The 72,089-nt window shown below is 34.2% G+C and overlaps 7 protein-coding genes across 7 annotated transcripts in view; 5 read left to right on the top strand and 2 right to left on the bottom strand.

The window, feature by feature from the left end:
* The first annotated feature begins 11,823 nt into the window (after positions 1 to 11,823).
* LOC146747645 (solute carrier organic anion transporter family member 1C1-like) lies at positions 11,824 to 15,990 on the top strand. Its single transcript, XM_085497405.1, has 7 exons — positions 11,824 to 12,232; positions 12,720 to 12,938; positions 13,586 to 13,770; positions 14,346 to 14,518; positions 14,766 to 14,827; positions 15,524 to 15,774; positions 15,949 to 15,990. Exons 1-7 carry the CDS (start codon positions 11,824 to 11,826, stop codon positions 15,988 to 15,990), a joined length of 1,341 nt encoding a protein of 446 aa, XP_085353531.1.
* A 2,462-nt stretch (positions 15,991 to 18,452) lies between these two features.
* Positions 18,453 to 19,453, top strand: LOC144345911 (uncharacterized). The gene is made up of 3 exons (XM_078007011.1): positions 18,453 to 18,984; positions 19,122 to 19,298; positions 19,394 to 19,453. Coding segments are annotated over exons 1-3 (711 nt in total). The 3' UTR covers positions 19,396 to 19,453.
* A 26,669-nt stretch (positions 19,454 to 46,122) lies between these two features.
* Positions 46,123 to 48,611, top strand: LOC146747644 (solute carrier organic anion transporter family member 1B1-like). The gene is made up of 4 exons (XM_085497404.1): positions 46,123 to 46,531; positions 47,019 to 47,237; positions 47,885 to 48,065; positions 48,257 to 48,611. The coding sequence occupies exons 1-4, from the start codon at positions 46,123 to 46,125 to the stop codon at positions 48,399 to 48,401; spliced, it is 954 nt and encodes a 317-aa protein (XP_085353530.1). The 3' UTR covers positions 48,402 to 48,611.
* Positions 48,612 to 48,687: 76 nt separating this feature from the next.
* Positions 48,688 to 50,409, top strand: LOC144357896 (solute carrier organic anion transporter family member 1C1-like). The gene is made up of 4 exons (XM_085496541.1): positions 48,688 to 48,817; positions 49,065 to 49,126; positions 49,823 to 50,073; positions 50,248 to 50,409. Exons 1-4 carry the CDS (start codon positions 48,747 to 48,749, stop codon positions 50,287 to 50,289), a joined length of 426 nt encoding a protein of 141 aa, XP_085352667.1. The 5' UTR covers positions 48,688 to 48,746; the 3' UTR covers positions 50,290 to 50,409.
* Positions 50,410 to 50,846: 437 nt separating this feature from the next.
* Positions 50,847 to 60,051, top strand: LOC144357893 (solute carrier organic anion transporter family member 3A1-like). The gene is made up of 10 exons (XM_085497403.1): positions 50,847 to 50,879; positions 53,533 to 53,665; positions 54,077 to 54,325; positions 55,140 to 55,298; positions 55,973 to 56,153; positions 56,632 to 56,767; positions 57,125 to 57,297; positions 58,241 to 58,302; positions 58,394 to 58,641; positions 59,959 to 60,051. Exons 1-10 carry the CDS (start codon positions 50,847 to 50,849, stop codon positions 60,049 to 60,051), a joined length of 1,467 nt encoding a protein of 488 aa, XP_085353529.1.
* Positions 60,052 to 65,181: 5,130 nt separating this feature from the next.
* LOC146747643 (solute carrier organic anion transporter family member 5A1-like) lies at positions 65,182 to 69,075 on the bottom strand. Its single transcript, XM_085497401.1, has 7 exons — positions 69,003 to 69,075; positions 68,162 to 68,342; positions 67,550 to 67,685; positions 67,039 to 67,211; positions 66,177 to 66,238; positions 65,943 to 66,073; positions 65,182 to 65,259 (listed from the first exon to the last, which is right to left on the bottom strand). The coding sequence occupies exons 1-7, from the start codon at positions 69,073 to 69,075 to the stop codon at positions 65,182 to 65,184; spliced, it is 834 nt and encodes a 277-aa protein (XP_085353527.1).
* A 2,660-nt stretch (positions 69,076 to 71,735) lies between these two features.
* The window catches only part of LOC102808990 (solute carrier organic anion transporter family member 3A1-like), a 6,772-nt gene continuing 6,418 nt past the window's right edge, over positions 71,736 to 72,089 (bottom strand). The window contains exon 6 of the mRNA XM_085497400.1: positions 71,736 to 71,875. Coding sequence (XP_085353526.1) covers positions 71,736 to 71,875 — 140 coding nt within the window. The remainder of the gene's footprint in view (positions 71,876 to 72,089) is intronic.

The raw sequence follows: 72,089 nt of genomic DNA, 5'->3' as shown, positions 1-72,089 counted from the left end.
CCACAGACAACTTAATTGCCACTGTGGACATGTTGTTTGTGTGTTTTACCCGACTGACCAGTATGACAGTTGCGCGAAAAAGTACGAAAGATTTGATATTTGAATCTGAAAATACTGTTGCAACAATCTTACCAACACAAATAACAACAGATAGGCCAAACAGCAGAACAAATTGAACCCGAGCCCATGGTCTACAAAAAAGAATGTTAAACAAGATGATTAGAAAATAATGTGCACTTCCGGCTCCATATGTGGCATCATATGTGATATATCAAATAGTTTCTGTGTAAATACTCAGTCTGAAAGTTTGAAAATATGTATTCGTGAATGACGTGTTTCGAAAAACCTATCTATTTATTCACTTAAGTTGTAGTGGAAATGTTCATTAGGCAAGAGAGACAATATTTCTTCTGGGAATAAGTGTTCAGTATAGCAACAAATATATTACGTAGATACAAGTTTGTAAATCATGATATTTCGAGAACTGTATTCCATTTTAGATTGATATTATATGAAAATATATCTGTGAGACTGTTTTTTATATTGTTGATTGTATTTCCACAAAATATGCGAATTGGAGGTGTTTTGATGTGGTATTTAATTACCATGTATTTGTATGCTTATAAAACATGTCATACATTTTTCATATCAATTGGTTTGAGCATGAAGAATAATTATTAATTCCTAAATTATGGAAAAAATAAATATATATCAGGCCTAGTGGCAAAGGGAAAGTTTAATTGAACTTTTCTTTCCAATATGAAAAAAATGTATATTAATGAGGTTCATCACACTCTTTGCTGTATGATGTACTTTAACATAAATTCTGGTATATTGGTAAAAACCTAATAATAAAGATCACCTTTGACAATCAGCACACTTGTTTATATCGGTTTGCATGTATATGACGTTTGCATTAGTAATGTATGTTTATTGTATTTATATAATTATGCTTATATTCTGTCCCTTTCTTTTACAATATTATCATAGAGTTACATGCATTATTCAACAAATTCTCAAATCGTCTTGAAATAATGGCGAAAATTGGCTTAAAATTTCGATTGAATTTAATAAACAAATCTCTGACTTGGAGATAATCCTTAACTTGAAGGTTTTTTTTTGAAATCATAATAATTGTTTGAATGGCCGCAACAATCAAGCCAATGTCCATGGCCGCGATTACTACCAGAGTAGCACAAATCTTTGCCTGCAGCTCGAATTGATACAACAATATGGCAGTAATCACTCTTGTCTGCTATATCGTGAGATAATATGTAAGTAAATTTCATACTATGATTATAAATTAATCTTCTTTTTAAGGTAATATCCCTGGCAACCACTGACATACTCACAGCGACATTGATTGAATAGGACTTTTGAGCCAAGCAGGTTATTGCTGCTTGCAGCTATATTTTTAATTCAAATCATGTGTGAAGTACGTACTTATATTTATACTTGTACGTACTTATTTTATCGATGATTTCCACCATTTATCCTGATTAATTTATTTTGATTAATTGATTGCAATTATTAATAACTGGCAAATCCGAATTAGAGAGAAAAACCAATGATCGTATATTGTGTTTTACACATGAAAAGTTCAATAACCGTTGGTAATATTTAATAACATAAATTGTTAACCATAAGTGGAATGAGGCCAGATTCGGCCCTGTAAACACACATTAGATGTCTATCTGTCAACTCCTACACAATATTGACTTTGTGTACGTCCTGTAGACACCACAACCAGCTCCGATTATTATAGGGAGGGTCATTATAGGGCGATTAATAATAATAGTTTACTTTTGCAGGATGTATATGACCTGATGTCACCCTTGCAAAGATTGTGTAAGATAAGATAATAGTAGACTTTACATAACGTGATTTGTTTCTGAATCACAGGGTACTCAACAACCTGGCATAGCACAAGAGCATTCAAAGCTGCCTGCCTGTCAACAAGTACTATCACAGGTAAGGAATACAGTCCACACAATCGACATATCGTTTGCTTCATTTTTAGCTGCTCCCGGTATAATTTGCAGAGTAGTACCACATTATATACATTCCACATGAGATCGCCCTCAGTGTCGAATCGGACCAGGTTTATTATACAGATTTGTTCCTGTTCAATGAATGACAATTCAAGTTAGAGTACTTCCAAATTATGCGTTTAAATTGTCGGAAATTTATTTTGAAAAGTTTGTCTATGAGAAAAGTAGCATCTCAGTCTTATATTTTCAGTGAATCTAAAGTTGTGAAATAGATGTATCACAGTACCGACGGTAATGTAAACAACTGATGATAAAATCACACATGTGGCTGAAAAGAATTCAGTCATTTTAAAGATTCTCGTGTAAACAATTTATTTTTCATGCGTTGTACAGGTCGCATTGAGCCCTTATAAAACTGGTTCATTGCCCTTCAATATCCTATACATGACCTGGGGCTTTCGAAGAAAGTTTGCACTAACCGCATTTTATGTAAAGTGAAAGTATGTAATTTTAACTAAATTGCGCCGCCACCATTAAGGAATAGATAATTTCACATTTGTTTCCGTAATTGTATTTGAGAAAAGTAAAAATTCAGAACATTTCATAATATATTAAAAGATTAACATTCAATATTTCGGTTCAAGCTTCTGGCTGTTTCTTGATTTTGTTAATGTCACCCTTCTGGTAATTCATAAAGGATGGCAGATATGATAAATCTTTCACTATTTCATTCCGGACTGTTATTTGACATTTTGACTGTAACCTAGGGAATATTCTCTTAAAATAGAAGTCTGACCTTCGGCACTGTAGCGCGTGGGTTGATGAGCTTTCAGTCTCGTATAAGCGACTGGTCATCTTGTACGAAATAAGTCTGTTTAGCAATCATAGGGTAAGTTACCATTCATGCTTGTCTACTGTTAGTGGACGGCGAAATGTTCACATTTCAAATAATAATAATTCTTCTATTACTTACTAACAATTATAAATATTCGGAAAACTCAGAGGAAAGAACAAACTAGGATGTTTGTACGTGGAGTTAGAAAAAAAAAGTGCAATATTTATTTATGACCAATCAATCATTTTAATTTGAATCTCGATTATGAAAATAAGAGTGGTACAGATATACGTTTTTAAAAATTAATTACGACACTATGATTTCTAGGTTTTGGCAAAATGCTAATATATCCAACATATTTGTCCGTCAATATTGACTAATATAAGACATGTGTTTCAATACAATATATTCTGTTTTTCTAAGTTGCTTTAAATATACTGAATCACCGCACTACCATTACCAGAGTAATTGTGATCAAGTTGAACAATAAGACGGACGACCTTCGTTCGTAAATAGAAATGTAGTTATTATTTTATTCGTATGTATGCACCTTAAAGTGTCCATTCTGGTTCGGGAGTTTTGCCTCTCGTAGACAAACACGATAATTCAATCATCTCAAAGCAACGTTTTGGTAAATATTCGGTTTTTACGTAATGTTTATTAGTAAGAAAAAAAGTGTTGACATGTCTTTATCACTACAACGATTCTAATAACGACACCAATTAATCTAAAAACATTCACTCTATTCAATTCTGAAGTGTTATTTGACTTGACATACCAACCGATATAACTATACAGGGCGACTAGCAATTCTAATCATACAAAGTGAAAGTTAATGCTCTGACCTTAGCTGCCTTGTGGATTGGGCTTTTACAAGTTTCGCGTGGGTTCCTCTTTCACAGGTCTGGCGTGGGTTCATCTTTCACAAGTCTGGCTTGGGTTGAGTTTTTACAAGTTTCGCGTGGGTTTAGCCTTATCAATCAATTATAACCGGTGCATTTCATTTCGACAAAAGCACCACCACTGAAATTTCAATTTAGCGTTTTTTTTAAGTATTAAGATAACATTAAACGTTGTATGATTTGATAAAAATTATTACGTTATTCCCGAACATGAAATGATTTACGGTGATATAAAAGCAAGAATAGTCCTCTCTCACACGCCTGGTGTGCATTCAACATCAACACATCTGACAAGGTCAACATGTACAGTTTACAAGTCGTGTACAAAACAAATCAAGCCTAGTCTAACCAGAAAACTGTATCACATGTATCAAATCCACTGAATGGAAATCCCACAAACTATCGTGTTTACCATCAACATAGAAACCAAGACCCCTTGACCTCAGGAATGTTTCTATGTAACAGAAAACTGTATTCCATTTTAGATTGATATTATATGAAATATATCTGTGAGACTGTTTTTTATATTGTTGATTGTATTTCCACAAAATATGCGAATTGGAGGTGTTTTGCTGTGGTATTTAATTACCATGTGTTTGTATGCTGATAAAACATGTCATACATTTTTCATATCAATTGGTTTGAGCATGAAGAATAATTATTAAGTTCCTAAATTATGGAAAAAATAAATATATATCAGGCCTAGTGGCAAAGGGAAAGTTTAATTGAACTTTTCTTTCCAATATGAAAAAAATGTATATTAATGAGGTTCATCACACTCTTTGCTGTATGATGTACTTTAACATAAATTCTGGTATATTGGTAAAAACCTAATAATAAAGATCACCTTTGACAATCAGCACACTTGTTTATATCGGTTTGCATGTATATGGCGTTTGCATTAGTAATGTATGTTTATTGTATTTATATAATTATGCTTATATTCTGTCCCTTTCTTTTACAATATTATCATAGAGTTACATGCATTATTCAACAAATTCTCAAATCGTCTTGAAATAATGGCGAAAATTGGCTTAAAATGTCGATGGAATTTAATAAACAAATATCTGACTTGGAGATAATCATTAACTTGAAGGTTTTTTTGAAATCATAATAATTGTTTGAATGGCCGCAACAATCAAACCAATGTCCATGGCCGCGATTACTACCAGAGTAGCACAAATCTTTGCCTGCAGCTCGAATTGATACAACAATATGGCAGTAATCACTCTTGTCTGCTATATCGTGAGATAATATGTAAGTAAATTTCATACTATGATTATAAATTAATCTTTTTTTTAAGGTAATATCCCTGGCAACCACTGACATACTCACAGCGACAATGATTGAATAGGACTTTTGAGCCAAGCAGGTTATTGCTGCTTGCAGCTATATTTTTAATTCAAATCATGTGTGAAGTACGTACTTATATTTATACTTGTACATACTTATTTTATCGATGATTTCCACCATTTATCCTGATTAATTTATTTTGATTAATTGATTGCAATTATTAATAACTGGCAAATCCGAATTAGAGAGAAAAACCAATGATTGTATATTGTGTTTTACACATGAAAAGTTCAATAACCGTTGGTAATATTTAAGGTAGAGATGCAGTTTATTTGGCTTGCTTTTTAATTGAGTAATTAGACAATGAAGATGGTATTATATATCCAACATGTTATATATTTTCTGAAAGCTTATTATACAAACTTTGTAAAACTTGTCTTTATTTTAAATATCCAGAATGCGTTTTTGATTTTGGGTCAAAAATATGCTTTTTTGGACAAAAGTGGTTTAAAAAAAATTAGCTTAAAAACTTCAAGTCCATTTGTGGGTAAAATTACATCACTGGATACCTTGGTATACTACTAATTCAAATGCGTCCACTCATCTCTTTAACGACTTTCAAAGTCGCACAGCATGACCTCAAAGTTCACTCTTTTCTATTTTTGCATAATTTATATATCCATGTTAATTGCGGACTTGTTATTTTTGTTCCACTCGCCGTAATAAACTGTCCGGACGCATTTTGAAGGAGGAACACCATGTCAATAATGTGTGAAAATTTCGAGGCAAATGGCCAAAGCGTCTATCAGCTATTTTAATTTAAAACCCAAGAATTCACCAAAAATAGAAGACGAGAAAAAGGCTAATTTGCATATTTGCGCGTTAAACCGGGATTTACTGCTTTGTCATACTTTCTAGACTATTGAAATTGGAAGTTGACGTATAGACATAGACATTTTATGTAAAATCGTTGGACCAGAACAACTGCTCTTGAATATATAAATCAGAAACACGTCATTCATACCAGTGTTTTGATGGCGTCGGTAAAAACACGTGGCAATGCCCAGTAAATATGACGTCATCTCCTGAATTATTAAACAGGGGGCGGTCCTAGGAAGGTGACCTTTTATCACGATCAAAACATGGCTTCTCTTCGATGTATTTTCAATAAAAAATCTACGAGTATTTCAGAGCCTATGGTTTACCGTGAAGAGTACAAAGTGGGATATTAAATTATTTATCCTTGATGATTTTAATGTAGTATTGAGAACCAACTCCAGGAAGTGAACGCACAATAATGAATAATCGCGTAATCCTAGAATCGAAACGCGAGGCACATAAGTTTTGTTCATCGTTTCCAATCCCATTTTTCCCACTGCAACATATTTGTTAAAAGAAATATTTGAATTATGTTCGTTTTTTAAGGAGGCATTTTTTTATTTTTCCGATTTTGGCAACGCCTTATTCAGGGATTTTCTAAGACAGTCGCAGACAATCAGCGCACGGATGTACGTACAAAACATGCTGTTGTACTACGGGCGACGGTTGCCTGCAAGAAGAGAGCTCCAGCTCCTAACGTAAAAAGTTTTAAAATTTCGACCGGTTTTAAATAATTAGTGTTGGAAATCTGACATGTTTTAATAGTGCAAAATTAAGGTGCATTTTCGAGCGGTCGAATTTTTCTGAATAGAAATCGGCAAATGGAAAAAACAGGAGTGCTAAACAGTGTGCTTCGGTAGTTTAAAAAAATGGAATATCCGTCAAATTTACGTAAACTTCCCCATTTTTCACGGAAAAAGCAAAGGTCGTGGCCGTGTTGCAGGCTAAAAAACTCAAAAATCAAAACAAAATCATCAATCAGTAAGTATTATGACAAGGAAAGCAAAACATCAGACGCGGAGAAGCGGTCAGCGCGTCAAAAGAGTTGTTACCGTAATGTATCAAGTTACCTCTCTCTGTGATTTATTTTTCATTGAAATTATTTGGTTGTTTTCAATTAATTTTAGCGTACCTTTGCAATTTATTTTAGCATTGTCAGTTGTTTGCTTCATTGAATTAAACGGAGTTCGTCCGGTTGCAAACAAAGCTGTCTCGCACCACCGAGCAAAACTTGCGAATGATCGAAGTACAGGTACCCATTGGACAAAAGATACACAAAAGTTTGTATCTCCCCGACCCAGTGCAATATATCCGGTTAGAATCAAAGCTCACGTGCCCCTTATTTGAGGGACCAGATTCTGCCGTAAATTCGGGATGGGATTTAGAAAAAAAAAATGGGATTTTAAGGTGTATTTTGGCGTCATGTTTATTGTGACTAGCGTGAATGGGTAACCTTCGTTTCGACTATGAGCAGTTATCACTGTAAACAATGTTAAATTATTCTTCACATGCTCAGTTTATTTTTTGAGAACAATTATTTAAAAATAAAATCTCTCAGTCAATCAGAAACTCGGATTCATGCCTTCAGGGAAAGTCATGTTTGGACGCTCACATCGATTTGTTTTTCGTTCGGTGGGCTGATGCCTTCGGTGTAGCTTTTGCATCTTCCGACATAGAAATCATCTGAATCTTCTTTCTACCTCTCTTTCTTTTCACACCACGCATAATGTAATGATAAAAATTAAGAAAAAACGCTGAGGAAATATAATGTTTGGTTTGCTCGCGAGCGAGAGCTGATTTGAGAATAATTGCACATGCGCGTGAATTGAATGAACTATGACCCGTACAATTTCGATTTGCATATTGTCAATCAAAGGTCTTGTTATTTGGTTACTCATGCAAATTAGGCAATTGGACATAAACATTGCCACGTGTGAGTGTTTTTTTATTTTTAACCAGAAAATAAACAGCAATTTTAACGGTGTTCCAATAAGAATTCATTGGTCAAATTTTCACAGAATGTTCTTTAGATAAAAATCTATATAAAAAACGAAAAAAACTATTTTTGATTGAAATTCACAAATAAAGTGCATCTCTACCTTAATAACATAAATTGTTAACCATAAGTGGAATGAGGCCAGGTTCGGCCCTGTAAACACACATTAGATGCCTATCTGTCAACTCCTACACTATATTGACTTTGTGTACGTCCTGTAGACACCACAACCAGCTCCGATTATTGTAGGGAGGGTCATTATAGGGCGATTAATAATAATAGTTTACTTTTGCAGGATGCATATGACCTGATGTCACCCTTGCACAGATTGTGTAAGATAAGATAATAGTAGACTTTACATAACGTGATTTGTTTCTGAATCACAGGGTACTCAACAACCTGGCATAACACAAGAGCATTCAAAGCTGCCTGCCTGTCAACAAGTACTATCACAGGTAAGGAATACAGTCCACACAATCGACATATCGTTTGCTTCATTTTTAGCTGCTCCCGGTATAATTTGCAGAGTAGTACCACATTATATACATTCCACATGAGATCGCCCTCAGTGTCGAATCGGACCAGGTTTATTATACAGATTTGTTCCTGTTCAATGAATGACAATTCAGGTTAGAGTACTTCCAAATTATACGTTTAAATTGTCGGAAATTTATTTTCAAAAGTTTGTCTATGAGACAAGTAGCATCTCAGTCTTATATTTTCAGTGAATCTAAAGTTGTGAAATAGATGTATCACAGTACCGACGGTAATGTAAACAACTGATGATAAAATCACACATGTGGCTGAAAAGAATTCAGTCATTTTAAAGATTCTCGTGTAAACAATTTATTTTTCACGCGTTGTACAGGTCGCATTGAGCCCTTATCAAACTGGTTCATTGCCCTTCAATATCCTATACATGACCTGGGGCTATCGAAGAAAGTTTGCACTAACCGCATTTTATGTAAAGTGAAAGTATGTAATTTTCACTAAATTGCGCCGCCACCATTAAGGAATAGATAATTTCACATTTGTTTCCGTAATTGTATTTGAGAAAAGTAAAAATTCAGAAGATTTCATAATATATTAAAAGATTAACATTCAATATTTCGGTTCAAGCTTCTGGCTGTTTCTTGATTTTGTTAATATCACCCTTCTGGTAATTCATAAAGGATGGCAGATATGATAAATCTTTCACGATTTCATTCCGGGCTGTTATTTGACATTTTGACTGTAACATAGGGAATATTCTCCTAAAATAGAAGTCTGACCTTAGGCACTGTGGCGCGTGGGTTGATGAGCTTTCAGTCTCGTATAAGCGACCAGTCATCTTGTACGAAATAAGTCTGTTTAGCAATCACAAGGTAAGTTACCATTCATGCTTGTCTACTGTTAGTGGACGGCGAAACGTTCACATTTCAAATAATAATTCTTCTATTACTTACTAACAATTATAAATATTCGGAAAACTCAGAGGAAAGAACAAACTAGGATATTTGTACGTGGAGTTAGAAAAAAACGTGCAATATTTATTTATGACCAATCAATCATTTTAATTTGAATCTTACAAGTTACGCGTTTGTTCCTCTTTCACAACTCTGGCGTGGGTTCATCTTTCACAAGTCTGGCGTGGGTTGAGTTTTTTACAAGTTTCGCGTGGGTTTAGCCTTATCAATCAATTTTAACCGGTGCATTTCATTTCGACAAAAGCATCACCACTGAAATTTCAATATAGCGTTATTTAAGTACTAAGATAACATAAGAAGTGTTATTTGACTTGACATACCAACCGATATAACTATACAGGGCGACTAGCAATTCTAATCTTACAAAGTGAAAGTTATTGCTTTGACCTTAGCTGCCTTGTGGATTGGGCTTTTACAAGTTACGCGTGGGTTCCTTTTTCACTAGTCTGGCGTGGATTCATCTTTCACAAGTCTGGCGTGGGTTGAGTTTTTACAAGTTTCGCGTGGGTTTAGCCTTATCAATCAATTATAACCGGTGCATTTCATTTCGACAAAAGCACCACCACTGAAATTTCAATATAGCGTTTTTTAAGTATTCAGATAACATTAAACGTTGTATGATTTGATAAAAAATATTACGTTATTCCCGAACATGAAATGATTTACGGAGATATAAAAGCAGGAATAGTCCTCTCTCACACGCCTGGTGTGCATTCAACATCAACACATCTGACAAAGTGAACTTGTACAGTTTACAAGTCGTGTACAAAAAAATTCAATCCTAGTCTAACCAGGAAACTGTATCACATGTATCAAATCCACTGAATGGAAATCCCACAAACTATCGTGTTTACCATCAACATAGAAACCAAGACCCCTTGACCTCTAGAATGTTTTCTATGTAACAGTGGACAATGGGGGTCAAGTAAAACTGCGAAACGTTCACACAAGTGGGAACTACTACGAAAAAACTAATTTATTACAATAACGTCTACTTCTGCGACTTTCGCACAACTACTACCAGTACTAAAATAAGGGGGCACGTTCTGTCATTATGGAAGTTTATATTGATATTCTACAGCGGTAGAATCAACAGTAGTGGTATACCATGACCCTCGCCCCATAATGTATTATTGCCCCATAATGTATTATACGGGCATTACGCATGAAGGTCTGAAATTAAGATGAAAACAGACTTTGGACTAGGGAAAAATAACATACACAAAAGAGTGTGATTTTTTTGTCAGATTTGTATTAGTGTTATCGAAGCATATATTAACATTATTAACATTAATTAATGTTCATAATAAGAATATTTCATTCACTTTGTCTAACTTGGTCATGTTTGCAATAATTCAATGTTAACAATTAGAATTGTAGATTTGACCTATACAACAGTGTTCGTTGTTCTTTACTTTTATAACAGAAGGTGATGAAAGACGAACACAATACATCACGTGATCAGTCACATGACGACGTCCCAAAAGACAATACGGCAAGATGCAATTGTTTCACGACATCAGATGTTTTGTGGCGCTATTTTTTGTGGTTAATGTAATAGAATCTGTCATGTTTGCATATGTAGGATCTGTCTTGACAACGCTTGAGCGGAGATATGGGTAAGAATTCGTTTAAATGTAGTTCTCACAATAAAATACAATTAAGTAATCCACCCCTTACCAAAATGCAGTAGGAAAGATGTATACATTTTTGTATACAAGAATTAATTTATATTTGGATTTGTACAAAAAATTTACTTGTGTATACAAAATGTAACCCATATTTGGGAATTGTTTGTACATAAAAAATGTATACAGTACAATTCATTAAATTGCATTTATTAAAAAATAATATGAAATTTAATATATAATTTAAAAATTCTACTGCGTTAGTCTTATGAGTTTCATTTCCTCAGTGCATAATCATACTATTCAACAGCCTGCAATTGTATTTGCCTATGCATTATTTTAGAATTTGATATATCAGCTGTTTATATGCTAACCTGTATGCTTACCTGAATGCATGTGTATTTACATATCTATATTGTAAATTGTATTTATAAGATGAATACAAATACTATTAGGGTAAATACAGTGTCTCTCATTATACTAATATAATGAAAGTTATATATAGGGAAATGTAAAGAAAATCATGTTTTGTCCAACTTGGTCATGTTTGTTCTTGTCATTTCGTCTGTATCACTTCACACTTTAATTTATAAATGTTCACCCCCGTTGAACCGTTATGATAATAAATTGAAATGCTCAAGCGGCTTCAACCAGAACAAAAATCAAAATTTATATTGCTAAGAGAAATATTGGATATAAACCACTGATTTCACTGATGTTCAGCAAACATTTTTCTAAAATATACTCCAAGACCTTCCAAAGAGTTTTATATGATTAGTACATCTGGGATTTTTTTTATTTCCATCAGTTTCTCAATTCAGCAAGTAAGCATCATGACAAGTGCTGGTTCCATTGGTTCACTCATTGGTATTCCATTTATCAGTTATTTTCTTGGTGGACAGAATCGACATAGACCACGATGGATCGGAATTGGTGTTCTCATCTCGAGTTTATCATTATTTTCCAGTATTCTACCCCATTTTTTGTCTAAGCCCTATTCATACGATCAGGCCGGTAATTATTCTGCCAGCGATGGAGATGCGCGTTTTTGTTTTACGGTTCATGCAAATACAAGTCAGTCGTGCATGGAAAACGTGCGCGTATACAAAGAAGAAGACACTCTGGCGTTTTATTTGTCATTTATTGGCCGTTTCTTATCTGGAGTTGGTTCGAGTTGCTACAATACGCTTGGGTTTTCGTTTATAGATGACTTTTCAGGTGATAAGTCATCTTTCTACATTGGTAAGTATGCTACATTTGTATTATTCTTATTCAAGTGACCCATTATTCTGGCTGATCGATTATTTTTGTAAACATTTTGTTGATTTTATGTAGACTGTAAACCTACATGCAAGTCGTAAACTCCACACATTTAAACTGAAAGTATGGGTATGTACAGTTTACATAGCACTGGAAATGTTCGGTTTACAGTCTGCATATGAATGAAAGTGCAAGGTTTGTAATCTGAATACACAATATATCTATATATATACAATATGTGGTTATAAACGGTAAGCGTGGGTACTTGGTAAAGAATATAAGACGTCTCTGGGGAAAATTAGCATATTTGGCAGGTGATAATAACAGAGTATTTTAGATCTATGCGATTTACAGCCTCTGACTGAGAAGTGTGTCGTAACATCCGATCACCCTAATATTAATAAAATAACAACAATGTTAAAGACATCGTCACATATAGTTATTGTTCCATTTGTCATTTTGAATTTAGGAGTTGTTGAAGCTGCATGGGGAATTGGCCTACCACTTGGTTTTGGCGTCATCAGTTCAATATGCTTAAGAATATACGTGGATTTTTACCGAGTGGATATGTCTTCTATAAAAATTACTGAAAGTGATCCACGTTGGGTTGGAGCATGGTGGCTGGCTGGTGTTGCTGGTTTCATCTCCTTGACGGTGATAGCTATACCATTTTTCTGTTTTCCGAAACGTATGCGAAGGGAGCAAAAGTTCATCAACACGAATCAACTTAGTTCATTGGAGTCGCACAGTGATTCATACCAGAGACGAAACGTGTGTTTTCACGGAAAAGGTTCGAAATTGTACATAACAATACACGCCAAGATTAGGAAGGGGTACATACCCCGGGTATAGATCAACATTGATGTTTACACGTTTACTCTACTACATTATTCTACTCGAGGTGTTCATTCAACAATGATTTAATGCATTTCTCGACGTTTATATGCTAGGAGGAAACTATCGCACTCCTTAATAATTAATCCGATTGACGCTCCAATATGAAATTTCTAATAGTACGTAGTTTATTCACTGTTTTTTGTTTTCTTCAGAATTGCTGCGTATTGTGTGGAGCCTTCTGAAGAACCCTATATATATATTAACCGTAATTGGTTGTTCTCTCTCCCATCCTGTTGGTTTTGTGTTATTTCTACCGAAATATTTTCAAAAAGATCTGGGTTTCAGTGCAAGTACCGCAAACCTTATCATAGGCAGGTTTTCGCTTATATTGAGTGTTTTTCCCTGTATGTTCCATGTGTGATCACAACTATACTTTCATCTTTTTATACTATAATTTTTCATGTAAGCTATAATGTATATTTTCTGATTTGTCTGTAGCATTCATGTGGCTGTTTCCGGAATTCCCCGTGAATATTGCCTTGGGATACTTTATCAAATGGAAGAAACTGAAATTGACCGGCTTGACTAAATGTTGCATAATTATCGTTTGTGGTCTAATTGTATTAAATGGTCTTGCATTATTCTTACCTTGTGAAGGGCCTTATCTTGTCGGAAGCAGGCAAGTAAGCTCTCAAAAATGCATCAAAATGCATATAATGTCGAAATACAATCACTAGGAAGTGTTGTTGGCGCAGCTCAAAAGTTTTAAAGATGTTTAGGAGAATACCAACGTTCAGTTATCATTTCAACGTCCCATACGATCTCCACCTGTTCTTTATTTTGCATTATTTATTTTTTTGCCCACTGAAGAAATGGTAATCTGACCACAGAATGTAACAAAGATTGCAACTGTACACTAGATAATTACCAACCTGTCTGTGGTTCAAATGGTCTCAGTTATTATTCGCCGTGTTATGCAGGATGTTCTCAATCGATCGGACCTAGGGTTGGTTGAACATATTCGCTACCTTCCGATTTAGTATAAGTACCTTATATAAATTATCAATCAATTAGTGTTATATTCTCTTCCTTCAACGTTACTACTGGTCAAAATACAATGTTCACGTTCATAGGTGTCTTCAGTGTAGATTTTACCCAAAATATACGAATTGAACATGTTTAGTTATTTATACTAATAAATCCAAGTTTGTATTGATCAGTGAAATTTGTTTCTGTCGTTTTTCATTTCCACTCATAGAATTACAGTGATTGTACATGTATTGATAATAAGAGGCCCGGGACTACGTTTGCTACAAGTGAACTATGTATTGAACCGAGATGTGCGCGTTTTATTCCGTTTATGTTTATTATGATGTTGACCGCCATTGCTAAGTGTAGCACTGATTTACCAAGCACCATGGTTTTATTAAGGTCAGTTAGTTATAATCACATATAAGCAAGTACGTTCACATTATGTAACCCAGTGAATAAGCCCTGATGCCAGTGTAATCTGTCTTAGTGACGAAATACTTATGGATTAAGTGATTTAATGTATAATACATGTATTTTGAAAACAAATTCCTTTCAACTCACTTCAAATCTAGCGTAAATTTCACCGTACTATGACAAATAAACTGTCACTGTGCACATGTCTCACATGTTTACTCCATCATTACAGGTGTGTTGATGAGGGCAAGAAGTCATTTGCAATTGGAATTAAAACCATCATAGGCTCACTAAGTAAGTTGGGTTTTTGTATTCTCCCTTCCAATCAAGGAATTCCAAAGCATCCCGGCATTCTGCTATAGAAAGTATATGGTCCCCAAAATGACATCCCATCCCTGCTTTTCCAAATATGTTCCTGAGATACAGCAAAATTAACGGGATTTTTAGAATAAGGTAAAAAATCTGCCTATCATTTCTGAATTAATATTGTTTGCACGAGTCATAAACTTCTTTGCCCAGAAAACAAAATAAAATTCTGCAACACGTTATTACGTATCGACTTTGCGTAGCAATTTAACTACGTCACGTAATGTATGTCTATCATACGATGATGTATCTGCATCACGTAGTAGTAAGTCTGCATCCTGTAATATTGCGAAGTAATATCATATCATGTCATTACATAATGTATTTACATCACGAGTCAGCATCATGAATTGATGTATTCGCATCATGTGAAGGCATGTCAGCTTCCTATAACGGTCAGCTTCCTATAACGATGTACTCGCATCATATGAAGGCATGTCATCATCCTGTTTTGGTGTGTCTCATAATTATTTGTCTAGTGTATTTAATGCCACCCATATGCTTTTCTAGTTTTATTCAGCATTCGTGATATATTGTGATATGTGAAATACAATGTGCCTCTGATTCAAACCCAACTATCCGCCTACTTACTTATACTGTGTTGTCTAATTGCGTGTTTTTTAGTATCCATACCATTGGGCATTATTGCTGGGAAACTCATTGATGTCACATGCATTCTCTGGCGAGAGAAATGCGGTGTACGTGGGGCATGTGCACAATACAACAACGCCATGTTTCGTGTACTATTCATAGGAGCAGACATTTCTGTTAGAATTGTTGCTGTATTGTTCTACAGCGGTGTTTTATTTATACTCAGAAAACGAGAAATGAAAGAATCTGAGGAACGTGTTGAATATTCCACCAACAGTATTGCAGTGAGTAAACTATACAGTATAATTCATTCTGAATCAGGGCAAGGCTCGACAGTTATGCATCGAATCACAATCTTCTCTGGAAGCAAGTCTGAAAAAAATCATATGTAGGATCAACTAACGACAACCCAGTTACTTTACCTCAGATATTAACATTTCCTTTTTTGTCTTATACAGGACCCCGACGATATCTTGGGAAACCTTCTCGAAAAGACATGAGTTTCATATGTGCCTAAAACCAACGACAATTGACGAACATGGTCATCTTTACGCCTATTTGTTTTTGTTTTATTTTAATTTGAGTTATTTTAATTTCACTAAATGTCTTATGAGTTGTGATTTGTTGATCTTTATTATTCCTATTGTACTCTCCTAATATATAGTTATTCAATCGGTTAGCCAATTATTAAAGGACGACAGTCGTCGCGTCGCGTCCTATTCGATAAGGGACTCATAGCGACGTATACAACGCGTGTAAAATACATTGTTTATTTACATGAAATTCAAACACAACGACTATCGCGCTTTAACCCCATTTCCAAAATACATGTGTCATAATATGAGTTACGTAATTTAAAAATATTCGTTCAATATTACTCAGGATATGCCAGAGCAATAAGAATCAAACATATATAATTATATTTTTAAGGTAGGAGTTTATGCTTCCATAATAGATAATTTGTCATTTGTGAGTAACACTCTCTCACATAGCACATAGATATTTGAAAACACAAAAGCTGAAAAATACAATGGCAGTATATATAGGCAGCCGCAATATGGCCCTGACGTGTAGTTTTACCGCAGAGGAGGTGAGCGCCCGCTATAATATAATTGAACCATATTATATGCGTTCATTACAGTTCAAAAAAGTATATAAATAAGTTCATGAGCGTGGTTTTTTTAAACATATATAAAATATGTTTTCTCCATAAAAGGTATTTGTATGTCTCATGATTCTGTGGTGTTCTATAAAATAAGTAAATATGTTTTAATGATGCAATGATGAAGACATATTTTACAATTTTTACGATAAGGAAATGATTTTGGCGACACCGTCACAGGTTGTGTGTTACTTCATCGTACGTATGTTACGTAAACTTTTGCATAGAAGAGCAATGGGCGAATAATGTATCTATGTAACATGATGCATCCAGTCACGAATGAACTGCTTATCTTATTTAATGACAATGCATTTATACAGCTCGCCAATCTGATACCAGTTTTGGTACAGGAGCATAGAAATTAAAATGAAATTATTATCCATCAGAAACACGAAACCATAAAAAGAAATTTAATTCATAGTGAGGTGAGCCGAGGAAAGGTGCGTACTCATTTTCATATTTGTTGACAAGGTATGCGAGAAGTAAACAATTTCAGAATTCATAACCACTTAATGTCAATTATTAACCTGCACCGTGTGTCACATATGTAAGTCAACGTCTCCACATTGATAGTTGACTCAAGTAAACACATAGTTTTACATAAAAATACAGAACTGCTTGTGAAAATACTTGAATTTGGATATTTAATATGTAAATTAGGTAATTAGTATGCAAGGGTTATGAACCGAAAAATAATAAACTTTGTGCATTATCGAATAGCATATATTATCAAGTTTCATCAAAATTGGTTCTTGAGATATTAATTGAACAGACAATAATAAACATCTACTTCGACCTCCATGTTTATCTGCCAAAATATACCAATCCGCTCATACCCATAACAAAGGGAACATAAATGAAAACAGCTCGTGATATTACAATGCAGTCAACCCTCACATTATATCCATTCATAACATAGCAAACCAATGCCCTCTGGTACTCTTATAGATTGTCAGAGGGCAAACTATTTGAATAGTCGCACTCATTCATTACGGCCCACGCATTTCCTATAATTTATAAAAGGTGACTTGCAGGACGAAAACGAAAGGACACATCTCGGACGCTAATAAAATATAGAGGGCAGCTTACCAACTTCAATACTCGTATATCATGTCGGCCACTCGAGCTCGTTGTTGTATTTCGTCAATTGTCGCTATATTGTTCTTACTATGTGTTCGACACTTTTCTCCTGAATGGGTAAGTTTCTTTGTAGGAATCTGTTCACCCTTCACTGGTTATCAAACCAAAGTTGTTCCCTCATGATAAATATGCATGAGAGCGCAACTTACACCTTACTTTTTAAAGGAAACAAGTGGTCCGTAATTGTATCAGGTGTGTCGTCTACATCTGTGACGTATTTTTTTCTGATCTGATCATATGCCCATTGTTCATCTGCATAAAAGGAGTTACGCAGCAACCCCCGGGTGCAGTTGATATATAGTTGGGTAGGGAGGTGCCCCTGAGTGCTCAAAAGTGTGACCCTTTTTATACCTGGATAGCGGCAAAATCTATACCCATATTTATACCAAAGTACCATTTCTGTCACCGTTGTTTATTCCAAATAAAACACTTACTGTATTTACTCTATTAAAAGAGCATCTCCAATAGAAGCACATGTAAACCAACAGTTGCATTGTTTATTGATTTATTAACGTGGGATGCGGCTAACTTGTTTTTTTTAAACTGCGCATTTTTCTGCGCATATGTCTATGCGCGTGCGCCGCAAATCTCGAGGTAAACATTGAAGGTCAGGTCAAACACTTTCTTTATGAAGCGCTGTGTTTAAATTCCTGTACAAGTATGTTTCGTAATAAAAACGGCAAATTTGTTACTCGTGGTGTTTTCGAGCGAGAGATTGTACGGTTAGATGGCAGTTACAAACGTGTAACAAGCGGTGAAACAGTGTACGATCCTAATGACGATCATTCCTCCCACAGTCGAGCTGCCGAACCTAGCGACGATGTACCCGTTGTCATTGACATTCAGCATCAGGAAGAAGTAATGACGTCTCCCGGTAAAGCCAATTACCTAGATGATGATTGTGTTGCTGTAGAGCACAGTGTACAATTGTCTGATTTGAAGGTGGGTCGTCGTGTTGTAGATCTTGGAGTGCTTGCTAGAGACCTTGATGCGTGTAAACAGTGTAGTGCACCGTTGCGTCTGAGCTCCTGTGTAGGTGACAAGTGTTACGGTCTTGGATGTGTCCTGTACGTCCGGTGTGATAATTCAGCGTGTTTACTTATTAATCGCGTATATACAGGCAGCAGGCACAGACAGGAAGGAAAGACAACAGGATTACCCGTTTGGGATATTAATTCCAAACTCGCAATCGGTAATTTGCATAGCTTTATGGTATGTTGTAGCTGCTGTTATATGTATTCAAGTTGTAGATGTTAGAAATGATATATTTTTGAGAACAGTTCGATCAGTAAGATAACTATAATTATTGTAATATAAATGTGTTTTCAGGTATGTTACATGCTGGAATTGGTGAAAGGCAATTAAACAATTTTCTTAGTACTTTGAATGTACCTGGTATACATCATAAAAGCTTGAAGTCCAGGGAGAGAGAGGTTGGAGCTGCGATTGAAAAAATAGCTAATGCTTCGGTACTGCAATCGTTGGAAGATGAAAAAAGGCCACAATGTAAGTTACCTTTTTTGGTTAAGCAATTTTACATATTACATGTACACACAATGTTATTGGTATATTTTTTTAGTGATTTTTTTTTAATTATTCAGGACTAAAGAAAACCCTGTAAATATAATATCAGATAAACATGACAATTCTGAACTTGAAGGTCAGTATATAATATAATATAAATCTATAATTTTAGATATGATGAAACATTGTTCAGGTTAGACAAATGTAAATATTTGGAAAACATGTGCACTTTTAATCTCACTGCATGGTCATGTTTTTTTTTTCAGGAACTACTGTAAACATTACAGCATCAGTAGATGGGCATGGCAAAAACGTGGTAGTGGAAGAAGTTACAATAGTCTTTCAGGTTGGTCAAAATAAATGCATGTATGTTTTCTTATAATTGATGTTTATAGGGAAAAGGAAGTAGATATGTTTAAGTTCAAACATTTAAAAAAAAATGTTTTTGTTTTTGATATTTATTTGAAAGGTCATGCAACAATGATAGGTGAACAAACTGGAAAGTGCATAAGATATGCAGTACGAAGTAAGAGATGTAGTACATGTCAATATGCAAAGAAGATAGGAGTTAAGGCACAGTCACAGGCAGTGCAAGGGCAATGGAAGCTAGCATGGTTATAGAGATGTTAGAAAAGGCAAAAAGTAGTGATGTACTAGTAGGCACTCTTGTAGGCGATGACGATAGCACCACCATAGCACATGCTAGACATGAGTTTAACCATAAAATAGAGAAGCGAAGTGACAAAAATCATGTTAAAAAGACATTAGGAAATGACTTGTATGCTCTTAGAAACAAACACAAGCATCTTACTGTATCTGTCATTAGCTATTTGAAGAAGTGTTTCAACTATGCTTGTGCACAGAATGAGGGAAATCCGGAAGGTCTCAGTTCAGCGATATAAAATATTGTGCCACATGCATTTGGTTCACATGAAAATTGCAATGCATTATGTTGTCAATATTTACCAAAACCAGAACACTATAAACATAAAACCTTGCCACGGGGCCAAGATTTACAAGGAGAATCTCTCAGTCAAAATCTCAGTGCCGTGTTTAATAAATATGCCAGGCAGAAAGAAAAATTAAGTTGTCTCGGGTCTAGTCAGGCTAATGAAAGTTTGAACAAAACCGTAGCATCAAAAGCTCCTAAATCTCATCACTATAGCTCCTCAGAGAGTCTGAATTACAGAGTTAGTTCAGCAGTAGCACAGACAAATGAAGGTTGTTCATATGTATCTCACGTGAGTATTAGATCAAATAAATAAATGTTGTGGTTCTGATAGTTTATCATTACCAATATACAAAGGTATACCGTATAGTTTATTAATTGGTAGGTAATTGAAATGAAATTTAGTGTTTAACAATAACTGAATAAAATATTATTTTTAGTAAATTTTCTTAATATTGCCAAATAAAAAATAAAATATTGTTCCTTTAATCAATTTGAACTATTAAGGATTGTCATTAATATCATATTTTTGAAACCAAAAAAAATATAAAATGCATGAACCAGATTTGAAACAATTAAATGTTATGAATTTTGGTAAAAACAAAGTCAATATTTGCATAGAAACATGTTTGTGTACTCCTACTTTTTATTTATTCTTTGCTATTGTGATGAAACTGTTTACTCATCAAAATAATAAAAATTGACCAATGTCCTATTAATAATACTTACAATGATACTGTTAAAAGAACTCCATTAATCAATCAAGTAAGCACCATTGCAAACCTAACCAATTATAGTCGGTTACCATGGAAACAACACTTAAAATTGGTCAATAAACCGACTTGTCTTTTGACTCAATAATAACTAATATATTTATGGTCTAATGTTATTTTATTATACCATTTACAGGTTAACAAAAGCATAGGCCTATCTCCAGGACGCCATACTGTGGCGCAGGGCCTCAAGTTCGATGAAATAAGAAAGCATAAAAAAACAAAACAATCATCAAAAGAATTCAAAAGAAGACGTATCGAGCTTAAAGAAGGAAAGTATAAGTGTAATGTTGCCCATGAAGTTCGAGAAGGTGATAGATACGAAAGCAATATTACATTCAGTTCTGTAACTCCAGATATCAATAAAATTCCAGATCCTGTCATACCACCTGGCCTTACACCACTCACTAATAAATCAGTTAACTTTGTTGTTTTTGATCTGGAGACTACATGCTTAGGTGAGAATGAAATGTATTTACTTACCTTACAATATAAGTTGAGTGTTTTTTAAAGTTGATAAACATAGGCATGCATGCACTGAATTGTTTGTGAATCAGATTCACCAAAAATTGATAATGATTTTTAGCTCACATGGGAGGTAATGAATTTGGTGTATCTGTGTGCATGTGTCTGTATGTGTGTGTGTCCCTGTGTAAACAATTTCAGATACACAGATATTGTTAGGGGGATGCAATGAGTGCAATGAAATTAGTACAAACATGTACATTTATTTACCTACTGCTAATTTCCATTTTTTTCTTATTTCAGATACACAAGCAGATATTGTGCGGATAACAGCTGTGCATGGAGATAATTGCTTCAATGAATACACATTTCCTTCAAAATCTATGTCTTTTGGTGCAGAATTGGCAGGATTTCTAGACACGTTTCCTCATTTTAAACATGTATATCCTGGCAGATCATCCTATAAACAGGAATGTCTTGTTCATGATATTCTTTACAAAACCTATGAGGCACATAATGCACAGAATGATGTAATAGCATTGCAAGAACTGTTTTTGCAATCTAATCACAGTAATAGTTTACTTCACTCTTTCTCAATAGACAATATTATTCAGGTCATTCACTACCAGGACAGGAAAAATCTAACCTGTCAACATTCAAACCTATGATTGAGTCTTGCACAATCTCAAAATCCATGGCTGACAAAATGGCATCATCTGGTCTTCAACATCAGCATTTGCGTATTGCATTTCAGAGAAGAGGTGCTGATGGTATACGTTCAATTTTTACAGAATTACATAATGGAAAGGCTAGAGTAACAAGATCAAATAGGATCATAAACTCTGTCACTAAATATTTTGAATGAGGCTGATCAAAAGTAATTTTTAGTGACTGTCTTATTAATGCACTTCGATCAAATATGATTTGACACTGCAAATGTACCCTATGCAATACCTTTCAGGGATATATATATATTGTATTTTATTTGTGTATATTGAGCAGAATGATCTTATAATATACATGTATTACACATTTATTGTTTACTAGTCTACCAGAATCATATCTCTAGTAGAAATAAACTAAAATGTATATGTACATGCATTTATGTTTACTCAGAAAATAAAATTTTTGTATTTTTGTAACTTTTCTATTACTTGCCACCTTGTCATTACCCTTAGTAGCTACCCTCCTTAAAATATGCATTTTGACCATAGAAACAGCTCTGTCACTTATATAAGAGCATATTATTAAAACAATGTTCAGATTATTTAGGTTGTCAAATGAGAAACAACAGTTCACTTTCTCTGATCTCCTTAGGGGTTCGCTATCAAAAACTGGGGGTTGAACAAGTATACCAAATCAGAAAAATATTACCGATATTTATACCAATCTTGACAAGAAATAAGACCGATACTAATACCTGAAATTCGAAAAACGAGACTCATTTCAGGGGTACGACCCCATTAGGCAAGTTCTATGCATCCCCCGCCGGGCAGCAACCACGATGAGGTTAATGGCTAATATACCAAATACTGTATAATAAATTGGCTATAAATTGTATTGTGATCCGGTGTATGTCCTCATACCTGATGGGTAACTTCATTTGTTTCTTATGCAGATTGTAAACCAACCACACTTGCATTCATATACAGAATTTCTATATCTATATTTATATGCCAAGTCTAAATGCTACAGATAATTTCTGTCTTTACTGTTCTAAAAATATTTTTGGGAATGAACTAAATAAAGGGTGATGTGCCCGGAATTGGTTTGAGTGTGTTCTTCTGTCAGTGTAAAATTTCTAATTCTTCAGTCAGTGATCCAACTAACTCATGATGAACCATTTCCTACCTCTAACCTTGAGTCGAGTAACTCGACAATTGAAGTACAGGCAAGTACAGGTTTATGCCTCCCATGAATGGTTATGCAGGACATCACCTACAGCAGGCTAGAAGTTTCATCCGCCTCATAATAGATAAGTACGAGTTATCTGAATGAGGACAATGTTTATCCCCTTATGAATTTGACTACCAACAACACAAATATTCTTCGAGTTATTCAATAAAACAGTTATAGCGTAGGTCAAAATAGCCCATAGCCCAAAGTATTCCTATTTTTGGTTTCAGTCATTGAAATATACCGTGACGAATCATTTGCCTATGTGCAAAACTAAGGAAGGGACGGCTTTGAGTATGTGGCACGCAAAGAATGTCCATTGAGGAGCGCTACATCTTAATCAACAACCTGCTTCAACTACCTGCAAGTTACCATCCCGATCCTGATTTCACACTTCCGGAAATTTGCCTACGGCGCTTCATGAAAGGTTCTAAAATAAAAGATCTCTGATTACATTGATGGCACATATAACATTTTTGTGTGTGATAAAGTTCTCGGCGTTTGCAGCCAATTTACACACAATTTGCTGTCAACATTGTACTACGTATGGGGGCTTATTTGAGGCAAATATAGGTAAAGTAATGTCTTCCAACCACGCAAGCGCATTTAATAGAAAAGATCATGGCGGAATATTACCTTTATTTTAGCATATTTATTGCATTCAATGTTTAAATCCATATTTGAAAGTATTCACGCACTAAGTATCTTTAAGTAAAAATAATAATGAATTAATATAATTCCGTAATTCAAATCAATTAACAAGAAGTGTCATGCTTATTTAAACAGTAGAGATTTGTCTATTCATATTTGACTTCACACAGGCATACTAGAAGCGGCATGGGGCATAGGTTTACCTCTTGGATTTGGCGTCATCAGCTCTGCTTGTCTCAGCATATACGTAGATTTTTACCGTGTAGATATGAGCACAATTGGTCTAACTGATAAAGATCCACGTTGGGTTGGAGCATGGTGGTTAGGTGGAATTGGCAGAGCTGTCGCACTGTTGTTGTTGTCGTTTATGTTTTGTTTCATCCCAAGAGAAATGCCAGGGGGCGGAAAGAGATCCCCGAGTCGGAAAGCAGATATACCAAGAGCTCTGACGTTGCTTCATATAGCGGAATGAACATTTTACTCCACGGAAAAGGTAACAATTTCCTTGATGCGCAATTTACATTGAGAGCGTAAAATCTATATGTTCCAGAGCGCGGTCATATAATCTTTCAAATTTCAACCAGTACCAAAGTGAGAAGTCAAATATAAAATATGAAAAATGAACATTGATTATTATTTAGTTTATTCTGACTATAAAATAGCGACCTTAAACATGGCAGATTTGAAGATATAGCGCTTAGATGGCGCTCTTCTGAACAAAATATGTAAATGGCTTCATAAACACGCATCGCGTTACAAGGCTTATGAGTGCCTGAATTAGCCGGATGTGTCCCATAGTCTAGTTGTTCCACATCGACAGTCATCTCCATGCATAAGATCATTTTATAAAGCGGCAAACAATTCCTTGACACAATGGAGTATACAGTATGTACTACGTTTCAAGCGACAATCATGGCACCCATGGGAAAAACCACCCCAACATTGATAAAATTCTCTCATTGGTACTAGAAAATCGATAATTCCATAACTGAGTCCTTGGAAACAACGTCTGTCGAGTATATATATATATATATATATATATATATATATATATATATATATATATATATAGTAAATTAGTAAATTGTCTTCTTTTAAAGTATCATGGTCTTAATAATATCCATAATAATGTTGTATTATTTCAATAATGTGTACTTTATGTTTTAGAAATACTGATCACTGCATGGAACATATTGAAATATCCAATTTTAATATTGACTGTGCTTGCCTTTGCTCTCAACCAACCAGTTGGCTTCGTAATATTCTTGCCGAAGTACTTCCAAAAAGATCTGGGTTTCACATTTAGTACTGGGAACCTAATAATAGGTATGTATGACATTCATTTCAGTGGAAACTTTCAATTTTTTTCCTGACTACTATTATTGATATTGATTTCTTATTTAGAATAAACCATGAACCAAGAACTAAACACCTACATTTTTTACATAATCGTGAATGTATTTCTAAATCATAATTCTACATAATTCATTTCGGCAGATATGATAAACTTGTGGTTAAATACAACATCAATGTCACTTGTCTAGCGTAGACCTTCGTCTGCGCGCACACACTATTTCAGTATGCCTCAGAGTGATGTATGACGGGTACCATATATGAAGCAGGATGTGCTCACTCCTTTCAAAAGTCATGACATCACATTATGTTTAATATGGGGGTCTGTATATCCTTCTCTTACTCATTATACGACTAGAAATGTTATGCCCCATTAGCAACAGTACTTAAAACTAGAGAACATTGTGAATATTTCAACATATTTTCACATGCAGATTTGAAAAATTGAATTTATTTTGAATGAAATAAAATAAAATTATAAAGAACATGACGTGTTGTTTGAGAAAGGAATGCTTCATGAAATATAATCTCATATTAGCGCTTGGAATGGCTGAGTAACCTCTGCTGTCTGACGCTATATCTTTACGAAAAAAACAGCAACACTTTTATTATATAAGATTGCAATTTGTTATCAGATGTTACTACTTACAGGTTTTCTTTGGTTGTTTCCCAACTGTCCCGCTAGCCTTGTTTGTGGATATATTATAAAGCGACTGAAATTAAAACTGACTGGGTTGATGAAATGTTGCATAATATTAGTTGGCGTCATCGTTGTATCTAATGGTCTAGCCTTGGTGTTTCCGTGTGAAGGCCCTTATTTGGAAAGAAGCAGGTTAGTGATGAACAATGCAACCTCATTATCTTCAAATATTGAGACACATTTTAATTGATTTATTTCATTTTGTTTTGAGAAGTGTTTGAATATAGTATCTGAAGACTGTGCTTCTCAACACTCAACTACATTGCTGTCAAATATCCAAATTCCAAAGTAAATACGACCAGGTATTTTGCAATCCTAAGATGCCACACCAAAAAAAAATAATATATATTTGTTGTCATTAATGAGCTTTTCATTTTATAGAGTGAATAGAGAAGACCTGTGCATTAATTATTTTCTCATAATGTTGTTTCGAATTTTGACCACTGCATTCAAAAAACATTAAAACGTATAAAGCATAGTGAATCGTTTTATTGTTTTTCTTTTCTACAGATTATGAAGCACATTTATATATAGGCATACTTCTGCTCTGTTGCATGTTTAAATGTTCGTAATATGCTTGTAATTATAATAAGATATTTGTATGTTTCAGGAATGTCAGTCTAATCACAGAATGTAATGCAGACTGTAGCTGCAAATTAGATCATTACCAACCTGTTTGTGGTTCAACTGGCCTCAATTATTACTCGCCGTGTTATGCAGGATGTTCAGAAAGTATTGGACCTAAGGTTAGTTGATGGACTATATACAGCACGTTTAAATTACATTGTTCTCATGAAATTTAAATGCGTGCTTAGCGACGAATGTGGCCCTTCAATATAATTATCTAGAAAGCCACTACTTGATCTAAGATAAACATAGACTGACATATATGATTAAAAGCAGGATTATAATGGAACACATACATAATTAAGATATAATAAAAATAGTTTAGTTTAGCAATTTTATGTTAGTTGTTCACACATTATGTAATTTTACTAGCGATACACCAGTAAAAAATTCATTTCTAGTCTTGTGAGCTGTGTGTTTATATGTTCGTAAGTTGCATGTATTTATATTTCTATGTTACTTTTCAAATTTATCAGAATTACTCCATGTGTGCATGTATAGATGACATTAACTTGGAAAGCACATTTGCTTCCGATGAACTATGTATCGAACCAAAATATAACTATATTGCCGGTTTCATGTTTTTCATGGCAGTATTCGCAATGGCTAATGCTACAATTAATCTTCCAGTTACTATAGTTACATTAAGGTAAGTAAATACATTGTTATTAATATTTAATAATGTGAGAGCCAAAGCTGAGTAATATAATACATTCATTCATTCATTCATTCATTCATTCATTCATTCATTCATTCATTCATTCATTCATTCATTCATTCATTCATTCATTCATTCATTTATTCATTCATCCATTCATGCATCCATGCATTCATTCATAGAACAACTAGATAATTATATTGCTTCATAATGTCGGATGTCAAATCTAGAAAATGAATTAAAGCAAAATAAATGACACGGGATAAACCACCTCCGAAGTCGGGTATGCCGCTAGATATTGCACAATGGACTACATATATGCACGAGCCACAAGCAAGTTCATATATGGAGCAAATATTACAGTATCGTGAGGTATATCCAACTGTAGTGGTGGTTTATCGTTTGAGCTAAAGATATCCAGGAGTATAATGTTCTTTATCACGCATTATACTGTTTTTTCCGATTTCATTCGAAAGAAGGAATTATCCCCTGCTCCTATTTACGTCCTATTGGAGTTGTCTGAGGTCACATACTAACTCATAGAGGCTCATAGATAATATAAAGTACACGTTTTACGTGTAGAATCCGCATCGTAGAAAAGACGTCCAAATTCATTATAAAAATTAAAGGTCTACGTGGTCCTAGTTGTTGGTTCAGTTTCATATAATATTATGAATGAAATATTGTCTGAGTATATAACAGTGAAATTCTACATACAGCTTACACGAACAAATCACCGAAGGTATAAGTGACTGTCCTGAAAGGAAAATAAATGCACACGTTACGTGGAATCAGCTGTGCACAGTTTACGCGCACTCGAAAACGTTAACACAACTCAATGACATCACTACTGCAACTCGGGACGTTACGCGTACACGGACGTGTAAAACGCGTAGGCGAAGCTCTCTAATATCACATAACGTCACTCAAGAGATATTGATTAAGAATCTTATAATATTTCAGGTGTGTTGACGAAAACAAGAAATCATATTCTCTTGGAATAAAGACCATAATTCATAACCTTTGTAAGTATTCATAATTCCCCGTGTGCTCAGCTTTGCCTCATTATTTACTCATACTGAATATCACTAATGGATACATTTGTCTTATTATTAGTGTTGATTCCGTACAGCATTGTAGCTGGAAAACTCATGGACTCAACGTGTATACTGTGGCGCGAGGAAGGTGGTGTTTGTGGTGTATGCGCACAATATGACAATTACCTCTTCCGGGTGGTGTTCCTTGGTGTAAGTTGTGCCCTAAGTGGTGTGTCATTCATCATGTTTTGTTCTACTCTGTTCCTTCTCAAACGCCGACATCAAGATGAGGAATGTGATGTTCAAATAGAAATGACAAGTAAAACGGTAAGTATTGAGATTCACATTGAAAACAATAAATTGCTTAATCTGTTTGATGTTCATGTCATCACGTGGTTACAATATGATACATTACCACAATTAAATCGACAATTGTATTATAATAATGGCCTAACTAGTAACCATGATGTCATTTACCAACGACCGTCATGATGAGGGATGTGATGTTCAAATAGGAATGACAAGTATGACGGTAAGTATTAACTGGCCTCAATTATTACTCGCCGTGTTATGCAGGATGTTCAGAAAGTATTGGACCTAAGGTTAGTTGATGGACTATATACAGCACGTTTAAATTACATTGTTCTCATGAAATTTAAATGCGTGCTTAGCGACGAATGTGGCCCTTCAATATAATTATCTAGAAAGCCACTACTTGATCTAAGATAAACATAGACTGACATATATGATTAAAAGCAGGATTATAATGGAACACATACATAATTAAGATATAATAAAAATAGTTTAGTTTAGCAATTTTATGTTAGTTGTTCACACATTATGTAATTTTACTAGCGATACACCAGTAAAAAATTCATTTCTAGTCTTGTGAGCTGTGTGTTTATATGTTCGTAAGTTGCATGTATTTATATTTCTATGTTACTTTTCAAATTTATCAGAATTACTCCATGTGTGCATGTATAGATGACATTAACTTGGAAAGCACATTTGCTTCCGATGAACTATGTATCGAACCAAAATATAACTATATTGCCGGTTTCATGTTTTTCATGGCAGTATTCGCAATGGCTAATGCTACAATTAATCTTCCAGTTACTATAGTTACATTAAGGTAAGTAAATACATTGTTATTAATATTTAATAATGTGAGAGCCAAAGCTGAGTAATATAATACATTCATTCATTCATTCATTCATTCATTCATTCATTCATTCATTCATTCATTCATTCATTTATTCATTCATCCATTCATGCATCCATGCATTCATTCATAGAACAACTAGATAATTATATTGCTTCATAATGTCGGATGTCAAATCTAGAAAATGAATTAAAGCAAAATAAATGACACGGGATAAACCACCTCCGAAGTCGGGTATGCCGCTAGATATTGCACAATGGACTACATATATGCACGAGCCACAAGCAAGTTCATATATGGAGCAAATATTACAGTATCGTGAGGTATATCCAACTGTAGTGGTGGTTTATCGTTTGAGCTAAAGATATCCAGGAGTATAATGTTCTTTATCACGCATTATACTGTTTTTTCCGATTTCATTCGAAAGAAGGAATTATCCCCTGCTCCTATTTACGTCCTATTGGAGTTGTCTGAGGTCACATACTAACTCATAGAGGCTCATAGATAATATAAAGTACACGTTTTACGTGTAGAATCCGCATCGTAGAAAAGACGTCCAAATTCATTATAAAAATTAAAGGTCTACGTGGTCCTAGTTGTTGGTTCAGTTTCATATAATATTATGAATGAAATATTGTCTGAGTATATAACAGTGAAATTCTACATACAGCTTACACGAACAAATCACCGAAGGTATAAGTGACTGTCCTGAAAGGAAAATAAATGCACACGTTACGTGGAATCAGCTGTGCACAGTTTACGCGCACTCGAAAACGTTAACACAACTCAATGACATCACTACTGCAACTCGGGACGTTACGCGTACACGGACGTGTAAAACGCGTAGGCGAAGCTCTCTAATATCACATAACGTCACTCAAGAGATATTGATTAAGAATCTTATAATATTTCAGGTGTGTTGACGAAAACAAGAAATCATATTCTCTTGGAATAAAGACCATAATTCATAACCTTTGTAAGTATTCATAATTCCCCGTGTGCTCAGCTTTGCCTCATTATTTACTCATACTGAATATCACTAATGGATACATTTGTCTTATTATTAGTGTTGATTCCGTACAGCATTGTAGCTGGAAAACTCATGGACTCAACGTGTATACTGTGGCGCGAGGAAGGTGGTGTTCGTGGTGTATGCGCACAATATGACAATTACCTCTTCCGGGTGGTGTTCCTTGGTGTAAGTTGTGCCCTAAGTGGTGTGTCATTCATCATGTTTTGTTCTACTCGTTTTCTCAAACGCCGACATCAAGATGAGGAATGTGATGTTCAAATAGAAATGACAAGTAAAACGGTAAGTATTGAGATTCACATTGAAAACAATAAATTGCTTAATCTGTTTGATGTTCATGTCATCACGTGGTTACAATATGATACATTACCACAATTAAATCGACAATTGTATTATAATAATGGCCTAACTAGTAACCATGATGTCATTTACCAACGACCGTCATGATGAGGGATGTGATGTTCAAATAGGAATGACAAGTATGACGGTAAGTATTAAGATTAAAAGTCACATGGAAAACAATTAATCACTTAATCTTTTTGATGTCCATGTCATTAATATACGTTACACAGCCATAATTAATTTGAAAATTGTGGGATAATGATGTCCAAACTCATAATGGTGATGTTATTTGCCAACGACCGTGGTAAGTTGTTTGTAAACATGTCAGTGTCAGTATCCTATTTTACACGGTGTTCAACTCGCATGACCCCGTTATTTTTGAATACGTATTTTGGACTATTGACTACAATCAAAAGAAGATGAACATTTTTACTCTCAAACAAAACAAAAATTCAGATTTTCTTTTTTCACAAGGTAAATAACACATAGCATGCCAATAATTTACATTGCTTGCCTGTTCTTAATGGAGTGTCTGCTGATCAAAAGTTCGTTTTTTTTAAATAGGCATTGTATATTTGTATCAGCAAACATAACTTTCGAAGAACTCATTTACACGTATTTCAAATGTTTAATAAAACAAAAAAGACGCACACCAATCGTAAACATACCTAAACATATATTTTCTGCTTACTTTTTTCAGAGTACACCAGAAGAACTCGACAACCCTACATTTGCGACCGAAAAAAATGGTAGCAACAAAAATGCAACAAAAATGTAATCTTCGTCATGAGACTGGTGGTGATTTTATTTCCATTTGAATATTTTCATTTCAACTGTCTGTATGAACAGTATACATTATAACCAATATATGATAATCGTTAACCTAAATAACTATTCATGAATATTTCTTCAGTAGCATATGTAACTATTTGGCGTATATTCAGGACATAGGAACGTAATTACATTCATAATAATAACATTATTTTGAGCGTATTTATTTACCGCCCTCAGTGGTGTATGCAATGTGTGTGTGGTTGTTTGTTTTAATTTAATTCAATTGTTGGAGGTGTAATACAAGGTCCTTTGTCAGGAAGCAAACATATAGTGCAGACGAAGGGGGTTTACTTGGAAAACTGACTGGAAGAGGGTGTGATGGCCAGCGATCAGCTGGACGTATGGTTTGAAAGGGCTGAAACTGCAGCTGCCCAATATTTTTATTAATACATTGCTTGGCTTAGTGTTTACTGTTTAGATATACTGGTTTTTATATACAGGGATTTTCTAGAAATGAACCGAACGCATTGTTATACGCGACCGACACAAAGATCATCAATGTAGTAACACGGGGTTAACGTGTTGAAAATTGATTTGCGATTCCGAAATTCTCCGTTTCCATACATTACACAAACAATACATGCATGAAATAAATAATGAAAACAAAAGTTGTAAATATCATACATTTATTTAATAATGACGACATTCTTCATAAATCTTCAATCTTCACAACAGATAAATTTAACAACTATAGCTGAGATATAGAAGAATAAGACTTCATATGTAGTCGACACAGAGATATAAATTAAAATCAAATAGAATGCAGAATGTTACTTTGTACGAGACCCATTAATGAGTGTAAGTAACTAATTTTGTAGACTTCATTATAGACTAGTATGATTTACCATAAAAAGCAGCACACCTTTGTTGATATCACATGCACATACTGTTGAATATGATGCGTGGGTGTCATATTTAGTCGTCGAAGACTTCAATAACAACTTTCCGTTTTCAACATTGTGAAATTCTTTCGTTGTGGTTGGAAAAATCTGAAAACAACTGAGTGTGAGAAGAAAATTCAGAAATATATTAAGAATAATTCATAACGAAAAGTGTTCTATATGTACACCAATAATAATTACTGACATGATCATTTACGTAAAAAATCACAATAAATTTGAAAGATTTTACTGCTCAAACCAAGACTGGGTGTCAAATATCGCATGCAGCTGAAACTGATTCGAGTCTTTGAGAGGACGCCGCCAACGACAAACTCAGTAATAATACTAAGACTTTGCACATTTATGAACAGCATAATAAATCAAATAAAAGTTCACCCAATGATGAACCAAAGCTATAAAATATGGCTCCAAGTATACTGACAATATAAATATGTACAGTATATGGTTGAAGAGCAGAACAGTATGGACAATCGAGCGTACGTGTATCATGTTTCGACTGTGTTAATCACACGCTTCAGTAGCTTTCTGTGCCATTGACGCGCTTTACATGCAATGAATACAGTAATAATGAACGACGTCTGATCAAACCAACACGTACAGTCCGGGACAAACTACGACCGTAATCCTCAAATCGGGGATAACTAATATTCAAGCTCAGAAAATGATATAGGCTCTTCTGACCATGAAAACTAGAGCAGCGTTGCCTAATAATAATTGTGTGTTGTAACATCACTACTATGGACGTTGTAGTTCATAATCTTGTTACTGCTTTGTTGCTGCGACGAACGTTAACATGGGTGATGGATGACGATGGTAAATGTCGTTATATATGACTATTTAAAAATATTGTAGATAAATAATTACTATTTATTGAAATTATGTCATGTATTTAGATATACCCAACCCCAAAACCCAATAGCGTTACATGTGAAGAAAAAGATGTTTTTATGTAGAGCTGTATTCTGAAAACACACATTACGTTTCAACAGTATTTGCCTGGGTACAAAAATGAAATTAGCTCATGTAGGTAAATTGTGGCCCCATGTGAAATGCTTGTCAAATCGTTCATAAACAAAAAGCTGGTGCCATTCTCCTGTAACATTTGACCCTGAAATTCAAGATGGCACCCAAGATAGCATTATAGCCTATACATATATCTGCCCGCACACTTGATTGAAGTGTCAACAATTGTGTCATCATAATCAAAGATAGGGTTCCAATACTACCATACCCCAACTTTTTGATTTTCGTATTGCTGCCGCAATTCTTCCTTATGATAAAAAGAGGACTAATTTGAATATTTACTTGAACAAATGGCATAAACGCCTTGATATTCAGGCATACGATTTCAAACATCAAAGTCATGTGATCAATCAAATTCGGAATAAAAGGCTGGCTAGGTGGCAAAAAAATTGTAAATGGTTGGAAAAGACGTTCACTTGCAATCTAGTTAAGTAGGATGCTTATATTGCTTAAGACTCAATATGGCCAATTTTAGATAAATGCGGGCATTCACATTTACAACATGATCAATACTTATGTATATGTGTACACTCAATGTAAACATTCTTTGGCTAACTATGACTAAACAAATGTTTCTAAATATGGACTAAATATGACTGATCCAAAACAAACTGTAGTCAATTATATAATTATACAACTAATCGTAACTCACGTAAGGCCAGTACTGGGGCAAATATGACAAATGGTAGATGCAGTGTGTTCATATATGTGTCAATTCATTGACCTAATATAAACAATGCTAGATTGACCCCAACTCAAATGCGTCTCCAATTGAATATAGTCAATCTATACATAATGTATGGGTTCAATTGTATTTCAATTGTGTCCAATTATAAACAAAACATACAACATACAATCCCATAACAAATATTAGCTGTACTAGAGCCAATGTGATCTATCACAGACTAATACATGTAATCATGTATAAAGTGTGTTAAATACTACAGTAAATGTGATCAATCATTGACAACATATGTCAAATACATTTTGTCACTCTCCAAAGCATTCTACATTAAATTCATTTCATTTGATATACTACAAGATATTTTGATACCCAAGTCTTAAACATATTGTCTCATTAACGTCTTTTCAATGGTGAATTATCAAGAAAGCTGGTCTTTTGACGAAAATAAATTAGTACTGATCAGTCACATGGTTTGGCCGCTATTTTGAACAATTTATTATTTGATGTAGCTAAAAGTTAAAATTTACGGGTAGGCAAGTGTCCTGGTCCACTTTGAAAATCAATAAATTACCAAAATAACATTCATTGTGATGTAATCCGTTTCATACAGTCACCCAGTACTTGAAGGCAACTCGTTTATATATCTGATCATGTCTTCAAAGTGTCAATCAACATTGCTATGAGTTGCAATGACATTGTTAGCTTTTATTCATCCTTTTTTTGCTTATCTGTCGCTAGTCCTTATTAGGTCACACATTAACAATACCTTAACTAGTCTATGATTTTATTTATATTTAAATTTCCGAAAACACTATTGTATCAAGCATAACAACCTAACAATTCAAATATAATACAACTACAGTTGAGGTAAATCAAATTAAGGACACAATGACAGTGATGGTGATTTTTATTTACTTTTCTGACGACCATGATTTTTTTTAAATTCAACCAACCAATCAAACAAACAGACATATACTTGAATAAAATGTTAGCCCTTCTTTGTTCACTAAATGTTTTTGATGTTGTTGATATATGAAACACATGCACTTCATTCCCATGTATCGAGTAGAATGTTGAATTGATGCTATTGCAAACACTATAATATATATCAACTTATTACATGCTGTCTTCTAAATGAGAACCCTCACATGACAATCTGACAGTGCAACTTACAATACTATACTACTACAACAAGGCAGACTATTACCAGATTGAATTGTGCCAATACAACCCTCTTAAATTTCACTTGATTTACAATATATCCACCAGCAATATCAGGCGGGAAATTATGAAAAAAAAACAAAACAAATATTTGGATGTTGCTATTTCAGCGCCACCACTCGCCACTTTCGCTACCATACATTAGTCCACAATCATCTAATATCATCTGGATAGTGCGTCCTGTAGTAAAAAGTACATTTAGAGGCTACTAATAACTCTAAATTAAATAAATTATAATGCATTGTGATGAACATATTTTATTAATTATAATGATGAGATTTGACGACACTTGCAATATGTTTATAACCAAATTTGTTTACCTTAAATTAGTGACAATATATGTTTTACATTTGTTGCTGCTACCGCGGCTTTTTCATTAACTCCATTTATGGCATGTACTCAGAAAACATTAGGAAATGTATATGAATCAACAGCAATGAGAAACCGCCCCAACGCCACAATCACCATGCCCAGCCAATCTAAGATTGTTGTCTATGAGATTATTGGTAACCATGTCTACTGGGAGGAAATCGAACATATGAACCTATGTATAGGGTATACATCACAATGGGACTGAAGTTTGACAAGTTAGCTGTGTTATGCTAACATGATATAAGGTTCTTATGTCATGCAATACAATACAATGTAACAGTACAACAACAAAGCCAATTATGCATCTTGGTAATTTTGATTCCTACATGCGATCACTTCATTTCACTATTTCAAAGTAAGATGTCTAAATAAGATCATCTTTGCAGTAATCTAGAGAACTAGACTGTGGCAGTAATGTGTGCTTAGACGGACGTCATATTTATTCGACCACGTTTCAAGTTGGATAATCATTAATACATGAACTCTGACTAAGTATGTTATGGCGTGTATAAATGAAGAGTGATTACTATTATGATTGCATTATTTTGAAACAAGTAGTTCAGACGCAGCTGCATCTGTTTTCAACTTCGCTGCATCTGTCGTCCATCAATCTGGATATATTTATGGTTTATCACTGGGCATATGATTATCAATTGTAAGAGTTATTTACCCTCACCTTTTCATTGATTTTTGGAGAGACGCATTGGTTATTGTCACTACACCTGTCGTTAAAGGTTTTAAAGGTCTAACATATCTCCACCAAAATCATTCATATTATTTGTCTTGGCCTCGTGTGATCGTGACCTAGTTTTACTGTGTGAATACTACTGGAGATGTAATCAGTCATATTTATACGTGGGTGATGGTGATTTATGTTAATGTTGCTTTTGTCGTTGTTGTTGTTTTAGCGATTAGTGTAGAGGGAGGGGGATATTGATATTATAAAGACATTGTTAAATCCTGTTTTACTTAACATTATATATGAAACATGTTTTTATTTATGTATGAGTTTGATCGATTTTGATTTGTAAAAACTTGTTTTATGTTTTAAATAATTATTTATATGGAATATTTATGGTTTGAAGTCTCTTTATTGTTAATTAGGAGATTTATACTAAATAATGATACAGAGCCGCATAAGCAAAAACATTGCTAAAATCTAGTGAAATATAAGAATTTGTATGGAATGTATTATAACAGTGAACCCATACAAAGCATAAGATACTATTTTTTAAAATCAATTAAATTCTGTCTAAACATATTGAACTATTTGCATTGCGTCTAAGTAGTGTGAGTATGTTAAGGGTTCAACAGAAAAGTAGAAGACTTGGAAGTATTATGAATAAACTTTAAGGTTACAGGTCCAGTTGATTGTATGTCAGACAGTGATAGTAAGTGTACAACTCTAATGGCATTATCATCTCAGTATTGTTCTACTGTTACCGTACTGGTGAAGGCTCTATTTCTACAAAATGTAATAATAAAGAGGTTTAATTTCGACAGTGATACCGTGCCACAGACAACTTAATTGCCACTGTGGACATGTTGTTTGTGTGTTTTACCCGACTGACCAGTATGACAGTTGCGCGAAAAAGTATGAAAGATTTGATATTTGAATCTGAAAATACTGTTGCAACAATCTTACCAACACAAATAACAACAGATAGGCCAACAGCAGAACAAATTGAACCCGAGCCCATGGTCTACAAAAAAGAATGTTAAACAAGATGATTAGAAAATAATGTGCACTTCCGGCTCCATATGTGGCATCATATGTGATATATCAAATAGTTTCTGTGTAAATACTCAGTCTGAAAGTTTGAAAATATGTATTCGTGAATGAAGTGTTTCGAGAAAAACCATCTATTTATTCACTTAAGTTGTAGTGGAAATGTTCATTAGGCAAGAGAGACAATATTTCTTCTGGGAATAAGTGTTCAGTATAGCAACAAATATATTACGTAGATACAAGTTTGTAAATCATGATATTTCGAGAACTGTATTTCATTTTAGATTGATATTATATGAAAATATATCTGTGAGACTGTTTTTTATATTGTTGATTGTATTTCCACAAAATATGCGAATTGGAGGTGTTTTGATGTGGTATTTAATTACCATGTATTTGTATGCTGATAAAACATGTCATACATTTTTCATATCAATTGGTTTGAGCATGAAGAATAATTATTAAGTTCCTAAATTATGGAAAAAATAAATATATATCAGGCCTAGTGGCAAAGGGAAAGTTTAATTGAACTTTTCTTTCCAATATGACAAAAATGTATATTAATGAGGTTCATCACACTCTTTGCTGTATGATGTACTTTAACATAAATTCTGGTATATTGGTAAAAACCTAATAATAAAGATCACCTTTGACAATCAGCACACTTGTTTATATCGGTTTGCATGTATATGACGTTTGCATTAGTAATGTATGTTTATTGTATTTATATAATTATGCTTATATTCTGTCCCTTTCTTTTACAATATTATCATAGAGTTACATGCATTATTCAACAAATTCTCAAATCGTCTTGAAATAATGGCGAAAGTTGGCTTAAAATTTCGATTGAATTTAATAAACAAATCTCTGACTTGGAGATAATCCTTAACTTGAAGGTTTTTTTTGAAATCATAATAATTGTTTGAATGGCCGCAACAATCAAGCCAATGTCCATGGCCGCGATTACTACCAGAGTAGCACAAATCTTTGCCTGCAGCTCGAATTTATACAACAATATGGCAGTAATCACTCTTGTCTGCTATATCGTGAGATAATATGTAAGTAAATTTCATACTATGATTATAAATTAATCTTATTTTTAAGGTAATATCCCTGGCAACCACTGACATACTCACAGCAACATTGATTGAATAGCGACTTTTGAGCCAAGTAGATTATTGCTGCTTGCAGCTATATTTGTAATTCAAATCATGTGTGAAGTACGTACTTATACTTGTACGTACTTATTTATCGATGATTTCCACCATTTATCCTGCTTAATTTATTTTAAATAATTGATTGCAATTATTAATAACTGGCAAATCCGAATTAGAGAGAAAGACCAATGATTGTATATTGTGTTTTACACATGAAAAGTTCAATAACCGTTGGTAATATTTAATAACATAAATTGTTAACCATAAGTGGAATGAGGCCAGGTTCGGCCCTGTAAACACACATTAGATGTCTATCTGTCAACTCCTACACTATATTGACTTTGTGTACGTCCTGTAGACACCACAACCAGCTCCGATTATTGTAGGGAGGGTCATTATAGGGCGATTAATAATAATAGTTTACTTTTGCAGGACGTATATGACCTGATGTCACCCTTGCAAAGATTGTGTAAGATAAGATAATAGTAGACTTTACATAACGTGATTTGTTTCTGAATCACAGGGTACTCAACAACCTGGCATAGCACAAGAGCATTCAAAGCTGCATGCCTGTCAACAAGTACTATCACAGGTAAGGAATACAGTCCACACAATCGACATATCGTTTGCTTCATTTTTAGCTGCTCCCGGTATAATTTGCAGAGTAGTACCACATTATATACATTCCACATGAGATCGTCCTCAGTGTCGAATCGGACCAGGTTTATTATACAGATTTGTTCCTGTTCAATGAATGACAATTCAGGTTAGAGTACTTCCAAATTATGCGTTTAAATTGTCGGAAATTTATTTTGAAAAGTTTGTCTATGAGAAAAGTGGCATCTCAGTCTCAGGGGATTTCGAAGAAAGTTTGCACTAACCGCATTTTATGTAAAGTGAAAGTATGTAATTTTAACTAAATTGCGCCGCCACCATTAAGGAATAGATAATTTCGCATTTGTTTCCGTAATTGTATTGGAGAAAAGTAAAAATTCAGAACATTTCATAATATATTAAAAGATTAACATTCAATATTTCGGTTCAAGCTTCTGGCTGTTTCTTGATTTTGTTAATGTCACCCTTCTGGTAATTCATAAAGGATGGCAGATATGATAAATCTTTCACTATTTCATTCCGGACTGTTATTTGACGTTTTGACTGTAACCTAGGGAATATTGTCTTAAAATAGAAATCTGATCTTAGGCACTGTAGCGCGTGGGTTGATGAGCTTTCAGTCTCGTATAAGCGACTGGTCATCTTGTACGAAATAAGTCTGTTTAGCAATCATAGGGTAAGTTACCATTCATGCTTGTCTACTGTTAGTGGACGGCGAAACGTTCACATTTCAAATAATAATAATTCTTCTATTACTTACTAACAATTATAAATATTCGGAAAACTCAGAGGAAAGAACAAACTAGGATGTTTGTACGTGGAGTTAGAAAAAAAAGTGCAATATTTATTTATGACCAATCAATCATTTTAATTTGAATCTCGATTATGAAAATAAGAGTGGTACAGATATACGTTTTTAAAAATTAATTACGACACTATGATTTCTAGGTTTTGGCAAAATGCTAATATATCCAATATATTTGTCCGTCAATATTGACTAATATAAGACATGTGTTTCAATACAATATATTCTGTTTTTCTAAGTTGCTTTAAATATACTGATTCACCGCACTACCATTACCAGAGTAATTGTGATCAAGTTGAACAATAAGACGGACGACCTTCGTTCGTATATAGAAATATAGTTATTATTTTATTCGTATGTATGCACCTTAAAGTGTCCATTCTGGTTCGGGAGTTTTGCCTCTCGTAGACAAACACGATAATTCAACCATCTCAAAGCAACGTTTTGGTAAATATTCGGTTTTTACGTAATGTTTATTAGTAAGAAAAAAGTGTTGACATGTCTTTATCACTACAACGATTCTAATAACGACACCAATTAATCTAAAAACATTCACTCTATTCAATTCTGAAGTGTAATTTGACTTGACATACCAACCGATATAACTATACAGGGCGACTAGCAATTCTAATCTTACAAAGTGAAAGTTAATGCTCTGACCTTAGCTGCCTTGTGGATTGGGCTTTTACAAGTTTCGCGTGGGTTCCTCTTTCACAGGTCTGGCGTGGGTTCATCTTTCACAAGTCTGGCGTGGGTTGAGTTTTTACAAGTTTCGCCTGGGTTTAGCCTTATCAATCAATTATAACCGGTGCATTTCATTTCGACAAAAGCACCACCACTGAAATTTCAATATAGCGTTTTTTTTAAGTATTAAGATAACATTAAACGTTGTATGATTTGATAACAATTATTACGTTATTCCCGAACATGAAATGATTTACGGTGATATAAAAGCAAGAATAGTCCTCTCTCACACGCCTGGTGTGCATTCAACATCAACACATCTGACAAGGTCAACATGTACAGTTTACAAGTCGTGTACAAAAAAAATCAAGCCTAGTCTAACCAGAAAACTGTATCACATGTATCAAATCCACTGAATGGAAATCCCACAAACTATCGTGTTTACCGTCAACATAGAAACCAAGACCCCTTGACCTCTGGAATGTTTCTATGTAACAGAAAACTGTATTCCATTTTAGATTGATATTATATGAAATATATCTGTGAGACTGTTTTTTATATTGTTGATTGTATTTCCAGAAAATATGCGAATTGGAGGTGTTTTGCTGTGGTATTTAATTACCATGTGTTTGTATGCTGATAAAACATGTCATACATTTTTCATATCAATTGGTTTGAGCATGAAGAATAATTATTAAGTTCCTAAATTATGGAAAAAATAAATATATATCAGGCCTAGTGGCAAAGGGAAAGTTTAATTGAACTTTTCTTTCCAATATGACAAAAATGTATATTAATGAGGTTCATCACACTCTTTGCTGTATGATGTACTTTAACATAAATTCTGGTATATTGGTAAAAACCTAATAATAAAGATCACCTTTGACAATCAGCACACTTGTTTATATCGGTTTGCATGTATATGACGTTTGCATTAGTAATGTATGTTTATTGTATTTATATAATTATGCTTATATTCTGTCCCTTTCTTTTAAAATATTATCATAGAGTTACATGCATTATTTAACAAATTCTCAAATCGTCTTGAAATAATGGCGAAAATTGGCTTAAAATTTCGATGGAATTTAATAAACAAATCTCTGACTTGGAGATAATCATTAACTTGAAGGTTTTTTTGAAATCATAAGAATTGTTTGAATGGCCGCAACAATCAAACCAATGTCCATGGCCGCGATTACTACCAGAGTAGCACAAATCTTTGCCTGCAGCTCGAATTGATACAACAATATGGCAGTAATCACTCTTGTCTGCTATATCGTGAGATAATATGTAAGTAAATTTCATACTATGATTATAAATTAATCTTCTTTTTAAGGTAATATCCCTGGCAACCACTGACATATTCACAGCAACATTGATTGAATAGCGACTTTTGAGCCAAGCAGGTTATTGCTGCTTGCAGCTATATTTTTAATTCAAATCATGTGTGAAGTACGTACTTATATTTATACTTGTACATACTTATTTTATCGATGATTTCCACCATTTATCCTGATTAATTTATTTTGATTAATTGATTGCAATTATTAATAACTGGCAAATCCGAATTAGAGAGAAAAACCAATGATTGTATATTGTGTTTTACACATGAAAAGTTCAATAACCGTTGGTAATATTTAATAACATAAATTGTTAACCATAAGTGGAATGAGGCCAGGTTCGGCTCTGTAAACACACATTAGATGTCTATCTGTCAACTCCTACACTATATTGACTTTGTGTACGTCCTGTAGACACCACAACCAGCTCCGATTATTGTAGTGAGGGTCATTATAGGGCGACTAATAATAATAGTCTACTTTTGCAGGATGTATATGACCTGATGTCACCCTTGCAAAGATTGTGTAAGATAAGATAATAGTAGACTTTACATAACGTGATTTGTTTCTGAACCACAGGGTATTCAACAACCTGGCATAGCACAAGAGCATTCAAAGCTGCCTGCCTGTCAACAAGTACTATCACAGGTAAGGAATACAGTCCACACAATCGACATATCGTTTGCTTCATTTTTAGCTGCTCCCGGTATAGTTTGCAGAGTAGTACCACATTATATACATTCCACATGAGATCGCCCTCAGTTTCGAATCGGACCAGGTTTATTATACAGATTTGTTCCTGTTCAATGAATGACAATTCAGGTTAGAGTACTTCCAAATTATGCGTTTAAATTGTCGGAAATTTATTTTGAAAAGTTTGTCTATGAGAAAAGTAGCATCTCAGTCTTATATTTTCAGTGAATCTAAAATTGTGAAATAGATGTATCACAGTACCGACGGTAATGTAAACAACTGATGATAAAATCACACATGTGGCTGAAAAGAATTCAGTCATTTTAAAGATTCTCGTGTAAACAATTTATTTTTCACGCGTTGTACAGGTCGCATTGAGCCCTTATCAAACTGGTTCATTGCCCTTCAATATCCTATACATGACCTGGGGCTTTCGAAGAAAGTTTGCACTAACCGCATTTTATGTAAAGTGAAAGTATGTAATTTTCACTAAATTGCGCCGCCACCATTAAGGAATAGATAATTTCACATTTGTTTCCGTAATTGTATTTGAGAAAAGTAAAAATTCAGAAGATTTCATAATATATTAAAAGATTAACATTCAATATTTCGGTTCAAGCTTCTGGCTGTTTCTTGATTTTGTTAATATCACCCTTCTGGTAATTCATAAAGGATGGCAGATATGATAAATCTTTCACGATTTCATTCCGGGCTGTTATTTGACATTTTGACTGTAACATAGGGAATATTCTCCTAAAATAGAAGTCTGACCTTAGACACTGTGGCGCGTGGGTTGATGAGCTTTCAGTCTCGTATAAGCGACCAGTCATCTTGTACGAAATAAGTCTGTTTAGCAATCACAAGGTAAGTTACCATTCATGCTTGTCTACTGTTAGTGGACGGCGAAACGTTCACATTTCAAATAATAATTCTTCTATTACTTACTAACAATTATAAATATTCGGAAAACTCAGAGGAAAGAACAAACTAGGATATTTGTACGTGGAGTTAGAAAAAAACGTGCAATATTTATTTATGACCAATCAATCATTTTAATTTGAATCTTACAAGTTACGCGTTTGTTCCTCTTTCACAACTCTGGCGTGGGTTCATCTTTCACAAGTCTGGCGTGGGTTGAGTTTTTTACAAGTTTCGCGTGGGTTTAGCCTTATCAATCAATTTTAACCGGTGCATTTCATTTCGACAAAAGCATCACCACTGAAATTTCAATATAGCGTTATTTAAGTACGCTATAGTACGTTGTATGATTTGATAAAAAATATTACGTTATTCCCGAACATGAAATGATTTACGGAGATATAAAAGCAGGAATAGTCCTCTCTCACACGCCTGGTGTGCATTCAACATCAACACATCTGACAAGGTGAACTTGTACAGTTTACAAGTCGTGTACAAAAAAATTCAATCCTAGTCTAACCAGGAAACTGTATCACATGTATCAAATCCACTGAATGGAAATCCCACAAACTATCGTGTTTACCATCAACATAGAAACCAAGACCCCTTGACCTCTAGAATGTTTTCTATGTAACAGTGGACAATGGGGGTCAAGTAAAACTGCGAAACGTTCACACAAGTGGGAACTACTACGAAAAAACTAATTTATTACAATAACGTCTACTTCTGCGACTTTCGCACAACTACTACCAGTACTAAAATAAGGGGGCACGTTCTGTCATTATGGAAGTTTATATTGATATTCTACAGCGGTAGAATCAACAGTAGTGGTATACATGACCCTCGCCCCATAATGTATTATTGCCCCATAATGTATTATACGGGCATTACGCATGAAGGTCTGAAATTAAGATGAAAACAGACTTTGGACTAGGGAAAAATAACATACACAAAAGAGTGTGATTTTTTTGTCAGATTTGTATTAGTGTTATCGAAGCATATATTAACATTATTAACATTAATTAATGTTCATAATAAGAATATTTCATTCACTTTGTCTAACTTGGTCATGTTTGCTATAATTCAATGTTAACAATTAGAATTGTAGATTTGACCTATACAACAGTGTCCGTTGTTCTTTACTTTTATAACAGAAGGTGATGAAAGACGAACACAATACATCACGTGATCAGTCACATGACGACGTCCCAAAAGACAATACGGCAAGATGCAATTGTTTCACGACATCAGATGTTTTGTGGCGCTATTTTTTGTGGTTAATGTAATAGAATCTGTCATGTTTGCATATGTAGGATCTGTCTTGACAACGCTTGAGCGGAGATATGGGTAAGAATTCGTTTAAATGTAGTTCTCACAATAAAATACAATTAAGTAATCCACCCCTTACCAAAATGCAGTAGGAAAGATATATACATTTTTGTATACAAGAATTAATTTATATTTGGATTTGTATAAAAAATTTACTTGTGTATACAAAATGTAACCCATATTTGGGAATTGTTTGTACATAAAAAATGTATACAGTACAATTCATTAAATTGCATTTATTAAAAAATAATATGAAATTTAATATATAATTTAAAAATTCTACTGCGTTTATGAGTTTCATTTCCTCAGTGCATAATCATACTATTCAACAGCCTGCAATTGTATTTGCCTATGCATTATTTTAGAATTTGATATATCAGCTGTTTATATGCTAACCTGTATGCTTACCTGACTGCATGTGTATTTACATATCTATATTGTAAATTGTATTTATAAGATAAATACAAATACTATTAGGGTAAATACAGTGTCTCTCATTATACTAATATAATGAAAGTTATATATAGGGAAATGGAAAGAAAATCATGTTTTGTCCAACTTGGTCATGTTTGTTCTTGTCATTTCGTCTGTATCACTTCACACTTTAATTTATAAATGTTCACCCCCGTTGAACCGTTATGATAATAAATTGAAATGCTCAAGCGGCTTCAACCAGAACAAAAATCAAAATTTATATTGCTAAGAGAAATATTGGATATAAACCACTGATTTCACTGATGTCCAGCAAACATTTTTTCTAAAATATACTCCAAGAGCTTCCAAAGAGTTTTATATGATTAGTACATCTGGGATTTTTTTTATTTCCATCAGTTTCTCAATTCAGCAAGTAAGCATTATGACAAGTGCTGGTTCCATTGGTTCACTCATTGGTATTCCATTTATCAGTTATTTTCTTGGTGGACAGAATCGACATAGACCACGATGGATCGGAATTGGTGTTCTCATCTCGAGTTTATCATTATTTTCCAGTATTCTACCCCATTTTTTGTCTAAGCCCTATTCATACGATCAGGCCGGTAATTATTCTGCCAGCGATGGAGATGCGCGTTTTTGTTTTACGGTTCATGCAAATACAAGTCAGTCGTGCATGGAAAACGTGCGCGTATACAAAGAAGAAGACACTCTGGCGTTTTATTTGTCATTTATTGGCCGTTTCTTATCTGGAATTGGTTCGAGTTGCTACAATACGCTTGGGTTTTCGTTTATAGATGACTTTTCAGGCGATAAGTCATCTTTCTACATTGGTAAGTATGCTATATTTGTATTATTCTTATTCAAGTGACCCATTATTCTGGCTGATCGTTTATTTTTGTAAACATTTTGTTGATTTTATGTAGACTGTAAACCTACATGCAAGTCGTAAACTCCACACATTTAAACTGAAAGTATGGGTATGTACAGTTTACATAGCACTGGAAATGTTCGGTTTACAGTCTGCATATGAATGAAAGTGCAAGGTTTGTAATCTGAATACACAATATATCTATATATATACAATAAGAGGTTATAAACGGTAAGCGAGAGTACTTAGTAAAGAATATAAGACGTCTCTGGGGAAAATTAGCATATTTGGCAGGTGATAATAACAGAGTATTTTAGATCTATGCGATTTACAGCCTCTGACTGAGAAGTGTGTCGTAACATCCGATCACCCTAGTATTAATAAAATAACAACAATGTTAAAGACATCGTCACATATAGTTATTGTTCCATTTGTCATTTTGAATTTAGGAGTTGTTGAAGCTGCATGGGGAATTGGCCTACCACTTGGTTTTGGCGTCATCAGTTCAATATGCTTAAGAATATACGTGGATTTTTACCGAGTGGATATGTCTTCTATAAAAATTACTGAAAGTGATCCACGTTGGGTTGGAGCATGGTGGCTGGCTGGTATTGCTGGTTTCATCTCCTTGACGGTGATAGCTATACCATTTTTCTGTTTTCCGAAACGTATGCGAAGGGAGCAAAAGTTCATCAACACGAATCAACTTAGTTCATTGGAGTCGCACAGTGATTCATACCAGAGACGAAACGTGTGTTTTCACGGAAAAGGTTCGAAATTGTACATAACAATACACGCCAAGATTAGGAAGGGGTACATACCCCGGGTATAGATCAACATTGATGTTTACACGTTTACTCTACTACATTATTCTACTCGAGGTGTTCATTCAACAATGATTTAATGCATTTCTCGACGTTTATATGCTAGGAGGAAACTATCGCACTCCTTAATAATTAATCCGATTGACGCTCCAATATGAAATTTCTAATAGTACGTAGTTTATTCACTGTTTTTTGTTTTCTTCAGAATTGCTGCGTATTGTGTGGAGCCTTCTGAAGAACCCTATATATATATTAACCGTAATTGGTTGTTCTCTCTCCCATCCTGTTGGTTTTGTGTTATTTCTACCGAAATATTTTCAAAAAGATCTGGGTTTCAGTGCAAGTACCGCAAACCTTATCATAGGCAGGTTTTCGCTTATATTGAGTGTTTTTCCCTGTATGTTCCATGTGTGATCACAACTATACTTTCATCTTTTTATACTATAATTTTTCATGTAAGCTATAATGTATATTTTCTGATTTGTCTGTAGCATTCATGTGGCTGTTTCCGGAATTCCCCGTGAATATTGCCTTGGGATACTTTATCAAATGGAAGAAACTGAAATTGACCGGCTTGACTAAATGTTGCATAATTATCGTTTGTGGTCTAATTGTATTAAATGGTCTTGCATTATTCTTACCTTGTGAAGGGCCTTATCTTGTCGGAAGCAGGCAAGTAAGCTCTCAAAAATGCATCAAAATGCATATAATGTCGAAATACAATCACTAGGAAGTGTTGTTGGCGCAGCTCAAAAGTTTTAAAGATGTTTAGGAGAATACCAACGTTCAGTTATCATTTCAACGTCCCATACGATCTCCACCTGTTCTTTATTTTGCATTATTTATTTTTTTGCCCACTGAAGAAATGGTAATCTGACCACAGAATGTAACAAAGATTGCAACTGTACACTAGATAATTACCAACCTGTCTGTGGTTCAAATGGTCTCAGTTATTATTCGCCGTGTTATGCAGGATGTTCTCAATCGATCGGACCTAGGGTTGGTTGAACATATTCGCTACCTTCCGATTTAGTATAAGTACCTTATATAAATTATCAATCAATTAGTGTTATATTCTCTTCCTTCAACGTTACTACTGGTCAAAATACAATGTTCACGTTCATAGGTGTCTTCAGTGTAGATTTTACCCAAAATATACGAATTGAACATGTTTAGTTATTTATACTAATAAATCCAAGTTTGTATTGATCAGTGAAATTTGTTTCTGTCGTTTTTCATTTCCACTCATAGAATTACAGTGATTGTACATGTATTGATAATAAGAGGCCCGGGACTACGTTTGCTACAAGTGAACTATGTATTGAACCGAGATGTGCGCGTTTTATTCCGTTTATGTTTATTATGATGTTGACCGCCATTGCTAAGTGTAGCACTGATTTACCAAGCACCATGGTTTTATTAAGGTCAGTTAGTTATAATCACATATAAGCAAGTACGTTCACATTATGTAACCCAGTGAATAAGCCCTGATGCCAGTGTAATCTGTCTTAGTGACGAAATACTTATGGATTACGTGATTGAATGTATAATACATGTATTTTGAAAACAAATTCCTTTCAACTCACTTCAAATCTAGCGTAAATTTCACCGTACTATGACAAATAAACTGTCACTGTGCACATGTCTCACATGTTTACTCCATCATTACAGGTGTGTTGATGAGGGCAAGAAGTCATTTGCAATTGGAATTAAAACCATCATAGGCTCACTAAGTAAGTTGGGTTTTTGTATTCTCCCTTCCAATCAAGGAATTCCAAAGCATCCCGGCATTCTGCTATAGAAAGTATATGGTCCCCAAAATGACATCCCATCCCTGCTTTTCCAAATATGTTCCTGAGATACAGCAAAATTAACGGGATTTTTAGAATAAGGTAAAAAATCTGCCTATCATTTCTGAATTAATATTGTTTGCACGAGTCATAAACTTCTTTGCCCAGAAAATAAAATAAAATTCTGCAACACGTTATTACGTATCGACTTTGCGTAGCAATTTAACTACGTCACGTAATGTATGTCTATCATACGATGATGTATCTGCATCACGTAGTAGTAAGTCTGCATCCTGTAATATTGCGTCGTAATATCATATCATGTCATTACATAATGTATTTACATCACGAGTCAGCATCATGAATTGATGTATTCGCATCATGTGAAGGCATGTCAGCTTCCTATAACGGTCAGCTTCCTATAACGATGTACTCGCATCATATGAAGGCATGTCATCATCCTGTTTTGGTGTGTCTCATAATTATTTGTCTAGTGTATTTAATGCCACCCATATGCTTTTCTAGTTTTATTCAGCATTCGTGATATATTGTGATATGTGACATACAATGTGCCTCTGATTCAAACCCAACTATCCGCCTACTTACTTATACTGTGTTGTCTAATTGCGTATTTTTTAGTATCCATACCATTGGGCATTATTGCTGGGAAACTCATTGATGTCACATGCATTCTCTGGCGAGAGAAATGCGGTGTACGTGGGGCATGTGCACAATACAACAACGCCATGTTTCGTGTACTATTCATAGGAGCAGACATTTCTGTTAGAATTGTTGCTGTATTGTTCTACAGCGGTGTTTTATTTATACTCAGAAAACGAGAAATGAAGGAATCTGAGGAACGTGTTGAATATTCCACCAACAGTATTGCAGTGAGTAAACTATACAGTATAATTCATTCTGAATCAGGGCAAGGCTCGACAGTTATGCATCGAATCACAATCTTCTCTGGAAGCAAGTCTGAAAAAAATCATATGTAGGATCAACTAACGACAACCCAGTTACTTTACCTCAGATATTAACATTTCCTTTTTTGTCTTATACAGGACCCCGACGATATCTTGGGAATCCTTCTCGAAAAGACATGAGTTTCATATGTGCCTAAAACCAACGACAATTGACGAACATGGTCATCTTTACGCCTATTTGTTTTTGTTTTATTTTAATTTGAGTTATTTTAATTTCACTAAATGTCTTATGAGTTGTGATTTGTTGATCTTTATTATTCCTATTGTACTCTCCTAATATATAGTTATTCAATCGGTTAGCCAATTATTAAAGGACGACAGTCGTCGCGTCGCGTCCTATTCGATAAGGGACTCATAGCGACGTATACAACGCGTGTAAAATACATTGTTTATTTACATGAAATTCAAACACAACGACTATCGCGCTTTAACCCCATTTCCAAAATACATGTGTCATAATATGAGTTACGTAATTTAAAAATATTCGTTCAATATTACTCAGGATATGCCAGAGCAATAAGAATCAAACATATATAATTATATTTTTAAGGTAGGAGTTTATGCTTCCATAATAGATTATTTGTCATTTGTGAGTAACACTCTCTCACATAGCACATAGATATTTGAAAACACAAAAGCTGAAAAATACAATGGCAGTATATATAGGCAGCCGCAATATGGCCCTGACGTGTAGTTTTACCGCAGAGGAGGTGAGCGCCCGCTATAATATAATTGAACCATATTATATGCGTTCATTACAGTTCAAAAAAGTATATAAATAAGTTCATGAGCGTGGTTTTTTTAAACTTATATAAAATATGTTTTCTCCATAAAAGGTATTTTTATGTCTCATGATTCTGTGGTGTTCTATAAAATAAGTAAATATGTTTTAATGATGCAATGATGAAGACATATTTTACAATTTTTACGATAAGGAAATGATTTTCGCGACACCGTCACAGGTTGCGTGTTACTTCATCGTACGTATGTTACGTAAACTTTTGCATAGAAGAGCAATGGGCGAATAATGTATCTATGTAACATGATGCATCCAGTCACGAATGAACTGCTTATCTTATTTAATGACAATGCATTTATACAGCTCGCCAATCTGATACCAGTTTTGGTACAGGAGCATAGAAATTAAAATGAAATTATTATCCATCAGAAACACGAAACCATAAAAAGAAATTTAATTCATAGTGAGGTGAGCCGATGAAAGGTGCGTACTCATTTTCATATTTGTTGACAAGGTATGCGAGAAGTAAACAATTTCAGAATGCATAACCACTTAATGTCAATTATTAACCTGCACCGTGTATCACATATGTAAGTCAACGTCTCCACATTAATAGTTGACTCAAGTAAACACATAGTTTTACATAAAAATACAGAACTGCTTGTGAAAATACTTGAATTTGGATATTTAATAAGCAAATTAGGTAATTAGTATGCAAGGGTTATGAACCGAAAAATAATAAACTTTGTGCATTATTGAATAGCATATATTATCAAGTTTCATCAAAATTGGTTCTTGAGATATCAATGGAACAGACAATAATAAACATCTACTTCGACCTCCATGTTTATCTGCCAAAATATACCAATCCGCTCATACCCATAACAAAGGGAACATAAATGAAAAACAGCTCGTGATATTACAATGCAGTCAACCCTCACATTATATCCATTCATAACATAGCAAACCAATGACCTCTGGTACACTTATATATTGTCAGAAGGCAAAGTATTTGAATAGTCACACTCATTCATTACGGCCCACGCATTTCCTATAATTTATAAAAGGTGACTTGCAGGACGAAAACGAAAGGACACATCTCGGACGCTAATTAAATATAGAGGGCAGCATACCAACTTCAATACCAGTATATCATGTCGGCCACTCGTTGTTGTATTTCGTCAATTGTCGCTATATTGTTCTTACTATGTGTTCGATACTTTTCTCCTGAATGGGTAAGTTTCTTTGTAGGAATCTGTTCACCCTTCACTGGTTATCAAACCAAAGTTGTTCCCTCATGATAAATATGCATGAGAGTGCAACTTACACCTTACTTTTTAAAGGAAACAAGTGGTCCGTAATTGTATCAGGTGTGCCGTGTACATCCGTGACGTATTTTTTTCTGATCTGATCATATGCCCATTGTTCATCTGCATAACTTGAGTTACGCAGCAACCCCCGGGGGCAGTTGATATATAGTTGGGTAGGGAGGTGCCCCTGAGTGCTCAAAAGTGTGACCCTTTTTATACCTGGATAGCGGCAAAATCTATACCCATATTTATACCAAAGTACCATTTCTGTTACCGTTGTTTATTCCAAATAAAACACTTACTGTATTTACTCCATTAAAAGAGCATCTCCAATAGAAGCACATGTAAACCAACAGTTGCATTGTTTATTGATTTATTAAAATATGCATTTTGACCATAGAAACAGCTCTGTCACTTACATAAGAGCATATTATTAAAACAATGTTCAGATTATTTAGGTTGTCAAATGAGAAACAACAGTTCACTTTCTCTGTGATCTCCTTAGGGGTTCGCTATCAAAAACTGGGGGTTGAACAAGTATACCAAATCAGAAAAATATTACCGATATTTATACCAATCTTGACCAGAAATAAGACCGATACTTATACCTGAAATCCGAAAAACGAGACTCATTTCAGGGGTACGACCCCATTAGGCAAGTTCTATGCATCCCCCGCCGGGCAGCAACCACGATGAGGTTAATGGCTAATATACCAAATACTGTATAATAAATTGGCTATAAATTGTATTGTGATCCGGTGTATGTCCTCATACCTGATGGGTAACTTCATTTGTTTCTTATGCAGATTGTAAACCAACCACACTTGCATTCATATACAGAATTTCTATATCTATATTTATATGCCAAGTCTAAATGCTACAGATAATTTCTGTCTTTACTGTTCTAAAAATATTTTTGGGAATGAACTAAATAAAGGGTGATGTGCCCGGAATTGGTTTGAGTGTGTTCTTCTGTCAGTGTAAAATTTCTAATTCTTCAGTCAGTGATCCAACTAACTCATGATGAACCATTTCCTACCTCTAACCTTGAGTCGAGTAACTCGACAATTGAAGTACAGGCAAGTACAGGTTTATGCCGCCCATGAATGGTTATGAAGGACATCACCTACGGCAGGCTAGAAGTTTCATCCGCCTCATAATAGATAAGTACGAGTTATCTGAATGAGGACAATGTTTATCCCCTTATGAATTTGACTACCAACAACACAAATATTCTTCGAGTTATTCAATAAAACAGTTATAGCGTAGGTCAAAATAGCCCATAGCCCAAAGTATTCCTATTTTTGGTTTCAGTCATTGAAATATACCGTGACGAATCATTTGCCTATGTGCAAAACTAAGGAAGTGACGGCTTTGAGTATGTGGCACGCAACCAATGTCCATTGGAGAGCGCTACATCTTAATCAACAACCTGCTTCAACTACCTGCAAGTTACCATCCCCATCCTGATTTCACACTTCCGGAAATTACATTGATGGCACATATAACATTTTTGTGTGTGATAAAGTTCTCGGCGTTTGCAGCCAATTTACACACAATTTGCTGTCAACATTGTACTACGTATGGGGGCTTATTTGAGGCAAATATAGGTAAAGTAATGTCTTCCAACCACGCAAGCGCATTTAATAGAAAAGAACATGGCGGAATATTACCTTTATTTTAGCATATTTATTGCATTCAATGTTTAAATCCATATTTGAAAGTATTCACGCACTAAGTATCTTTAAGTAAAAATAATAATGAATTAATATAATTCCGTAATTCAAATCAATTAACAAGAAGTGTCATGCTTATTTAAACAGTATAGATTTGTCTATTCATATTTGACTTCACACAGGCATACTAGAAGCGGCATGGGGCATAGGTTTACCTCTTGGATTTGGCGTCATCAGCTCTGCTTGCCTCAGCATATACGTAGATTTTTACCGTGTAGATATGAGCACAATTGGTCTAACTGATAAAGATCCACGTTGGGTTGGAGCATGGTGGTTAGGTGGAATTGGCGGAGCTGTCACACTGTTGTTGTTGTCGTTTATGTTTTGTTTCATCCCAAGAGAAATGCCAGGGGGCGGAAAGAGATCCCCGAGTCGGAAAGCAGATATACCAAGAGCTCTGACGATGCTTCATATAGCGGAATGAACATTTTACTCCACGGAAAAGGTAACAATTTCCTTGATGCGCAATTTACATTGAGAGCGTAAAATCTATATGTTCCAGAGCGCGGTCATATAAACTTTCAAATTTCAACCAGTACCAAAGTGAGAAGTCAAATATAAAATATGAAAAATGAACATTGATTATCATTTAGTTTATTCTGACTATAAAATAGCGACCTTAAACATGGCAGATTTGAAGTGATAGCGCTTAGATGGCACTCTTCTGAACAAAATATGTAAATGGCTTCATAAACACGCATCGCGTTACAAGGCTTATGAGTGCCTGAATTAGCCGGATGTGTCCCATAGTCTAGTTGTTCCACATCGACAGTCATCGCCATGCATAAGATCATTTTATAAAGCGGCAAACAATTCCTTGACACAATGGAGTATACAGTATGTACTACGTTTCAAGCGACAATCATGGTACCCATGGGAAAAACCACCCCAACATTGATAAAATTCTCTCATTGGTACTAGAAAATCGATAATTCCATAACTGAGTCCTTGGAAACAACGTCTGTCGAGTATATATATATATATATATATATATATATATATATATATATATATATATATATATATATATATATATATATATATATATATATATATATATATATATATATATATATATATATATATATAATAAATTAGTAAATTGTCTTCTTTTAAAGTATCATGGTCTTAATAATATCCATAATAATGTTGTATTATTTCAATAATGTGTACTTTATGTTTTAGAAATACTGATCACTGCATGGAACATATTGAAAAATCCAATTTTACTACTGACTGTGATTGCCTTTGCTCTCAACCAACCAGTTGGCTTCGTAATATTCTTGCCGAAGTACTTCCAAAAAGATCTTGATTTCACATTTAGTACTGGGAACCTAATTATAGGTATGTATGACATTCATTTCAGTGGAAACTTTCAAATATTTTTTTCCTGACTACTATTATTGATATTGATTTCTTATTTAGAATAAACCATGAACCAAGAACTAAACACCTACATTTTTTACATAATCGTGAATGTATTTCTAAATCATAATTCTACATAATTCATTTCGGCAGATATGATAAACTTGTGGTTAAATACAATGTCTCTTGTCTAGCGTAGACCTTCGTCTGCGCGCACACACTATTTCAGTATGCCTCAGAGTGATGTATGACGGGTACCATATATGAAGCAGGATGTGCTCACTCCTTTCAAAAGTCATGACATCACCTTATGTTTAATATGGGGGTCTGTATATCCTTCTCTTACTCATTAGACGACTAGAAATGTTATGCCCCCTTAGCAACAGTACTTAAAACTAGAGAACATTGTGAATATTTCAACATATTTTCACATGCAGATTTGAAAAATTGAATTTATTTTGAATGAAATAAAATAAAATTATAAAGAACATGACGTGTTGTTTGAGAAAGGAATGCTTCATGAAATATAATCTCATATTAGCGATTGGAATGGCTGAGTAACCTCTGCTGTCTGACGCTATATCTTTACGAAAAAACAGCAACACTTTTATTATATAAGATTGCAATTTGTTATCAGATGTTACTACATAAAGGATTTCTTTGGTTGTTTCCCAACTGTCCCGCTAGCCTTGTTTGTGGATATATTATAAAGCGACTGAAATTAAAACTGACTGGGTTGATGAAATGTTGCATAATATTAGTTGGCGTCATCGTTGTATCTAATGGTCTAGCCTTGGTGTTTCCGTGTGAAGGCCCTTATTTGGAAAGAAGCAGGTTAGTGATGAACAATGCAACCTCATTATCTTCAAATATTGAGACACAATTTAATTGATTTATTTCATTTTGTTTTGAGAAGTGTTTGAATATAGTATCTGAAGACTGTGCTTCTCAACACTCAACTACATTGCTGTTAAATATCCAAATTCCAAAGTAAATACGACCAGGTATTTTGCAATCCTAAGATGCCACACCAAAAAAAAATAATATATATTTGTTGTCATTAATGAGCTTTTCATTTTATAGAGTGAATAGAGAAGACCTGTGCATTAATTATTTTCTCATAATGTTGTTTCGAATTTTGACCACTGCATTCAAAAAACATTAAAACGTATAAAGCATAGTGAATCGTTTTATTATTTTTCTTTTCTACAGATTATGAAGCACATTTATATATAGGTATACTTCTGCTCTGTTGCATGTTTAAATGTTCGTAATATGCTTGTAATTATAATAAGATATTTGTATGTTTCAGGAATGTCAGTCTAATCACAGAATGTAATGCAGACTGTAGCTGCAAATTAGATCATTACCAACCTGTTTGTGGTTCAAATGGCCTCAATTATTACTCGCCGTGTTATGCAGGATGTTCAGAAAGTATTGGTCCTAAGGTTAGTTGATGGACTATATACAGCACGTTTAAATTACATTGTTCTCATGAAATTTAAATGCGTGCTTAGCGACGAATGTGGCCCTTCAATATAATTATCTAGAAAGCCACTACTTGATCTAAGATAAACATAGACTGACATATATGATTAAAAGCAGGATTATAATGGAACACATACATAATTAAGATATAATAAAAATAGTTTAGTTTAGCAATTTTATGTTAGTTGTTCACACATTATGTAATTTTACTAGCGATACACCAGTATAAAATTCATTTCTAGTCTTGTGAGCTGTGTGTTTATATGTTCGTAAGTTGCATGTATTTATATTTCTATGTTACTTTTCAAATTTATCAGAATTACTCCATGTGTGCATGTATAGATGACATTAACTTGGAAAGCACATTTGCTTCCGATGAACTATGTATCGAACCAAAATATAACTATATTGCCGGTTTCATGTTTTTCATGGCAGTATTCGCAATGGCTAATGCTACAATTAATCTTCCAGTTACTATAGTTACATTAAGGTAAGTAAATACATTGTTATTAATATTTAATAATGTGAGAGCCAAAGCTGAGTAATATAATACATTCATTCATTCATTCATTCATTCATTCATTCATTCATTCATTCATTCATTCATTCATTCATTTATTCATTCATCCATTCATGCATCCATGCATTCATTCATTGAACAACTAGATAATTATATTGCTTCATAATGTTTAGAATTTAGAAAATGAATTAAAGCAAAATAAATGACACGGGATAAACCACCTCCGAAGTCGGGTATGCCGCTAGATATTGCACAATGGACTACATATATGCACGAGCCACAAGCAAGTTCATATATGGAGCAAATATTACAGTATCGTGAGGTATATCCAACTGTAGTGGTGGTTTATCGTTTGAGCTAAAGATAGCCAGACGTATAATGTTCTGTATCACGCATAATACTGTTTTTGCCGATTTCATTCGACAGAAGGAATTATCCCCTGCTCCTATTTACGTCCTATTGGAGTTGTCTGAGGTCACATACTAACTCATAGAGGCTCATAGATAATATAAAGTACACGTTTTACGTGTAGAATCCGCATCGTAGAAAAGACGTCCAAATTCATTATAAAAATTAAAGGTCTACGTGGTCCTAGTTGTTGGTTCAGTTTCATATAATATTATGAATGAAATATTGTCTGAGTATATAACAGTGAAATCCTACATACAGCTTACACGAAGAAATCACCGAAGGTATAAGTGACTGTCCTGAAAGGAAAATAAAAGCACACGTTACGTGGAATCAGCTGTGCACAGTTTACGCGCACTCGAAAACGTTAACACAACTCAATGACGTCACTACTGCAACTCGTGACGTTACGCGTACACGGACGTGTAAAACGCGTAGGCGAAGCTCTCTAATATCACATAACGTCACTCAAGAGATATTGATTGAGAATCTTATAATATTTCAGGTGTGTTGACGAAAACAAGAAATCATATTCTCTTGGAATAAAGACCATAATTCATAACCTTTGTAAGTATTCATAATTCCCCGTGTGCTCAGCTTTGCCTCATTATTTACTCATACTGAATATCACTAATGGATACATTTGTCTTATTATTAGTGTTGATTCCGTACAGCATTGTAGCTGGAAAACCCATGGACTCAACGTGTATACTGTGGCGCGAGGAAGGTGGTGTTCGTGGTGCATGCGCACAATATGACAATTACCTCTTCCGGGTGGTGTTCCTTGGTGTAAGTTGTGCCCTAAGTGGTGTGTCATTCATCATGTTTTGTTCTACTCTGTTCCTTCTTAAACGCCGACATCAATATGAGGAATGTGATGTTCAAATAGAAATGACAAATAAAACGGTAAGTATTGAGATTCACATTGAAAACAATAAATTGCTTAATCTGTTTGATGTTCATGTCATCACGTGGTTACAATATGATACATTACCACAATTAAATCGACAATTTTATTATAATAATGGCCTAACTAGTAACCATGATGTCATTTACCAACGACCGTCGTGGTTTGCTTGTAAATATGTCAGCTTCATTATCCTATTGTACATGGTGTTCAACTCGCATGTATTTTGAAATATTGACAAAAATCAAAAGAAGGTGAACATTTAACTCTCAACTAAAACAAACATAATGCATGAATTTCAATGTCTTTAATTAAAAACAGACCTTCTAGTTCAAAATTACGCAAGGTAAATAACACATAAGATGTTCATATTATACATTGCTTGCCTGTTCTTAATGGAGAGAAGCTGATCACAAGTTTGCTTGGCGCATGTTTATCAAATTGGGCCTTTTATATATTTGTATCCGCAAACAAAATTTCGATGACCTTGTTTACAAGTAAGGAAAAAAAATAATAAATCAAAAAAGACGCACGCCAATCGTAAACATCTCTAAAAGCATATTTCTGCTCTCTTTTTTTCATAGTAAACCAGAAGGGCTCGACAACCCTACTTTTACAACAGAAAAAATGGGGTATCCAAGGTAGCAACAAAAATGTAATATTCGTCATGAGACTGGTGTTTGATTTTTTTTCAGTTGTGAATGTGTTCATATTTACTCTAGGCAATGTTATCAACAACTATATATGTACGTTTTCAATAATTCATAATAAACAGTATACATTATAACCAACATTTGTTAAACGTTGTTCTAAATAATTATTTATGAGCATTTCTTAAGTAGCAAATGTAAATATTTGACATATATTCAGGAAATAAGGACATAATAACACGTATAACAACCTCAAATACAACACTACATCAGTATCTGCATTATCAGCCAAGATAACTATGTGATGATTATTTACCGCCCTCAGTAGTGTATACAATGTGTGTTTGATCGTTTGTTTTAATTCTGGCTGTCGTGTATGTGGTCGGTCGGTTGAATGGGTGGTTGGAGGTGTAATACAAGTTCCTTTATCACGTGGCAAACATAATTGTAAACGAGGCTAAGGGGATTTACTTGGCAAACTGACTGCAGGAGGGCGTGATTGATGACCAGCAATCAGCTGAACGACGTGATGTCCGATGACCAATTATCGTCATACAGAGGCTGAAATACAAGGGTTGAAAATGCCTAATAAAAAACAGCATTTGTAATACCTTGGCTGGCTGGCTGAGTGTTTACTGTTCAGATACACGGGTTTACTCCTTCTAGCACTTCAGTTCTGGTGATTTTCTAGAAATGAACGAAACACATCATTGTATGCCACACAAAGTAGCAACATGGGGTAAACGCGTTGAAAATTGATTTGCATTTCAGACATACTCTAAAAATTATTGAGCATGGTATTATAACAATCCATACATCATCTGTCCATGGTATACAATGTCTTGCAAGGGGAACACACTTACATTGCATTGGGCACGTATCTATCGATTAAATCTAGACCATATATTGCTATAACACAATTAGGCATTTAAAATCCATTACCTGATAAATAATTAACATAAATAACAAAACAAATTCTGCTGAAAACGAAGCTAAGTATCATATTGTCAAACGAATTACATGTCACTGCATAGATGAGTGTATAAATATTACCTGTAATGACGTCATCGTGTGTTTCTTATAATACTAATATAGAATCTTATATGACGCGAGTTTTTAAAACATTTTTAAATTGCACAAACAATACATGAAATAAATAATGAAAACAAAAGTCTAGTCATGAACAAATAATCAAACAAATTTTCGTAGTTACCGATTACACAAGAATATTACAGAAAAAAGAATAATTCGCTATATTTTGTATTTTTGCTGAATGAAACTACAAAAAATGTTGAGTGCTCAATAACTCATGTATGAACAATAACTTTATTAAATATGATTTTATTGGTAAAAAATACTGTGTTTTTCTGCGTAACTAAAGAATTTCACAATGTTGAACACGGAAAGTCGTTATCGCAGTGTTAGTCACCACTAATCTAGTCAATGCAATTACTCACTTTAATGAAACATTATAAAATATTTTTCAAACTGTCTGCATTTTTGAAAGAAGACAAATAATTATTATGAATAAAATAATATCGATACTAATCGTATTTAGGTTGAGGAGTGCAGAACTAATTATTGTTTTCCTTGTTCTAGTTTTGTGCTACTTTTTTTGTTGTTGAAAAATATGTTATTCTTTTATAACATTTACTCCCTCAACTTTAAAATGATAAACGCGTAATTAATGTTCGAAAATCGATAGAGGCAAATCATTATAGACAATTTGTACTCAAAGTTACATGGGCGTGTAATGATGTTCGATAGACATGTGGCGTGGAAAATAGCAACATATAAATATTCATTTTGTTTTTATGCAAATCTGATATTGCTGTATTGTAATATTTCCATATCATTTCCCTGTGATGGTCCTTATGTAGAAGTCAACATGTAATCAAGGGAGGTAGGCAAAAGTGTAAGATAAGCCAGGATTAATGACAATACATTGTTCAAATGTACCTTATATATGTACATAATTCAGGCTGTACCATTCGCTCATATTATTTAATTCCACATATGATATAAAACGCATCGTATCCTTCGAGCCGTGAGTTATGAATTAGCGGCATAAGAAGTATTGAACAGCGCCACCACCGGGCATTTTTTCGTTTTGGCAAATACCAAAAAAGAACGATTTCGATTTCGATTTTCGGCCATACACAGTGTGTTTCATTTTTGGACACACCGCGTACCAGACTTCTCGTTCGCGAACATTATTTATGGTGTTCGTAGTTGACGGTCGAGTCCCAAATAACTACACCATCATTATTTTACAGTAATATAGTACGTAATTGTTATGTGATGGTTTTGAAATTTTTAATGAATACAGAAATAAACTAAATTTTTCATGAACATGTTGAACATTTTAGCTTGATCGAGCCTATTGTTTGAAATATTGCACACAGACGCCGGCTGTACAAATATTGTTCAAAATCAGAGTCATTTGGGAAGTTGGTTGTTAACAGCGCATCAGTAGATGCAGTATAGCTAGGGTACATGGTTATTTTATTGCCGGTAACATTATTTCGCCCGTCATCGAACTAAATTTAAATATGCACAGAACGGCAGCTATGCATCTAGTGACAGCGATGCATCATGAGTGACCGCAAACAGCGATTATTAAAGTTTCTGTATTTCACAGCAAACATTCGATATTGCGAGCCCAGATTAGGGAATTATGTTTGTGAATTTATGTGTTCTCATGTTCCAATAATACCAACAACGTCAAAAACCTCTCAGTGAACAAGAAATGGCTACCATTTTATTTATTTATTTATTTATTTATTTATTTATTTATTTATTTATTTATTTATTTATTTATTTATTTATTTATTTATTTATTTATTTATTTATTTATTTATTGGTTGGTTGAATTATAAAAATACAGGGTCATCAGAAAATTAAGTAAACACCACCACTACCATTGTGTAATGGTACTACCTCAGCTGCAGTTACGAAGCATTCGGTTTTGTATGTTGCTCTCTACTGAAACTTACAGAATTGGTCTCTAAAATAGTTTTAGAATTGTTAGATTTGTTCTGATTTATTTAGTTGTTCTTGGAAATAAAATTCTAGACTAGTCATGGTATTGTAATGTGTGACCTAATATCTGAATGAGCGACAGATAAGCAAAAAAGGGGATGAATAAAAGCAAACAGTGCCATTGCAACTCGTAGAAGTGTTGATTGACAATGTGAAGGCATGGTCAGATATTTGAACGAGTTGCCTGTGTGGCTGTATGAAATGGTTGGCATCACAATAAAGGTTATTTTGGTGAATGTGTTTATTTTGGATGTGGACCAGGTCACATTCTTACTAGTCAACTTTTATTCATCAGCTACATCAAATAACCTATTTGCGCAATTTGACATACAATTCCAAATGGCTGCAAAACCATGTGACTGATCAGAACTGATTTATATTTGTCAGAAGGCCGTTTTCAGTGAGCTAGAATTCACGTGGAAAAGAATTGGATGGGAAAGGAAACATTTGTCTGAATATTTGACAATCGTCTTGTTTCGGATGGCCAAAAGTAAAAGGACTTGTTTTGTTCGAAAATATATATTGATTATCAAAATATATCATGTAGTAAATCAAATTAAATGTATTTTATAGTGCTGAACACATTTTATATAGGATTGCATGTATTAGTCTAAAGACAGTCATATATTTCTATGATTGAACACATTTGACCTACATTTGAACCAACCCCATTGTGTATAGGATTTGCAATATTAAGCTGAAGATTGGCCACATTTGACTTGATACATGACATAATTTTAAGTTTGAGTAATTATTTATATAGAATATTTTTAAACCAAAATGTTTGCATTTTTTCAATAGTCATGCTCGATGTAATCAGACTCAATGCACTCCATATCTGTCAGCAATCGACGCATGCATGGCGAGGTTTAACAGCACTCATGAACGTTCGTTAAGCAGTAACAAGATTATGGTTAAAGCGAAGGCATCCTTTGAGCTTGATTATTATTTTCCCCGGTTTGAGTATTAGGGTTGTAGTGTGTCCCCAGCTGTACGTGTTGGTTTTGATCAGACGTTGTTCGTTATTACTGTATTCATTCCATGTAAAGCGCGTCAATGGCACAGTAAGCTACTAAAGCATGTGATTAACACAACCGCTAAATAACGATCTCCACTCCGGTGTTTAGTATCTCAGTATGTCTAGTTTCTAATTATTATGCTGATTGTAAATGTGCAAATTCTTAGCATTACTGAGTGTGCCGTTGGTGGCGTCCTCACAAAAACACGAGTCAGTTTCTACTACATGCGATATTTCACAAAGCAGTGAAATCTGCAATCAAATCAAAATAGCCACAAACACGTTGTAAGTAGGTCTGTTGGTTGTTCTTCAAAATTATTCACACGTCTATCGAACATCATTGCACGCCCATGTATCTGTGAGTACAAAGATTTGCCTCAATCGGTTTTCGAACGTTAATTAGTTCCGTTTTCTACATTGTGAAATTCTTTTTTTTTATGCAGAAAACACAGTATTTTTACCAAGTAAAATCGTATTTAATAAAGTTATTGTTCATACATGACTTGTTGAGCAAACAAAATAGTTTGTAGTTTCATTCAGCTTCTTTCAGTTATAATTCAAGACAAATAAAATGCAAAAATACAAAGAATATAGCGAATTATCTTTTTTCTGTAATATTCCGTGTAATTACGAAAATTATCATATATTATGTATGATTATTTGTTCATGTCGTGACTTTTGTTTTCATTATTCACGTCATGCATGTTCTAGCAAATTAAAAATGTTTTAAATACACGCGTCATATAAGATTCTATATAAGTATCATAAAGAACACTCGATGACGTCATTATACGTAAATTTTATTCACTCATCTATGCAGTGACATGTAATTCGTTTGACAATATGATACTTGGCTTCGTTTTCAGCAGGATTTTTGTTTTTTGTTATTTATGTTAATTATTTATCAGGTAATGGATTTTGAATGCCTAATTGTGTTATAGCAATATATGGTCTAGATTTAATCGATAGATACGTGCCCAATGCAATGTAAGTGTGTTCCCCTTGCAAGACATTGTATTCCATGGACAGATGATATATGGATAGTTATAATACCATGCTCAATAATTTTTAGAGAATGTCTGAATTGCAAATCAATTTTCAACGCGTTTACCCCATGTTGCTACTTTAATGATCATTGTGTCGCGTATAATGATGCGTTTCGTTCATTTCTAGAAAATCACCGGGACTGAAGTGCTAGAAGGAGTAAACCCGCGTATCTGAACAGCAAACACTCAGCCAGCCAGACAAGGTATTACAAATGCTGTTTTTTATTAGGCATTTTCAGCCCTTGTATTTCAGCCTCTGTATGACGATAATTCGTCCAGCTTATCGCTGGTCGTAAATCACGCCCTCTTGCAGTCAGTTTACCAAGTAAACCCTTAGCTTCGTTTACACATTATGTTTGCCTTGTGATAAATGAACTTGTATTACACCTCCAACCACCCATTCAAACGACCGACCACATACAAGGCAGCCAGAATTAAAACAAACGATCAAACACAAATTGTATACACCACTGAAGGCGGTAAATAATCATCAGATCGTTATCTTGGCTGATAATGCAGATACTGATGTAGTGTTGTATTTGAGGTTGTTATGCGTGTTATTATGTCCTTATTTCCTAAATATACGTCAAATATTTGCATTTGCTACTGAATAAATGCTCATGAATAGTTATTTAGAACAACGATTAACAAATGTTGGTTATAATGTATACTATTTATTATGAATTATTGAAAAAGTACATAGTTGTTGATAACATTACCTAGAGTAAATCATGAACACATTCACAACTGAAAAAAAGTCAAACCCTAGTCTCATGACCCAGATTACATTTTTGTTGCCACCTTGGATACGCCATTTTTTTTCTGTAGTAATTTTAGGGTTGTCGAGCCTTCTGGTTTACTCTGGAAAAAAGGAGCAGAAAATATGCTTTTAGAGATGTTTACGATTGGCGTGTGTTTTTTTGTTTTATTATTTATTCGACATACATAAATACGGTCATTGAAATTTTGTTTGCGGATACAAATATATAAAAGGCCCATTTTGATAAACATGCGTCAAGCAAACTTGTGATAAGCTTTACTTAAATACTACACAGGCAAGCAATGTATAATATGGACATGTTATGTGTTATTTACCTTGCGTATTTTTGAACTAGGAAGTCTGTTTTTAATTAAAGACATTGAAATTCGCGCATTATGTTTGTTTTGACCGAGAGTCAAAATATTCATCTTCTTTTGATTTTTCTCAATATTTCAAAATACATGCGAGTTGAACACCATGTAAAATATGATACTGGAGCTGACATATTTTCAAGCAAACCACGAAGGTCGTTGGTAAATAACATCACCATTTCTATTTTGGCCATTATTATCATACAATCGATTTAATTGTGGTACTGTATCATATTTTAACCACGTGATGACATGAACATCAATTTATTGTTTTCAATGTGAATCTTAATTCTCACCGGTATACTTGCCAATCCTGTTTGAACATCATATTCCTCACCTTGATGGCGGCATTTGAGAAGGAACAGAGTAAAACAAAACATGATGAATGACACTCCACTTAGGGCACAACTTACACCAAGGAACACCACCCGGAAGAGGTAATTGTCATATTGTGCGCATGCACCACGTTCACCTCCTTCCTCGCGCCACAGTATACACGTTGAGTCCATGAGTTTTCCAGCTACAATGCTATACGGAATGAACACTAATAATAAGACAAACATATAAGTTAGCCTGAGTGATATTCAGTATGAATAAATAATGAAGCAAAGCTGTTACAGAACACACGGGGAGGTATGAATACTTACAAAGGTTTTGAATTATGGTCTTTAGTCCAAGAGAATATGACTTCTTGTTTTCGTCAACACACCTGAAATATTATAAGATTCCTAATCAATATCACTTGAGTGACGTTATGTGATACTAAAGAGGTTCGCCTATGCACGTAACGTGTGCATTTATTTTTCGTTCAGGACAGTTCGTGTAAGCTGTATGTAGGATTTCACTGTACATAATCACACAATATTTCATTCATAATAGTATATGAAACTGACCCAACAACTACGACTACGAAGACCTTTATTTTTTATAATGAATTTGGACGACTTCTACTTCAACATGAACGCGGATAATACGCGTACACGTGAAACGTGTAGTCTTTATATTATCTATGAACCTCTATGATTTAGTATGTGACCTCAGACAACTCCAGAAGCTTGTAATATCGAGGCCCTAAAAGTAAATAGGAGCAGGGGATGAATTCTGCTGTTGACTGAAATCGGCAAAAATAGTATTATGCGTGATACAGAACATTATACTTCTGGCTATCTTTAGCTCAAACGATAAACCACCACTACAGTTGGATATACCTCACGATACTGCAAAATTTGCTCCATATATGAACTCGCTTGTGGCTCGTGCATATATGTCGTCAATTGTGCAATATCTTGCGGCATACCCGACTTCGGAGGTGGTTTATCCCGTGTCATTTATTTTGTTTTAATTCATTTTCTAGATTTGACATCCGACATTATGAATCAATATAATTATCTAGTTGTACCATGAATGAATGAATGAATGAATGAATGAATGAATGAATGAATGAATGTATTATATTACTTAGCTTTGGCTCTCACATTATTAACTATTAATAACAATGTATTTACTTACCTCAAGGTAACCATAGTAACTGGAACATAAATTGTAGAATTAACTACTGCGAATATTGCCATGAAAAACATGAATCCGGCAATATAGTTACATTTTGGTTCGATACACAGCTCATCGGAAGCAAATGTGCTTTCCAAGTTAACGTCGTCAATACATGCACACATGGAGTAATTCTGATAAATTTGAAAAAGGTAACATAGAAATATAAATACATGCAACTTACGAACATATAAACACACAGCTCACAAGACTAGAAAATTACACAATGTATGAACAACTAATATAAAATTGCTAAACTACACACCCATATCGTTTTCATTACATCTTAATCATGTATATGTTCCATTATAGTTCTGCTTTTAATTATAAATGTCGGTCTATGTTTAACTTAGATCAATTAAGCGATTTCTAGATATTTATATTGAAGAACCTAATTCGCCACTAAGCACGCATTTAAATGTCATGTGAACAATGTATTTTTCTATACGTCACATGGAACCCATCAACCAACCTTAGGACCAATACTTTCTGAACATCCTGCATAACACGGCGAGTAATAATTGAGACCATTTGAACCACAGACAGGTTGGTAATGATCTAATTTGCAGCTACAGTCTGTATTACATTCTGTGATTAGACTGACATTCCTGAAACATACAAATATCTTATTATAATTATAAGCATATTACGAACATTTAAACATGCAACAGAGCAGAAGTATACCTATATATAAATGTGCTTCATAATCTGTAGAAAAAAAAACAATAAAACGATTCACTATGCTTTATACGTTTTAATGTTTTTTTGAATGCAGTGGTGAAAATTTGAAACAACATTATGAGAAAATAATTAATGCACAGGTTTTCTCTATTCACTCTATAAAATGAAAAGCTCATTAATGACAACAAATATATATTATTTTTTCGGTGTGGCATCTTGGGATTGCAAAATACCTGGTCGTATTTACTTTGGAATTTGGATATTTGACAGCAATGTAGTTGAGTACTGAGAAGCACAGTCTTCAGATACTATATTCAAACACTTCTCAAAACAAAATGAAATAAATCAATTAAATTGTGTCTCAATATTTGAAGATAATGAGGTTGCATTGTTCATCACTAACCTGCTTCTTTCCAAATAAGGGCCTTCACACGGAAACACCAAGGCTAGACCATTAGATACAACGATGACGCCAACTAATATTATGCAACATTTCATCAATCCAGTCAGTTTTAATTTCAGTCGCTTAATAATATATCCACAAACAAGGCTAGCGGGACAGTTGGGAAACAACCAAAGAAAACCTGTAAGTAGTAACATCTGATAACAAATTGCAATCTTATATAATAAAAGTGTTGCTGTTTTTTTTTTAACGATATAGCGTCAGACAGCAGAGGTTACTCAGCCATTCCAATCGCTAATATGAGATTGTAATTCATGAAGCATTCCTTTCTCAAACAACAAGTCATGTTCTTTATAATTTTATTTCATTTGATTCAAAATAAATTCAATTTTTCAAATCTGCATGTGAAAATATGTAGAAATTTTCATAATGTTCTCTTGTTTTAAGTACTTTAATTGGAATTGCTGAGGGAGCATAATATTTCCAGTCGTAAATATAATAACACTAGTGACAGACAAATGTATAGACTGGCGCAGTCGGGGCGATCAATATGTTTTTGTAGTTTAAATAAAATAAAAGAATTGCGAAATGGAGGTGTTAGTGCGATTTGTTTTTATTCAAACTACAAAAACAAATTAATCGCCTCGACTGCGCCAGACTAACAAATACACTACGATATCGTCTAATCAGTAAGATAAGGATAAACAGACCCCATATCAAACAAAAGGTGATATCAGGTGTTTTGAAAGGAGTGAGCACATCCTGCTTCATATATGGTATCGGCCATCACAGTCCCTCTATCTCTGGTCTGGAAACGGCTATTGTCTAAGGTGTGAATTACCTGCTGTGTTCGGACTGCGCTGGGTATGGATTTCCGCTTTCAATTGAAACGATCGATTCATTGTTCCCTTCATATTCTAGTTTTTACAACCGAAAAAATATATATATGTTGATACTTGATATAGATTTAGAAGCTCAACACATTTTTTTATCCGGCAAGTCTTTCTATAGTGGCATATTGACATTACTATTCGTGAATATCGCACCTAAACACTTGTAACACCTTACCGGTTGGCCCCTTTTATTCGTCATGTTTTTTAGAAAGAACAATGTTTTTTTTTCGTTTATTGGATAGTTTAAACCCAGTTGTAGTTGGTGGATCGGTTCATTGTGCTTATTTTATTATATTATTAACAGTATACATATCATATTTAGGCTTCACTTTTTCCGTTCAAAATAAAGATGGCCTCTCGTCGATTCATTTAAATTTCCGTTCGAATTTTTGTGTCATTACTTTTGTTTCCAAGCATATATTTGGAATGTAGTTTACAATGCTGGTGACATCATGTCTCTAAATTAACATCCTGCAGTATAAATTCTTTAGCACTGCCAGAAATTGAATAGGCATACTTTTTTTCCGCCACGATGAGAATTTATTTACGGGAGCCATTTTGTTTTTGATTTACTCACTTACTCGACGCGAGTCAGCAGGTTGGCCCCTTTTATAGTAAGAAAACTGCGTTCAACCATAATATCTTTTTCCATGTGAATAGATTTGAACATTAACTTTTTGGGTTTTTCTCTTTTTGTTTTTTTTGTTTTTGTTTCGTGGGTGTCTGTGTATTATTATCAGAGTATTTTTTTTTGAAATATGTAATCATTGTGACTTATGCCAGAATTGAATTTTATCTCATTCAATGTACGGGGATTACAGGGATATAAAAAGCGAATGAAAATTTTCAGCTGGATTAGGAACTCGAAAGCTAATATTATTCTGCTTCAAGAAACGCATAGTCTAGAAAAAAAATGATCATTTGTGGTGCTCACAGATTAAAGGTAATGTGATATTTTCTCATGGGACGGGGGGATCAAGGGGTGTCATAATAATTATTAGAAATATAGAATGCGAGGTGAATAGTGTTATTAGGGATTCTGAGGGTCGTTTGCTAATTATTTGGATAACCATTGAAGATAATAATTTTCTTATTATAAATACATGTGGTCCGAATTACGAACTTGATCATTGTAATTTTTTAAACATCGTTAACAAAAATCTACACAAAATGAATATTACCCCTGATACTCAAATAATTTGGGGAGGTGACCATAATTATGCATTGGATATTGTTTTGGATCGTAAAGGGGGGAATCCAAGAGTATGGCGGCGATCATTAGATTGGTATAATAAACTAATGGAAAAATTTAGCCTCATTGATATCTGGCGTATACAAAACCCAAACTTTCGTTGCTTTACATGGAGTCGTTACAGACCTGAACTCATACAGAGTAGAATCGATTATTTTTTGATTAGTGAATCATTGCAATCTTCTGTATTATCTTCTTCAATGAAACCAGGATTGAAGTCAGATCATTTGGCAATAACTCTCTCCATTTCAATAAAAACATCAAAACGAGGGCCCTCATATTGGAAATTTAACTCTAGTTTAGTGAATGATAGCGTGTATATCGAACAAATCACATACAATTTTCCATTATGGTTACAAAAATATAACAATCTGAGAAATCCCCTTCTAATTCGGGATTTAATTAAATTTCGTATAAGGGGTCTTACAATTACCTATTCAAAGAAAAGAGCTGCAGAAAAAAGAAAGAAGATTCAGAAACTAAATGTTGAAATACTAGCCTTGGAATTGGAATATAATTCGGATCCATCGGAACAGTTGTTGGATAGGCTTGAAGGCAAAAGAAAATCACTAGAAGAAGAATATGACTATATAACGGAAGGGTGTATAATTAGGTCGAGAGCAGATTGCTACGAATTTGGGGGAAAAAATTCAAAATATTTTTTAGGCCTAGAAAAGACTAACCAGACTAAAATTCAGATAAATAATTTAATTGATATATCAGGAAATATAATGCATGGGGAAAAGAATATTTTATCAGAAATCGGGAAATTTTATTCAGAATTGTTCCTATCAAAAGTTGTGACTGATAATACAAACATTGAGACATTTTTGAACCCATTGAGACTTCCCCATTTAAAAGAATCTGAAAAAAATTTGTGTGAGGGTCCAATTACATTGAAGGAAGCTTACGAGGCTCTACAAAAAATTCCAAATAATAAAACACCGGGGAATGATGGTCTTAGTGCCGAATTTTATAAAACATTTTGGGCTTTGGTGGGACCCTGTGTGGTGAAAGCATTGAATTATGGGTATGAGGTGGGTAAATTATCAATTACACAAAGACAGGCAGTGATATCATTACTCCCTAAAGAAGGAAAGGACCTCAGATACATTAAAAATTGGCGCCCCATATCGCTGTTAAATTTGGATTATAAGATTGCGGCTAAATGTGTTGCCTTGAGAGTGGAGAAAGTATTACCCTCCCTTATTTCTGAACTCCAGTCTGCTTTTGTTAAAGGTAGATATATAGGTGACTGTGCACGTCTGATAGATGACCTTATGAACTACACAAAAGACAGGAATATACCTGGAATTTTATTTTGTATTGATTTTGAAAAGGCATTTGACTCTTTGGAATGGCAATACATTTTTGCTGTTCTAAAGAAATATAATTTTGGGGAGTCATTTATTAACTGGATTCATTGTTTCTACTCTGATATCTCAAGTTGTGTAATGAACAAAGGCTTTTCAACTGGGTATTTTAACATGAATCGAGGTGTAAGACAAGGTGACCCTTTATCTCCTGCTTTGTTTATTTTAAGTTTGGAACCTTTACTAAATGCTATATCTGAAAATAATAAAATAAATGGTATTCAGATTGGTCCAAATCAAGTGAAATACACTGCTTATGCAGATGATCTCACCACTTTTGTTAGAGACTTGGCTTCTGCTACGGAACTATTTAGCAAATTGGACTGTTTTAGTACTGTATCTGGGCTGAGGGTAAATGCAGATAAAACGGAAGCAATGTGGATAGGTAGCTGGAGACACCGAAAAGACGA

This window comes from Saccoglossus kowalevskii, chromosome 3 (genome assembly GCF_978046115.1).
Source record: "Saccoglossus kowalevskii chromosome 3, keSacKowa6.1, whole genome shotgun sequence".
Lineage (NCBI taxonomy): Eukaryota > Metazoa > Hemichordata > Enteropneusta > Harrimaniidae > Saccoglossus > Saccoglossus kowalevskii.
The sequence above is the reverse complement of the archived record's forward strand: the minus strand, read 5'-3'. Positions and strand labels throughout refer to the sequence as shown.

Bases quoted from the DNA above. Each gene is read 5' to 3' on its own strand.
- LOC146747645 (XM_085497405.1), top strand. From the start codon at position 11,824: ATGACAAGTGCTGGTTCCATTGGTTCACTCATTGGTATTCCATTTATC. The intron at 12,233-12,719 runs GTAAGTATGCTA...TTTTGAATTTAG, and splicing joins TAAGTCATCTTTCTACATTG to GAGTTGTTGAAGCTGCATGG. The intron at 14,519-14,765 runs GTCAGTTAGTTA...CCATCATTACAG, and splicing joins AGCACCATGGTTTTATTAAG to GTGTGTTGATGAGGGCAAGA.
- LOC144345911 (XM_078007011.1), top strand. From the start codon at position 18,453: ATGTTTCGTAATAAAAACGGCAAATTTGTTACTCGTGGTGTTTTCGAG. The intron at 18,985-19,121 runs GTAATTTGCATA...ATGTGTTTTCAG, and splicing joins TAATTCCAAACTCGCAATCG to GTATGTTACATGCTGGAATT.
- LOC146747644 (XM_085497404.1), top strand. From the start codon at position 46,123: ATGACAAGTGCTGGTTCCATTGGTTCACTCATTGGTATTCCATTTATC. The intron at 46,532-47,018 runs GTAAGTATGCTA...TTTTGAATTTAG, and splicing joins TAAGTCATCTTTCTACATTG to GAGTTGTTGAAGCTGCATGG. The intron at 47,238-47,884 runs GTATGCGAAGGG...ATTTGTCTGTAG, and splicing joins ATTTTTCTGTTTTCCGAAAC to CATTCATGTGGCTGTTTCCG.
- LOC144357896 (XM_085496541.1), top strand. From the start codon at position 48,747: ATGTTTATTATGATGTTGACCGCCATTGCTAAGTGTAGCACTGATTTA. The intron at 48,818-49,064 runs GTCAGTTAGTTA...CCATCATTACAG, and splicing joins AGCACCATGGTTTTATTAAG to GTGTGTTGATGAGGGCAAGA. The intron at 50,074-50,247 runs GTGAGTAAACTA...TGTCTTATACAG, and splicing joins ATTCCACCAACAGTATTGCA to GACCCCGACGATATCTTGGG.
- LOC144357893 (XM_085497403.1), top strand. From the start codon at position 50,847: ATGGCCCTGACGTGTAGTTTTACCGCAGAGGAG. The intron at 54,326-55,139 runs GTCGGAAAGCAG...TTTATGTTTTAG, and splicing joins GGGCGGAAAGAGATCCCCGA to AAATACTGATCACTGCATGG. The intron at 57,298-58,240 runs GTAAGTAAATAC...ATAATATTTCAG, and splicing joins GTTACTATAGTTACATTAAG to GTGTGTTGACGAAAACAAGA.
- LOC146747643 (XM_085497401.1), bottom strand. From the start codon at position 69,075: ATGAAGGGAACAATGAATCGATCGTTTCAATTGAAAGCGGAAATCCAT. The intron at 67,686-68,161 runs GTTAGTGATGAA...TGTATGTTTCAG, and splicing joins CCTTATTTGGAAAGAAGCAG to GAATGTCAGTCTAATCACAG. The intron at 67,212-67,549 runs GTTGGTTGATGG...CAAATTTATCAG, and splicing joins CAGAAAGTATTGGTCCTAAG to AATTACTCCATGTGTGCATG.